Below are 72,089 nucleotides of genomic sequence, written 5' to 3' on the forward strand. Positions count from 1 at the left end.
TAGTTGTAGAAAAGAGACTGATCTGCATGAGGGAAGAATTTCTTCATTAAGGAGGTCCTATACCAATGAAATCACAAGGCTAGTCTCTTTTCTTATAGCTACATGTGTACATATCTTTACCAACAGAATATAAGCTTTTTGAGGGGAGAGACAGGTTTTTTGGTTTGGTTTGGTTTTTGGTGTGTGTGTGTGTGTGTGTGTGTGTGTGTGTGTGTGTGCATTCCCCAGTGGTAAACACAGTGCTTGTCACATAGTAGGTGCTTAATAAATGCTTGTTGATGATTGATTGATTTTTTTGGAGATAATTGAGGCTCAGAGAAATCAATGACTTTCCCATAGCCACATAGTTACTAAGTGTCAGATCTGTGGTGAACCCAGATCCTCTGACTCTAAGTTCATTTTTCTAGTCTATTATAGTGTGTTGCATTTATTCAATCCATCAATAAACATTGTTTAAGTACCTACTGTGTTCCAGGCATTGCTCAGTCATCAGCTACTATCTACTCTGCACAAAACACTGGGCTGGGACGGGCACAATTCCATTCAATGTGATGTATGAAGTCCTACTCTTGGAAGCTACTATTCCCAGCCTTCAAAGCCCCCACAGTCTATGTGGGGAGGCCAGACTTACTTGCATATGAAACCCACATCCAGCAATCCTAGTCAATTTGTGCTAAGGGCCAAATGAGGATTACAGATGTCCATACTGCAGGAGTCAGGGGAGGGAGAGCTCTCACAGGGAAGGCTCCATGGAGCTGAGCCTGGAGGGGTTGATAGTATTGGGATAATCAGTGAATGAATTTCCAGGTGGTAAAAACTACAAAAACAGAGGCAAAGAGACAGGGATGAACATGGTGTGTTCAGGGTCAGGGACGAGACTGGATGTGTACATGTTTGTTTGTTTGTTTGTTTTTCCCCTGGCTAGATTGTAAAGTCCTCAAAGGACAGAAAATGTTTTGCTTTTTCTTTTCTATCCCTAGCAGCTGTACAATGCCCTGATACATTAAGTAGGCACTTAATAGGCTTTCCCTGAATTATATGAATGTGGGCTGTTGGGATCAAAGAATTTCAAGGGAGAAGAACCACTAACAATCATCTACTTGAACCTCCTAATATTTTACTGATTGGAGAAACTGAGCCCTAGTGAAGTGACATCACACAAGTAACTAAGCTGGTATAGAGCCCAAGTCCTCTGATTCCAGACGCAAGGCACATCGTATTATACTACATTCCCTCCTTACTGTAGATTTGTCGAGAAGCTAAGTCTGCATTGCTACCAGGGTCGTTTCCAAGGTTAGTGACCAAGAGAGGAGCAGCAGAGCATCACGAAGCCTTTGGGAATTGAATGGATTAGCAAATTAATGCTAGTAGGGCATTTTCTGCCATGCTCTTGCCAGCATTGCAATGTTCATCCCAGGCCAGTTACAATAAGCTTTGGTGCTTGCTGGTTTCCAGAAGGGATGGCCCCAAACAGAGTAAGCATTCCTGAATGTCTCAAGGTCATTTTGATATTCATATATGGTTGAATAAAGAGCCAATCTTTTCACAGCCAGCATTTTACTAGATCCTGTTTATGAAGTAAGTCTTTGCAATCTTCTTCATAGAGATGAAATTATTTAAAATGAGGAAAGCCCCACCTTGCTGGGTTCTAATGGGCAGGTAGGGAAGGGAGAGATTGAACTCTATCATGTCCTATTCCCTAACTGTGGATGGACCACAAACATCTGTCCCGGGCCTTCCTCTCTTCATTCTGTTTTTTTGGGGGTTTTTTTGTTTGTTTTGTGGGGCAATGAGGGTTAAGTGACTTTCCCAGGGTCACACAGCTAGTGTCAAGTATCTGAGGCTGGATTTGAACTCAGGTCCTCCTGAATCCAAGGCCAGTGCTTTATCCATTGCACCACCTAGCTGCCCCCCTCTCTTCATTCTGATGAGTGACCTCCTCAGCTTTCATGGGTTTAATTGCCTGGAATTCACTTCCTTCTTGTCTCTGTCTCCCAGAACCCCTAGATCCTGCATCACCTATTCATGAGGCCATTCCTTATTCCTCCAGTCACTTGTCCCCCCCAAATTCCTTTGTATTTATTTTGTATGTATTTATTTATGTAAATATCCCCAATAGAAAAGTCGGTTCCTTGACCTTAAAGACCAATTAATTTTTGCCTTTCTTTATATCCCTACCAGCACCTAGCAAAATGTCCAGAACATAGGCATTTAATAAACATTTGATAATTAAGTATCACGTTTTTGTTTGCAGGGAAAAGGGGGAAACGTAGGATTAAAGAAGGGGAAGATATTTCCCTTCTGTTACAGTTGAGACTGTGATGATGAGACCTTTCTGAGACAGTCAGGGCTGCATCTCTGATACAGTCTGATACTCTGTCCTTATCCTCAAGGACTTTGGGAGAACCACCCCTATCGTTTTAAGGAGCCAGAGAAGCCCCTTGCCTTGGAAGAAGCCAACAAACCCTATTCTTTCCTCTTACCACACACCATTCTTGAACCCATACCAGGAAACAGCTTTCTGTTTCCCTTACCCTTTCTCCAAACACTCCCACTTACCTGGGAGGGAGAAGACATCATCCTTTGCTGACTACTTTTTTTTTGTTACATAATAGACTATCAAAACTAAAAGTGACCTTGGACATTATCTTGTTAAAACCTTTTACTTAGCCGATGGGAAGACTGAGGCCCACAGAGAGGAAAGGACGCAGCAACAACTAGCATTCTAAAGTTTTCAGAATTTGTTAAATATATTTTCTCTGTAACCGCCATTTGGGTGGCACCTGTCTCCCCACTGCTCAGTTTAGGCCTGTTTGCTCTGTGTCCTTCCCGAGGCACCACAGAGGTAGGTAGTACAGTTGAGTAGCTTTAGGGGGTTATGGTAAATGGAGCAAAAGAGGTCATGGTAAAGATTATGTGATAGTGAGCCTTTCAAGAGAGTAAAATATCACTATATATCTCTCCTTTTTGATGATACAGGGGCTCTGGTGTTTCTGGGGATTGAGACTGGCACCATGCCATGCTCAGTGGCTACATATTTGGTTTGACTGAGACGCCCCCACTCCCACCATCACCATGGAATACTGATGGTGACAACAGGAGAAGACAGCTAGCTCCCCATTGGGCTCATATGGGCATTGAGCAGCATCCTCTCCTAGCAAGTGGCTAAAAGTAGAGTATGATAGAAGTGGCAGGTGGGGGAGGGCAGCTAGGTGTTGCAGTGGATAAAGCACTGGCTCTGGATTCAGGAGGACCTGAGTTTAAATCCAACCTTAGACACTTGACACTTACTAGCTTTCTGACCCTGGGCAAGTCACTTAACCCTCATTGCCCCACTAAAAAAAAAAATTAAAAATGAAGAAGTGGCAGGTGGTAGGAGGTCAATTCAGCAAGTCCAAGTCCTCTCTGATCCTTTGACCTTTGGGTCCTAAAGAAATGTATGAGGATGACTCCCTAGTACTCTGATCTTTGAGTGTGATTGTCTCTGTCAGCAATGAGATACAGAGCAAGTAGAGCATGTATAAAGCTTGGTTGGGGCTAATCCCACCCCTTTGGATCATCTTTTTAAAAAGTGAATCTTTTTATTTTTTTATTTGTTTCAGTAAAGGTATATAACCTATTTGTCAATGAAATCATCTAACTAGGTCATGCTGAAGATGGAAAAGAGATTAGAATCCTGTGGGAGGGAAGCAAACATAAGCCAAGTTAGTTATGATTTATTATGGGAATTAATCACTCTTTAGACAGAAACCTTGGAAGGTGCTGAAAGAGGAAGCCTGGGATAGATGTGAAAATTTGATAGCTGCCATCTATACAGGGCAGAGGGAATAAAAAGGACTCGAGACTGGTAGATTCCACCCATGCATGCACAGTTACTTGATCTGTTCATTCAGGGCTTGGAATTCCATCTTGTGGTTTACCCTAGGTAGCTATGTCAGCTTCTCAGGGATGCCCCTTAGTTCAGCATAAAGTATACCCCTCTATGTGAGGGTAACTGCTTTATATCTCACTTGAGATCCACAATCATCCTATGAGATAGGCATTACTATCACCATTTACAGAAAAGAAACTGAGGTTCTGTGAGCTTCAAAGATTTGTTCATGATCAGCTAGTCAATAAACATTTATTGAGTGCTGTATATCAACCTCTAGGCAAACACAGACACACAATTTTAAAGATAGTTCCCACCCTCAAATAGCTTACAATCTAATGAAGACAATACACAAAAGGAAACAAAAGCAGGGAGGAGGATGGTGAGGTCCAGAAGAGTGTAGCTAGGTGGGAAATGAAGAAATGGCTGGATAAGGCATCCTCTGTGAATGGAGGCTCCAGGAGCTTCTGAGTTCCACCCTCTCCAGTCAGAGGGATGGGCCCTGGGGGTAGAAGGAACTGATGAGTTGTGAGCTCTAGTATTGAAGTTATCTTGCCAATTCCTGAAGAGTGCACATACACCATGGTAGAAAATGAAATGGTCACACAGATAGCAATGATCAAAGGCAGGATTTGAACCCAGCTGCCCTGACTCCATCAGACTACCTTTCTGAAAAGACTGAAAACACTACTCTAGAATCAATTAGATTATAAACTCTCTAAGGGCAGGGACTGTCTTTTGTTTCTTTTTTATATCCCCAGTGCTTAACACAGTGCCTGGCACAGAGTAGTTGCTTAATGAATTTTGATTGATTGATTGATTGGAAGCCTTTTCCCCACACCCAAGCCCTTGCCTTCAGCCTACCTCTTCAACCCCATTCCATCAAAGTGAAACCATTCCTTTGTATGTACTTACCAAGAGAGCAGGCTGTTGTCAACACTGCTGGCCAAATTTCATTCATCACCCCAAAGCTAAAAGAGCTCTTCAAAGCCGCAACAATGTCAGAGCAAAGTTCTTTTTATGAGTTTAGAGAAAATCTGACTGTTAATAACTTCCCAAAAGTTATATCCAAGGGCTGTTCTGAAGCCCCAGACCTAATCCCCCTCTCCTTTCCTGCACCTTGGAGCCAACCCAGTCATAAATCCTGCAGCACTATGGGTGCAGGGAGACCTCCCATACCCCAGGGGAGAAACTTAAAAGCAAAAAAAGAACCAACAAATGCAGGGCTGGTTGAACATTAGGAAAACTATTAACATAATCAACCACATCAATAAGAAAACCAACCAAAATCATATGATTATCTCAATAGATGGAGAGAAAGCTTTTGACAAAATACAACACCCATTCCTAATAAAAACACTAGAGAGTTTAGGAATAGGTGGAGCTTTCCTTAAAATAATAAACAGTATCTACCTAAAGCCATCAGCAAGTATTATATGAAATGGAGATAAGTTAGAGGCCTTCTCAGTAAGATCAGGGGTGAAACAGGGATGTCCATTATCACCCCCATTATTTAATATTGTACTAGAAATGTTAGCTTTAGCAATCAGAGAAGAAAAAGGAATTAAAGGAATTAGAATAGGCAAGGAGGAAACAAAACTATCACTCTTTGCAGATGATATGATGGTATACTTAAAGAATCCTAGAGAATCAACTCAAAAATTATTTGAAACAATTAACAACTTTAGCAAAGTAGCAGGACATAAAATAAATCCACATAAATCATCAGCATTTCTATACATGACCAACAAAGTCCAGTGGCAAGAGATAGAAAGAGAAATTCCATTTAAAGTAACAGTAGATAATATAAAATACTTGGGAGCCTACTTGCCAAGAAAAACCCAGGAATTCTATGAACACAACTACCAAACACTCCTCACACAAATCAAATCAGATCTAAATAATTGGAAAGATATCAATTGCTCATGGATAGGCAGAGCTAATATAGTAAAAATGACAATTCTACCTAAATTAATTTACTTATTCAGTGCCATACCAATCAGACTACCTAAAAATTATTTTATACAGCTAGAAAAAATAATAACAAAGTTCATCTGGAAAAACAAAAAATCAAGAATATCCAGGGAAATAATGAAAAAAAATTCACAGGAAGGTGGGTTAGCGGTACCAAACGTGGAGCTTTACTATAAAGCAGCAGTCATCAAAACTATCTGGTAGTGACTAAAAAATAGAGTGGTAGATCAATGGAATAGGCTAGGCACAGGAAATGTAGTAATAAATGACACTAGTAATGTAGTGTTTGATAAACCCAAAGACTCCAGCTTCTGGGATAGGAACTCAGTATTTGACAAAAACTTCTGGGAAAACTGGAAGATAGTATGGCAGAAATTAGGCATAGACCAACATCTTATACCTTATACTAAAATAAGGTCAAAATGGATACACGATTTAGACATAAGAGGTGATACCATAGGTAAATTAGGAGAGAAAGGAATAGTCTACCTATCAGATCTTTAGAAAGGAAAACAGTTTATGACGAAACAAGAGATACAGTGTATTATAAAATGCAAAATGGATGATTTTTATTACATTAAATTAAAAAATTTTTGTACAAACAGAAGCAATGCATCCAAAATTAGAAGGGAGGCAGAAAGCTGGGAAACAATTTTTGTGGCCAGTACTTCTGATAAAGGCCTTATCTCTAAAATATATAGGGAACTAAATCAAATTTATAAGAATCCAAGTCATTCCCCAATTGAGAAATGGTCAAAGGATATGAACAGGCGGTTTTCTGATGAAGAAACCAAAGCTATCTATTCCCATATGAAAAAATGCTCTAAATCTCTAATGATTAGAGAGATGCAAATTAAAACAACTCTGAGGTACCACCTGACACCTATCAGATTGGCTAAAATGACAAAAAAGGAAAATAATACATGTTGGAGAAGCTGTGGGAAAATTGGAACACTAATGCATTGTTGGTGGAGCTGTGAACTGATCCAACCATTCTGGAAAGCAATTTGGAATTATGCCCAAAGGGCTATAAAGCTGTGCATACCCTTTGACCCAGTAATACCACTTTTGGGTCTTTCTCCCAAAGAAATCATGGAAAGGGGAAAGAGACCCACACTTACAAAAATATTTATAGCTGCTCTTTATTTGGTGGCAAGGAATTGGAAGTTGAGGGGATGCCCATCAATTGGGGAATGGCTGGACAAGTTGTGGTATATGAATACAATGGAATACTATTGTGCTGCAAGAAATGATGAGCAGGAGGAGTTCAGAGAAACCTGGAGGGTCTTGCGTGGGCTGATGATGAGTGAGATGAGCAGAACCAGAAGAACATTGTACACAGTATCATCAACATTGAGTGTTGATCTACTGTGATGGACTATATTCTTCTAACCAATGCAATGGTACAGAAGAGTTCCAGGGAACTCATGATGGAAGAGGATCTCCAAATCCAAGAAAAAACAAAAAAGAACTTTGGAGTATAGATGCTGAATGAACCATACTATTTCTTTTGTTTTTGGTGCTGTTGTTTTTTCTATTTTGAGGTTTTTCATCATTGCTCTGATTTTTCTCTTATAACAATACTAATGCAGAAATAGGATTAATGTTACTATGTGTATACACACACACAAACACACACATACATATATATATGTATATATATGTATATATATATATATGTGTGTATGTATATATATATATATAACCTATATCAGATTACCTGCTGTCTAGGGGAGGGGGGAGGGAGGGAGCAAAATCTGAAATTGGAAAGCCTGTATAAACAAAAGTTGAGAACTATCTTTACATGTAACGGGAAAAAATAAAATATTTTATTAATAAAGAACAAAAAGAAAGAAAGTGCATTTAGCATAGAAAAACCAAAAAAAGAACCAACATCAACCTCCAGCCAGAAGGAAAAATAAATCTGTTGTTTCCAAAAAAATAGCAACTCTCCAGGCTCAAAGTCACCAAAAAAAATTAAAAAAAGGAAATAACAATGATAACAGTAATCATTCAAGTACTCATTGATGGGTCATTCTCTTGGTCAGTGACTTTGATAGTTCCTCATTGACAAACCCCAAATTCTCCAGTTGGAGTTTAAAGGCCCTCCCCCCAATCTGGTCTTAATTTACCTACCTTTCCAAGATTTTCTCACCCTAATCCCCATAACATATTTGTAACCCCAGTCTCAAAGCATCTGTTTATTTGCTAACAATTTTTGAAGGAAAGAAAACTGTCCTATACCAATGAGCTTTGGACCTGAGGTTACATTTTCCATAAGCCAGCCAAATTGATATACTTAAACCATTTGAGAACAAACCTCACACTTCCTATCTCCCTGCTGCTTCATCTGCCTGAAATTCCTACTACTTCCCCTATTTTAACCTCCAAAAACACCCTCTCTCTAGTCAAAGAAAGAGGAAAAGAAGCCATATGTACAAAAATATTTATAGCAACTCTTTTTGTGGTGGCAAAGAATTGGAAACTCAGGAGTTGCTCATTAATTGGGGAATGGCTGAACAACACATGTTATATACATATGTGCTGTAAGAAATGCTGAAAGGGATGGTTTCAGAGAAATCTGGGGAGATTTTTTATGAACTGATGCATAGTGAAGTGAGCAAAACCAGAAGAACAATTTCTACAATAACAACGACATAACAAACAACCTTCTAAAGCTTAAAATCCCCAACATTGCCATGATCAACCATGGTTCCATAGGACACATGATGAAAATCAGTGCCCACCTCTTGGCAGAGAGATAATAAGTTGAGTCAAGATACAGAATGAGACAAACATTTTTGTGCATTGCCAACATAGGGATTTGTCTTGCTTGACTATGCATATTTGTTACAAAGGTTTTGTTTTGCTTTTGAAAATATTAATAGCTTGCATTTATATGCCCCTAGGATGTGCTGGACACTTTACAAATATTAGCTCATTTGTTCCTCAGAACCATTATGAGAGGTAGGTGCTATTAGAGTTGAAGAGACTAAAGTTAAATGACTTGCAGAAGACTTTTCCAACTTAAGGTCACATTGCTAGTTAGTATCTGAGTGTCTGAAAGAAAATTTGAATTTGGGTCTCCCTGACTCAGGGTCAGGTACGTAATTTTAATAGTCATGGGCAGGTGTTAGAAAAGAGGAAGAAGGGAGAGAAAGTAAGTATTTGTTAAATGAAAATAATAAACTTTAATAATTTAATAATATTATTATATGTAATGATAATTTTTTAAACTTTCATTTCTCCACTTCTTTATACTTATCCTTTAAGGATTGGTTCAGAAGTCACCTGCTCCCCAAAGCCTTCCTTAAAACATTCCCATCCCCAGTTAGAAGAGATTCTTTTTTTCTCTGTAGTGACTGAGTGACTGTAGTGACATTATATTCCTCTCTGGGAGCCCTTGTCATGCTCAGACTGGTATTATAGTTACTTGTCTGTCTGTCTTCCTCTGAGAAAGGCTAGAAGTACAAGAGTCAAAATTTATTCATTACTATCTCTCTAATAATTTGCCCAGTCACAAGACCCTGTACATAGTAGGGTCTCAGTAACAATGAATGAATGGATGAAATTCAATAAGCGTTTATTAAGTACTGACTATTTGCACAGCATAGTATGAGGCTCTAGAAATACAAAGACAAATAAAAAGTGATCCCTGTTCTCAAAAGGCTTGCATTCAATGTACAAACAGATAGGTAAATATGGATAATTTGGTGGGGGGTGGGCATTAACAAATAAGGGATCAGAAAAGATTCCCCATAGGACATGGCACCCAAGTTGAATCCTGAAAGAAGCAGAAAATTCTCAGAAGTAGAGCTAACGATAATGATAGTTCACATTTATGTAACACTTTAGGGTGAGCAAAGGACCTCATTCACATTACCTAATCTGTTCAACACTACAACCTTGTGAAGGACAGCTAGATGGTACAGTAGATTGAGAGCCAGGCCTGGAATCAGGAAGACATTTTCCCGAGTTCAAATATGACCTCAGAAACTAACTAGTTGTATGACCCTGGGCAAGTCACTTAACCCTTTTTGCCTCAGTTACCTCATCTGTAAAATGAGCTGGAGAAGGAAATGGAAAATCATTCCAGTATCTTTGCCAAGAAAACTACAAATAGGGTCAAGAAGAGTCATATGCAACTGAACAACAACAACCACCTTGTGAGCTAGTTGCTATTATATTATCATGATTTTTTTTTTTGGTGAGGCAACTGGGGTTAAGTGACTTGCCCAGGGTCACACAGCTAGTAAGTGTCAAGTGTCTGAGGCTGGATTTGAACTCAGGTCCTCCTGACTCCAGGGCTGGTGCTCTATCCACTGCGCCACCTAGCTGCCCCTATCATGATTTTTAAAATGAACAAACTGGGGCTCAGAGAGGCTAATTGACTTACCCAGGGTCACAAAGCTAGTAAGTATCTGAGATGGAATTCCTGCTTCTAGGTCTACTATACGTACAATGAGTATATTCTAAATGTGAGGTATAGCCTAGGTAAAGAAATGGAAGTGGAAGGTAGAATACTGAGTCTGGGGAACAACAAATGTGTCAGTTTATCTGAAATCCAAGAGTGTGTAAAGTGGTATAATGTCCAATAAGTAAGGAAAGGTGGGTTAAAGCTAGCATGTGAAGGGTTTTCTAATGCCAAGCTTCAGAATTTATCCCACTAAAGCATACTGAACAAGGGAATGATGTGGTCAGATGTATTTTATAAAAGTTGTTTTGACAGCTAGGTAGAAGATAGAGTAGAGGGGAGAGTAACTGAAAGCCAGGAGTTCAAATCAGGAGTTTATTGCAATAGTCCAGGAGAGGTGATACAGGCTTGAAGTAGGGTCATAGTTGTGTGAGTGAAGACAGAGTAGACCAGATGTTGTAGCATCAAGTTAAGACCTGACAACTGACTGCATATAGGATGTGAAGGAGAAGAAAGAGTTGGAGTTACTCAGAAGTTCTAAGGTCATGAAGCTAGGTAACAAGAAATATGGCAGAGGGCAGCTAGGTGGCACAGTGGATAAAGCACCAGCCCTAGATTCAGGAGGACCTAAGTTCAAATCAGACCTCAGACACTTGACATTTACTAGCTATGGGACCCTAGGCAAGTCATTTAACTCTCATTGCCCTGCCCCCCAAAATGGCAGTGCCTTTGACAAAAGCAGAAAGTTTGGAAAAGGGTTAGATTTAGGGGGCTAAGATAATGAGTTGTGTTTTCTGACTATATCACAGCCCTTCTGAAGACATTTCAGTAAGTCTCCTTTGCTTCCAGGATAAAATACAAATTCCCAAGTTTGGTATTTAAAGCTTTTCTCAAGTCGTCTTTCCCAGACATTTCAGATTAATCCACTTCCTATACGGTGTGAAGAAAGGGGAGGTTTAAGAACCTAAGATCACAGGTTCTGTTCTAGACGCATGGAGTGTGAAATGGCTATGAAACATGTAAGTGGATATGTCCAAAAGGCAGCTGAGGATGTATGGATGGAACTCAAAAGAGAGATGAGATCTAGATATACAAGGGTGAGAGTTGCCTGTGTAGATGATAATCAATGCATTAATATGTGATGTTATACTTTATGATGTCAAAGCATTTTCCCATCCGTGATTTAAAGTGATCCATGTAGAACTCCCAAAAGGGCACCAGTCAGTCTCTCAATATGCCTTTATTAAGTGTTTCCTACATACCAGGAACTGTGCTAAGCAGTGGGAATACAAAGAAATGGAGTGGGGTCCACTTTCTGTCCTCAAGGATTGAGTGGGGGATATGACAGGTAAATAGCTAGATTATACAGGATAGATGAAGGTAATCTGAGAGAGGAGTAGCTGGGGGGATTGAAAAAGGTTTCCCGTAGAAGGTGGAATTTGAACTGATTCTCAAAGGAAGACAGGGAAAGTAAGGGTGGAGGACAGGGAAGGGGCAGAGCATTCCAGGTATGAGGGGAAAAGCTGGTAGAAGGAATGGCGGGGTGGGGTGGGGGGGAGAGTTGGGTGGTGCAGTGGATGGAGCACCCTCCCTGGAGTCAGGAGGACCTGAGTTCAAATCTGGCCTCAGACACTTAACACTTACTAGCTGTGTGACCCTAGGCAAGTCACTTAACCCCAATTACCTCACCAAAAGAAAGGAATGGCAAGGCAAGTATAATTATCCCCATTTTACAGAGAAGAAAACCGAGGGTCTCAGAAGAAAAATGCCCACACTAAGATCACACAGCTGCTAAATAATGGAACTAAGGGGGTGCAGCTAGGTGGCACAGAGGATAAAACACTGGCCCTGGATTCAGGAGGACCTGAGTTCCAATCCGGCCTCAGACACTTGACACTTACTAGCTGTGTGACCCTGGGCGAGTAACTTAACCTTCATTGCCCCACCAAAAACATAAATAATGGAACTGAGACTAGAACCCAGGTTGCTCACCTGTCAGCTCAAAAAGAGAGGATGTTATATTAGACTTGAGGAACATAAAACTAGTTGGGCAAAAGAGAATAGAGATGAAGAGAAGGGCAGCTAATAGAGACAGTGGAGAAAGGTGATTTGCTCTGCCTACTCCTGGGGTATTCCAGGCAAGTCTGGCTGTGGAAATGAGGCTGAATCAGCAAAGTCGCATGATCATGGCCCCACAGTAAGGGGCTTGGAACTCATCAAGCAAAGGAGAGGAGCATCACCGGGGCCTATGAAAATGGGCATCCCCCCTCTGAATCTTAAAGCCTGTCACTGATCAGCAGCGGCACCTGGGAAAGTCTACAAGACTTGCATGGGCTTTAGTCAATTTTTGTATTTATCTCCCATTGCAAGCACTCTCCTTTCATTCTGAGGAAGTGTAAGGCATTCAAATGTTATTTTCAAAAACATTTATGAGCAGACTGGGCTGCTCAGCATTTATGGCCCTCTCCATCATCCCTGTCTCTGCAAAATGTTAACCAGCTAATCCCTTGCCAACTCGCCATTCCTGTTGAACAACACCAGGCCCTTCTCCCTTGTGGGCCCACTAGCTAGTCCACTGGGTGGTCATTCATTTAATGGACTAGTCAGTGTATGGATGCTTGGTGTAGAACAACTGGATAGCAACCAGTCTATAATCAATATGTAAGGGGCAGCTAGGTGGCACCGGCCCTGGATTCAGGAGGACCTGAGTTCAAATCCAGCCTCAGACACTTGACACTTACTAGTTGTGTGACCTTGGGCAATTCACTTAACCCTCATTGCCCCATCAAAAAGAAATAAAATTAAATAATCAGTATGTACGTCCCTGGGCCATTAGGACAATGGGGGCAGTGATTAGACTTGAGGATTTTTATGATTTTTCCTGCTGTGGTATTCTATCATTCGGGGGCGAGGTCAGGAGATCTGGATTCAAATGCTACTTTATGTCTGACATTGAGCAGCCTCAGTTTTTTCCATCTGTAAAATGGAGGTGGGAAGATGAAAATCCCTGCCCTGCATCCTGAAAAGGGCAGTTGTAAGGCTTAGATGAGGTGGCGAATATGAATCCTTCAAAGTCTTGAACAAATATGAGGTGCTTTTTTATCATTTTAAAGGCTAGGGAGAGGCAGCATTTTATGTGTTAAAATTAGAGAATATTTATGCTTTCAATGGAGAAATGTGTCTTGGGGGAAGGGATGATTCATTCATTGCTCCAACAAACATTTATTTAGTAACTACAGTGCTCGGGATACTGTTGGATATTCATTGTGGAGGTAGATACAAAGTTTAGCCAAGACCTATTTCCTTCCCTTAGGAAGCTTCCGGTCACAGTAGGGCTCAGTCAAGTGTAGAGCACAGGCTCCAGACATTCCATTGGTCAGTCAGACATCAAGCTTTTGTGGAGCTTTCCATATGTGGCAGATGCTGTGGAACCTTGATTCCTGGCAAAGAGCACTCCCTGGGCATCACATACAAAGGAGAGGAAACATCAGCCCCAGAAGGAGGTGACTGCTCATTGGAACTGGTCAGCTGAGATTCTACTGAGCTAGAAAGTGGGCCATATTGATTGGATGAAGAGTGTTAGAGGCAGCAAGAGCTCAGCTTGCCTCTGGGGCTCATCCTGGTGTGGGGGATTCCTGGGTCCTAATCTGTAAAATGAGGGCGTTGGACTTGATGGTTTCTAATGTCTCTTCCAGTCATTAATTCTATGGGATTTTCATGTGACTCTCCTCTATGCTTTGCTTTTCATCCTTATGCATCTCAGAATTCCTTTCCCAAGCCATTCCACTAGAACTGCTCTGGAACACACTCATTTCTCCTGAGAAAACCTCTCTCTAAAGTCCACCTCCCATCTCACCAAAATCCCTCCTTTCTGCTAATGGTGCCTTTCTCTGTTTCTGATTCATTTTAATTCTTTCCTTAGGACTTTGATATTAGAGACCTTGTCTGAATCTCTGTTCTTTTGAGTCCTAAGCCAAGGGTTTTCCCACCTCCTCTGGTGGGGATCCCAAGTAAATGCTCAGCCTAAGCCCAGATCCAGTCTCAGAATGAGCCTTCACCTGGATCCAAATTAGTTCCTGAGCTCTGGTTCCAGATTGATCACTGAGGCATAGTTTTTTTCTTTTTCTTTTTTTTTTTTGTGGGAAAATTGGGGTTAAGTGACTTGCCCAGAGTCATATAGCTAGTAAGTGTCAAGTGTCTGATTTGAACTCAGGTCCTCCTGAATCCAGGACCAGTGCTCTATCCACTGTATGAGGCATAGTTTTTACTCCAACCTTAACCCATAGCTTGTAAGTAGAAAGAGTAGGATTTGAATTCAGGCCTTTGGGCTCTAAACTTGGTATGTTTTTTTCATTACATTGCAGTGACTAAGGGCTCAAGGTCACTGACATGAGAATATTGGGTATGGTCTTTCTTCCCTCCCTGACACTGAACCCAGGTCCCTAACATCACGGTGGGATTCTGCTCCCTGCTCCCTGTCCCCTGCTCCCACTGTGCCTTTTGATTTTCTGAGGCAAAGCTATAGCTGGTTGTCAGATCATTATCAGTAAAGCCATCATGGAGAAGAAAACAATAAAACAATGAACAGTGTGGGAGAAACCCAAACCAGCAGCCAACAGCACAGTATCTCTAGTATCCATCTTCACTTTTCCAAACCAAATGCCAATGCCCTAAATCAAGCCCACTTTGCCATCTTCTCCCTCCTTTGATTCTTGGCCTCTCTGATCCATCACCAGAATTATCTTCCTAATGTCTTAATCATATCACTCCCTTGCTCAGCAACCTTTGATGACTCCCAATTGCCTATGGAAAAAACATACTAACCTTGTTAGTCTGACATTCAATGCCCCTTACAAATAAGAACCAACTATGTTTTCAGCATTTTTTATAATAGTCTCTTTTGTGCATGTTCCATTTCTGTCTAAGCTGTATTCATAATTCCATGAATTCATCTTGTTCTTTACCTTTGGACCTTTGGACATACCTTTTACTATAACATGGAATCATTTCTCTTATACTTCTTTAAAGGAGGTACCACTTCTTACATGAAACTTCTTCTAAATTCTCTGGTTAGAAAAGTTCTCTCTGTCCTTATTTCTCTCAAGCCATTCTGGCCTCTCCTATGCATCCCATGATTTTGTGATTTGAATTTTAGTTTATATGATATTACATTTGTATTTTAGTTCACATGTTTACATGACTCAGTCTACCCAGTAGACTGAGGGCAGACCCTAATTGTGACTTTAGGCAAGTCACTTGACCTCTGTCTTTCTCTGTTCCCTCATCTGTACAATGGGGATAATAATACTACCTAACTCCTGGGGTTGTTGTAAAGATAAAATGAGATAAGATATTTAAAGTGCTTTGTATACCTTAAAGCCTTATAAAAATGTTAATTATGTTTTTTTATTATTATGTTACCATTTTCCTTTATCTCCTACATATCTCCTGCATTATCTTTGTATCCTACTACTCAGCACAGAGCCTTGACCATATGTCTAATAAACATTTGTTGAATTGAACTGAATTGCATTACTTTGCACTGAAATGAATTGAATAATTATTATTGTTGGACTGATATACAAAAAATGACGGTCACTGGAGATTTGTCACAGCCAGGCTCAGGAGAGACAAGAAGCTATAGGAGACAGCTTGCTCTGATTACACAAATAGTCCTTATTCAAATGTTAAAAATGCTTAAATATGATTAGAGGAGACCATGACATCTGACCCAGGCATGCCAAGAGAAGATCTATGGCAAAGCCTGCTTCTGATACTTACACAACTGCATGATGTTGAATAAGTCACCTACCCTCTGTTAGAATATTTTTAAATTGACTAGCCTAATTTGGAGGGCTAATCTGACTGGAGGACTAATCTGGGAACTTTTGACTATTTGGCTATCTGACTTCATTAATTTAATGTGGGCCGTTTATAAAGTTCCACCATACTGTTCCATTCCCAAGTTAATAAGCAAAATATTAAGAAGCCTCTTAACTAAATAATCAAAGCAGAGTTTATTTATGAGATACTATTTCAAATTAGGAATACAGGGAAATAAAGTACAACCTGACTGCTTTCCTGAGGTCTCTTTCCACTGCTTCTCTTTCCCACCTGCTGCGCTTTGAACTTCTTGAATACAATAAGGGCCTTAGCCTTGTCTATCTAGTCCGTCCTCAGTCCATCCTCAGCCCGTCCTCTAGTCCATCTCCCCTCCTTAATCTTGTCTCTCTATCTAGTCCGTCCTTGTTCCTTCTTTCTTTTTTTCTCCTGTCTAACTCCCAGGTCTATATATACGTTTTCTTCTCTCCACTCAAATCTCGGGGCTTCCCTTGTCCCCACAGACCAAGCTAATCCGCCAGCCAGAGCTGCGGGTGGGCTGGGGGGGGGGGTGCTCTCAAGCCTCATGCCTCAGCACAGGCTATCCGGGATCTTTCAGATAGCTCCGCTCAGGTTGGAGGGAGCTGGGGCTTTTTTTTCCCCCAAGCTGTCTGACCTGTCTTGTACAGCCCATGGGCTTTTTTGCTCAGCTGAAGCTGAGGAGGAGGGGGAGAGACCCTGAGGGCCTAAGGTTTTCTAATCTCAGCCTAAAGGTAGGGTCCCCAAATCGAAATAAATTTCCACACCTCTCTGCGTGTTGTTTTCCTCATCTATCAAATGAAAGGGTTGTACAAGATGATTCCTAAAGTCCCTTTCATCTTTGATCCTATGATTCTAGAAGGATAAACCAGGTTCATAGCCTCTAAGCATTTTTTACCAATAGATTTTTATTTATTTATTTTGTATCAGCTTATCACCTGATGTAATATCACTGCCTCAGGGGATATGGAGAAAATTCAAAGATCCCAGTGCCAATCCTTTAGACAGAACCAGCAAAACTATATATAGAGGGGGGCAGCTAGGTGGCGCAGTGGATAGAGCACTGGCCCTGGATTCAGGAGGACCTGAGTTCCAATCCGACCTCAGACACTTGACACTTACTAGCTGTGTGACCCTGGGCAAGTCACTTAACCCCAATTGCCTCACCAAAAAAAACCCCAAAAAACCAAAAAACCTATATATAGAGGAAAGTTCTTGTTCTTTAAATGCAATTATATTTCAGTTCAGGTAAGTAACCTGCTCCTACAACACATCATGAGATCTGGATTTGAGTAAACTGAATCATAATGTAAACAGATCAGGTAAAGAAAACTGGAGTGAATAGCATTGTAAACTGAGTGAGCAGAGCTGTAACTAGGAAGAACCAACCAATACTTTTGCTCTGGGACGCTAAACGTAGAGGAAAGAAACAGAGCTTAGCACCTTGTTAACAAGAATGATTAGTTATAATAGAAAACTGTCAGATGGCATATTGCAGCTACTCCTTTCCTTGCCTTGTTTCCTTCCCACTTCTGATTGGCTGTCTCCCCAGCAGTCAACTTGTGCCAGTGTCTATGGGCTGCCATCTTCCCATCATAGGTCAGTCCTCCCTTCCCTGCCTACACACACACACACATACACACACACACACACACATTATTCATGCTGCTTGCTTCAGGGGTCAATGTTGGTACTTGGCTTGGAAGAAAATTCCTATTTATGGTACTGTGAATGTTCATCTAATATATCTGTTTTGCAGATTCTAAATTTTGATTTGAAATCAAGTTCTCTAAACAAGGATTAAAATCTTAGTAAAGCTTTTGTCTCAGTCTCTGCCAGCAAAAGGCTGCTCATGGACTCCCTGATCTCCACTACCACTGACATTGCCTGAACCTCTGCTGATGGATATATATCCCATGCCCCTGGCAGTCCACACTGGCACTATGATGAAGCTCAGTAAGGCTGCTAAAAATCAAGGTGAGCCTAAGAAAATGATTCCTCCCCCAAAGGAGATAGAAGACAGTGAGGATGAGGGCATGTCAGAAGAAAGCAGTGGAGATCCCTCAGAACAAAGCCAAGAAGGCTAATGGCTACACCAGAAAAGAACGTGCCACCAACTTAACAAGCTGTTGTTGTCACCATAAGTGCCAAGAAAGCAGTCATGACTCTGGGTAAGAAGGCTGTAGCCCTGGCCAATGCTATCATCACAGCAGGCAAGAAGGGAGCCACTATAGGCAAAGCAGCACCCCACCCCCACCAAAAAGAGGGGTACAAAATAGGAACAATGCCAAGAAAGAGAACAATGAATCTGAAAAGAGGACAACAAAGATGAGGAGGACAAAGAATCTGAGCCACCCAAAGCCACAAAAATGGAAATGGCTCCAGCCTAATAAGACTCTGAGGATGAGGAGGAAGAATATAATGATGACTTTGAAGAAGCTATGAATGCAGCATCTGTCAAAGGGAAGGTTGCTTCTGGGAAAGCTGGGAAAGACAAGGAATCTCAGGAGGAGGAAGCAGATAAAGATGTGGATCAGGAAGAGGAGGAGGAGGAGGAGGAGGGGGAGGAGGAGGAAGTAGATAAGTGGGAGGACGTGCCCATCAAAGAAACACCAGGAAAGAGGAAAAAGGGAGTGGGCAAACAAAGCCCCCAAAGCCAAGAAACAAAAATTGGAAGCTAACGCATCAACAAATTTCAGTCTCTTGGCTGATAACCTGGACTTCAACAAAACCACTTCTGAGCTAAAAACTGTTATGGACCTCTTTGAAAAAAAGGACCTTAGGGGCCACTAGGTGGCACAGTGGGTAGAGCACCAGCCCTGGATTCAGGAGGACCTGAGTTCAAATCTGACCTCAGACACTTGACACTTACTAGTTGTGTGACCCTGGGCAAGTCACTTAACCCCATGCGGATATACTCATTAGCACCACCAGGAAGTTTGGCTACATGGAACTTGAATGTGCTGAAGACATGGAAAAGACTGGAATTCAGTGGTTCCAAAATGCTTGGCTGGGAAATGAAGCTGGAAAGAGCAAAAGAGTACAAGAAAGAATGAGAGGCAAGGAGACTCTTCATCAAGAATCTGCCATATAAAGTAACTCAGAAGGAACTCAAGGAAAGATGCTAATGAGGTCAGATTGGTCTGCACCAATGATGGGGCACCCAAAAGAACTGCCTATGTTTAATTTAACACAGAAGCAGACACAGACTAGGCCTTGGAAGAAAAATAGGGGACCAAGATTACTGGTAAGGTCCTCATTCTGGACTAGCCAGCAGAGAAAAGTCCAGGACAAGGGAACTCAAGAGTTTGGAAGGATAATTTCTGAAGCAGGAACAACAAGAAGCCAGAAGACTCAAAGACACTGATGTTGAATAACCTTGCCTACAGCACTACTAATTAAAGTGTGTAGGAAGTACTGGAGAAAATGATGTCCATCAGCTTACCCTAGAACAATCAAGGCTGACCTAAAAGACACATGGCCATTGAATCTGCCTCTGTGGAAGAAGCTTTAAATTCTTGTAAAAAAAATAGAAATTGTAACAAAAAAAAGAAATTTTATTTCTTAAGTTCAGAATAAAATTAGTAAAATGAAAAAACAAGAATGTGTACTCTGGCTGTATCAATGAACCATTTGGAGCCATCCTGGTGTTGCTGTGTGCCATTTACCTGAATTCCACTCCAAATGTACATCACACTGCATTTCCTTCCTTGGAAGGATTGCTAGAATAGTAAATTAGGGGAATGTTGTACATATACTTTACTTAGATCTTAGCAAAGTTTTGATAAAGCATTACACAATATCCTTGTTGAAAAAATGAAGAGATGTATACCAAACCAGAGGTGTCCAACTTACGGCTTCAAATAAAATCGGGAAATGTTTAATAAAATAAACAATGTAGAAAAAAATAGAAATCGAAGGCAGAGCCATCCAGTGAGAGATGAAGGGACAGAAGACAACTGATGCAGCCCCAAGGAGACAGTCTTACAAAACAAGGTTTGTCCAAAGACACATGAGGAGAAAGATTTATTTCATTTCATGTCTCTGTGGGTGCCAGGATAGTCACAGACAGGAAGGAAGATAGGGTTATCTGCAGTAAAGCTTCTTAAATTGTGGGTTGCAATTCCATATGGGGTCATGTAACTGAATGTGGGGGTTGCAAAAAAAATCAGGCAATAAACGTTTGATTTATAGATCTATTTTGTATACTTATATACCCGGGGTCATGTAAAAATTTCTTTGACAAAAAGGGATCACAAGTGGAAAAAGTTTAGAAAGCAGTAATCTAAAGGATTTGGTTTTGTGGATTTCAACTCAGAAGACGCTAAAACTGAGAGAGGCCATGGAAGATGTGAGGATTGATGGAAACAAAGTAATTCTGGACTCAGCCAAGACCAGTGGCTTCCATCGCCACGTAGGCAATAGAAGAGGTGAAGGGGGCTTTAGTGGCAGAGGCTGAGGAAACTTTGGAGGTTGGGGTGGTTTCCAAAGAAGCTGAGGAAGAGGAGGAGATAAAAAAGCCACAGGAAAAGATGACAAAATTTGAATAGCTTCTCCCCATTCTCTTTGTCCCTGCCATTTGAATTGGACTATAGGGGTTTTCTCCTATTGTCTAATCATTGAAAGAACTTTCTGAGGACATTCCAAGAAAACATGCAATCTGGAGGTTGTCTTGGAAAAACTTGGATTACATTTCATGGGAGAGAGTGTGCTGGTTTTGACTAGATAGATGTTCCATATAAACTTTTTGCAAAGATGGGTGATAGATGTGGGAGTTAACCTTGTTGTCTGTGAATTGTCTTGAGTTTATAATGTTATACTTCATGTACAAATCATTTTTTCCTACAAATATCTTTAGTGGTTTTTTTTTTTCATTTTTATCTCTTTTTTTTTGGCTGTAAAGAAAATAGGCACCATGTTTTCTTATGCTTCAGCAAATTGTCTTAGGACACATTAAAAGGGTCTACCTAACCTGGAAAAAAAACTTAGTCAATCAGATTCTACCAATTTGGAGATTTAGTGATTGAAACAAAGATATCTCCTGTTTTTGTGGTGTTTTTAATTTTACAAAGCATTTTCCTTACTACAGCCATGTGAGATTAAGATAGTTTGGTTATTATCATGATTATTTTATGGATGTCATACAATCCATAAGGAGCAGATAATTCAATTTGTTTTCCCAATTAAATATAAAATAATTTTTAACATTCATTTTTAAAAACTTTGAGTTCCAAATTATCTTCCTCCCTCCCTTCCCTCCCCCATCCCTGAGATGGTAAACAATTTGATATAGGTTATACATGTGCAATCGTGCAAAACATTTCTATATTATTTATGTTGTAAAACCAAAGAGACCTTGTGGAACTGTGAATTGATCCAACTATTCTGGAGAAAAATTTGGAACCATGCCCAAAAGGCTTTAAAACTGTGCATACCATTTGACCCAGAAATACCACTACTAGGCCTATATCCCAAAGAGATCATAAAAAAGGAAAAAGGACCCACTTGTACAGAAATATTTATAGCAGCTTTTTTTGTGGTGACAAAGAATTGGAAATTGAGGGGATGCCAATCAATTGGGAAATTACTAAACAAGTTGTGGTATATGAATGTAAAGGAATACGATTGTGCTGTAAGAAATGATAAGCAGATGGATTTCAGAAAAACCTGGAAAGATTTATATGAATTGATGCTCAGTGAAATGAGCAGAACCAAGAGAACATTGTACACAGTATTAAAAACATTGTGATGATCAATGGTGATAGACTTAACTCTTCTCAGCAATACAATGATCTAAGACAATGCCAAAAGACTTACAGTGGAAAATGCTCTCCAAATTCAGAAAAAGAAGTATGGAGTCTGAATGCAAATTGAAGCATACTCTTTTCACTTTTGTTGTTGTTTTGTTGTTGTTGTTTATTCTTTCTTGCATTTTTCCCTTTTGTTCTGATCTTCTCTTACAACATGACTAATGTGGAAATATGTTTAACATGAGTGTAATGTATAACCTAAAATGAACCCAAACAGACCAAAAAATGAAGAAAATAAAATGAAAAATACTACGCTTTGATCAGCATTTAGACTCCATCAGTTTTTTCTCTGGAGATGAATAGCATTTTTCATAATGAGTCCTTTGGAATTGTCTTGTACTGCTGAGAATAGCTAAGTCATTGATAGTTTATCATCATAATTTATTGCTGTTACTGTGTTCTCCTGATTTTGCTCACTTCAGTTTATATGAGGTCATTAAGTCTTTCTAGGTTTTTCTGAAATCTGACTGCCTGTTTCTTTTATCACAAGAGTAATCCATTACAGTCATATATCACAACTTGTTCAAATATTCCCCACTTGAAGGGTATTTCCTCAATTTCCAATTCGTTGCCACCACAAAAAGAGCTGCTATAAACATTTTTGTGCAAATAGGTTCTTTTCCCTTTATTAAATCTCTTTGGAACACAGACCTAGCAGTGGTATGGCTGGATCAAAGGATACCACAAACTGATAGCCCTTCGGTCAAAGTTCCAAATTACTCTTCAGAATGATTGGGTCAGTTCACAACTCCACCAACAGTGCATGAGTGTCCCAATTTTCCCACATCCCCTCAAAGATTTATCATTTTCCTTTCCTTTCATATTAGCCAATCTGGTAGATATGAGGTGGTACCTCAGAGTTGTTTTAATTTACATTTTTTCTAATAGTAAGGATTTTTTTTTTGCTCTAATAGGAATTCAAAGTATTTGTTCAAATTACTATAGATATAGCTTTTATTTCTTCATCTGGAAACTACCTGTTAATATCCTTTGACCATTCATCAATAGGGAAATGACTTGTATTCTTATACATTTGACTCAGTTCTCTATATATTTGAGGAATGAGGTTTTTATCAGAGACATTTGCTATTAATTTTCCTAGCTTTCTACTTGCCTTCTAATTTTAGCTTCATTGCTTTCATTTTTGCAAAAACTTTTAAATTTAATATAATCAAAATTATGCATTTTACATCTCATAATGCTTACTATCTCTTGTTTGGTCATAAATTCTTCCCTTATCCATAGATGTGACAAGTAACCTATTCCTTGCTCCCCTAATTTGTTTATGATATTACCATTAGATAACTCTTTGTTTGTGTCTGCATTCCCTCATGTTTTGTGTGTGTGTGTGTGTGTGTGTGTGTGTGTGTATGTGTGTGCGTGTGAGAGAGAGAAAGAGAGAGAGAGACAGAGAGAGAGAGAGAGGTGGCTGTGTAGATGCATGCAAGAGTGTGTGTATGTGGCTTTTGGAAAGTGTTGAGCACCTGCCTAAAGTTGTATATGAAACTGTTGTTGTTCTTGTTGCTGTTATTTGTCCTTTATTCTTTTTTAAAAAATAAAAGTATTTTATTATTTTCCAGTTACATGTAGAGATAGTTTTCAACATTTGTTTTTATAAGATTTCCAATTTCAAATTTTTCTCCCTGCCCCCCTCCCATAGATATAGGTGTTTTATATATATAATAACATTAAACATATTTCTGCATTAGTCATGTTATAAGAGAAGAATCAGAGCAAACACATTTCTATTGTTAACTGTTTCCCTTCGATCCTATTCCCTTCCCCATGATATTTATTCTATTATCCATCTTCTTTCATCCTACCCCTCTTCAAAACTGATTTGCTTCTGTCTGTCCCCTCCCCCACTCTGCCCTTCCTTCTTTTGCCCCTCTCTCTTTATCCCCTTCCCCTCCTATTTTCCTGCAGGGTTAGAGAGATTACTCCACCCAATTGAGTATGTACATTATTCCCTCCTTGAGCCAATTCTCATGAGATGGAGGTCTTTGAGCCAATTCTGATGAGGGTTAGGATCATTTACTGCCCAGATTAAATAGATTACTCCACCCAGTTGTGTGTGTGTGTGTGTGTGTGTGTGTGTGTGTGTGTGTGTGTGTGTGTGTATGTTAGTCCCTCCTTGAGGAAACTCTGATGAGTTTAAGGTCTTGGAGCCTTTTCTGATGAGTGTAAAATTCATTTCCTGCCCTGTTCCTGTCTCATCTCTTCCCCCACTCCATAAGCCTTTTCCTGTTTCTTTCATGTAGGATTTCACCTCTGCCCTTCCCCCTCCCTCAGTGAATTCCCTTCACCCCTCAATTTAACCCTAAAGGTGTCATCACCTAGGTGATCTAGCTAGGTGACACAGTGGACAAAGCATCACCCCTGGACCCAGGGGGATCCCAGTCAAAACCTGGCCTCAGACACAAGACAGTCGCTCACTGTATGACGCCAGGTATGTCCCCCAGCTCCAATTTTTTTTATGGTTCTCTAGGGTCTTGTATTTGAAAGTCAAATTTGCCATTCAGTTCAGGTCTTTTCATCACAAATATCTGAAAGTCTTCTTTTTCATTAAAGTCCCATTTTTTCCACTGAAAGATTATTCTGAGTTTTGCTGCGTAGGTGATTCTTGGTTGTAATCCCATTTCCTTTGCCCTCTGGAATATCATATTCCATGCCTTCCAGTCCTTTAATGTAGAAGCTGCTAGATCTTGTGCTATCCTGACTGGGGCTCCACAGTACTTGAGTTCTTTCTTTTTGCAGCTTGCAATATTTTCTCCTTGACCTGAGAGCTCTGAAATTTGGCTATAATATTCCTAGGAATTTTCCTTTTGGGATCTCTTTCTGGAACTGATTGATGGATTCTTTCAATTTCTATTTCAGCTTCTGATTCAAGAATTTCAGGGCAATTTTCCCTGAGAATATCTTGGAAGATGATGTCTAAGCTCTTTCCTTGATCATGGTTTTCAGGTAGACCAATAATTTTCAAATTATCTCTCCTGGACCTATTTTCCAGGTCAGCAGTTTTTCCCAGAAGATATTTCACATTGCCCTCTATTTTTTAATTAATTTGTATTTGCTTTATTGTGTCTTGGTTTTTTCATAAAGTCACTGGCTTCCATTTGTTCAATCCTCATTCTTAGGCAATTATTTTCATCAGAGAGCTTTTTACCTCCTTTTCCATTTGGCCAATTTGACTTTTTTCTCATGTCTTTCCTGCATCACCCTCATTTCTCTTTCCCTTTTTTCCTCTACCTCTCTAACTTTATCTTCAAAGTCCTTTTTGAACACCTCTATGGCCTGAGACTAATTCATATTTTTCTTGGAAGCTTTAGATATAGGGGCCCTGATGTTGCCATCTTCCTCTGAGGGTGCACCTCGGTCTTCCTTGTTACTAAAGAAACTTTCTATGGTCCTCACCTTTCTCTGTCTGCTCATCTTGCCTTTCTTTTACTTGACTTTTAGCTCCTTAAAGTGGGGCACTGTTTCCAGGCTGAAGTATCCCAGGCTTCAGAAATGCCAGGTGGTATGATTTAAGGAGGATCAGGTTCTTCACTCACCTGGCTTGTTCCCTGGTCCTTAGATGACCTCAGACCAACTTGCTAATCAACCAGCTTTGTGTGTTGTGGGTGTTAGCTCTGAGGAGCCTGTGCCCCTCCCCCACCTGGGCTACTGCTACTCAAGGCTACCTCCTGGTTCTGAGCAGGGGTGAAAAATCCAAGTTCTGCCTCAGCACCAGCATAGACCCCTGTAGTCTCCCCCCTGCCCAGGGCTCAGCCCTCTCACCAGACTGTGAGATTAGTTCCAGATGGCACTGGAGCTTCAGCTGATTCAGAGGCTCTGGGGGTCTCCTTCTCTGGGGAGGCCTTCCTGGGACTGGATCTGTGTCAGGGTGACTGTGGGGTTGGGCTTGACTCCTGTATCAGCACAGCAGCTCCCTCCTTCTGACCTCCCAAGTTGTTCTTGGTTAGAAGATGATTTCAACACATTCTTCTGTGAGTTTTGCTGCTCCAGGCATTTTCCTATGGTGGTATTTGGATGATATTTGGAGTGATCATGTCATGAGTTCAAGAGCTCACTGCCTTTCCTCCGCCATCTTGGCTCTGCCCCCAGCTGACAGCAGGTCCAGACCAAGAGTTGTATTCCAATCTGTCCTTCATTCTTGAAGAGGACCATGATATGGGAAGGTGATGTCTTGACTTACACTCAACTGGATTTAAGTGTGGGAGGGCTGTGCAAAGTCATCAACCTCACTCTCTCCTCCAGAGCCATCTGGGTTCAATGGTAAGATGTATATCAGGACAACTGGAGATGGCTTCATAGATGAAACAGAAAGAAAGAGAACAAATAGGTGTGAAATTAAAGAGATCTACTAGTATTCTGATGGTGCTCTATTTTCACCATCAATGACTAGAGAGCCACCACATTTAAATTCTACCCCCTTGTCACCCAATAAATTATATGATGAAATAAAAAATAAGAATATGTAAGGACCTTGAGCAAAAAAGAATAACCATATTTGGCCAAATATACATACATGCATGCATGCATAAATACATACACACATATGTGTGTATATTAAATTAGGTGACATCATTTAAACTACTTCTAGATTTTCTAGATTTATCAGTGGTAAAAGTTTCAAAAGGAATGGAAAAGATCACAGATGTTATTACCCAAAATAGGTGACTGAGAAGGCATCAGCAACTATTGATCCAAAGGATTATTTATTCCATCTCTATAAAATCCTTATGAAAATATCATACACATCTATTAGTGGTTCTGATAAAAACATGAGAAAGCATAAGGAAGTCTCAGAGAATTGTATAGAACAGACTACTTATTCACTGTCACATAATTGAACAAAGCATGCAGAGACTATCATACTCTGCTGTATTTGTTGATCATCGTGAGGCAGCTTGTTTTAGATTTGTATGTGTCTTATGAGGTAGGTAGGTGATATTCTGGATAGAATACAGGAAGACCTGAGTTTGAATCCCATCTCAGACTCTTACCAGCTTTGTGATACTGGGCAAATCATGCAACTTCTTTTAACATGAGTTTCATTTGTAAAACAGGGATAATAATAGCATCTACCTCATAGAGTTGTTATAAGAATAAAATTATATATGTGTGTGTGTGTGTGTGTATTTATGTGTATTACTTTTCAAAGCTGAAAGTACTATATAAATGTCAGCTATTAGCAATCCCTTAGGGAATTAAGACTTTCCCCTTCTGTCCAAAGAAGGAAGAGCTTTGTTTTAATGACATCATTAAAAAAATTTCCATCATACTATGAATCAGATAACAAATATTTATTAAGCACTTACTCTGTGCCTTACATACAGTAAGTGCTTAATAAGTGCATGTTGCTAGAGAGAGAAAGACAAAAAATAGTCTCTACCCTCAAGAAACATGAATACTCTCAAAGAAATAAAAGGTACACAACTAAATAAATACAAGGTAATGGGGGGGGACACTAGACAGAATACATTAATCTGACTCATAGTTCAGTCCCCCCACCAAAATTTTTCCAACAACCTCCCCTCTCCCCCAATAAATAACAATCCTTTGAGTCCATGGGCCTGGGTTCAAATCACTTCCAGTATTTCCTCAGGTGTCCCTCTACCAAAGTAATGTTGTCTCTTGGAGACTCAATTGTCTCATCTATAAAGTGGGGGCTTTTTTTGTAGGAAAAAAAAACCCACTATTGTTTGAAAAAAGAACCTGTTTTTTAGTTAGGAGTATCTAAAGCATGGCCTTGGTAAGGTCATTCCACTCCCTGCCCCTCCATGAAAAAAACCAAGTCTGGCATTAAAAGCCAGATTCTTTCCCATACTGTGCTCCCAAATTAGGTGTTTTAGACCAGGGCTTCTTAATTTTTCTTTCCACTCACAATCCCTTTTTGCCCAGGAAAGTTTTACACAACCCTGGGTGTATAGGTATATAAAATAGGTATAAAAATCAAACATTTACTGCCAAATTTTTCACACCCCCATATTCATTCAGTTACTTGACCCCATGTAGGGTCATGACCCACAGTTTAAGAAGCTTTGTATTAGTCAAAATTAAATTATTCCCAAATAATGGAGGGAAGTAGAAATGACTGTGTTGCATTCAACATTTCACAAAAGCATTGGCATTAGCCACAGCTGAAGGCGATTCTGACTCTTCCTTGCCGAGTCACTAGGGACAACTCCTGATCCTAAAGGGGACAATAAATGGCCAGTTGGACCCACATCCCTTGTTCCTAGTTTTTCTTCCAAGATCTACACCAGAACTTTAGAGTTGGAAGGGACCTTAGAGTTGGATCTAGTCTAACACCCTCATTTTTCAGAGAAAACTGATATTCAGAGTACATTAGTGATTTGCCCTGGATTACTTTTGTGACCACGTAGAAACTCCAATCTAATTCATGAATCTTTCCACACCACCCTATTCCCATTCTAGAGGCCCTATCAATCTAGCTAACTGGTATGAGGATATTTTTCCTTTGCCTCTTATATTGTCTGGTCCAGAATCCTCTTCTCCACCTTTGCTTTCCTAAAACTCCAACAAGGATCTGTTATTTTTTTTTTTTCAAACAACAACTTCGGTCCACATTCCATCTCTTTTCATAGGCTATTACTTCCCATACTTTGGGATGAGCATTAATGAAAGATTTCATCATATATATATACAAAAAGAATTCCAAATTGTACTAGATCGGTCTGGTCTTCTCTAAATTGGACCAGCCTGGGCTCCATATTCTTCCCTAGACTCAGCTGCAGTAATGATCTAGGCTGTATTGGCCTGAGTCAACCTGGACTTTGGGGTTTTCTCTCAATTAGACTAAGCCAGATTCTAGTCTAGTCTGGGCTGGGCTCTCAAGTAGACACTAGACTTCAGGCTGGGTGAGGCCTATTACTCAGCTCTACTGGTCTAGTCTGTGGATTTTTCTTTAGACAGGGCCAGGTCTCTGATTAGATTCTGGGATATTCTCTAGGCCGGACTTGGTCGAGTTAGGCTAGTTTGAGGTCAGCTCTAGCAATCCTCAAGGCCAGAGTTGGCTCTGAGCTGTCCTCTAGATTGGTCTGGACATTGACTTTAGCTCTGGAATGGGTCTCAGGCTATTCTCTAGCCTGTGATTGACCCTGAGGTAGAATCTATGATATTCTATAGAATGGAATGGGTAAAGCTAGATTAAACCAGGTTCTAGGCTAGACTTTGTCTTATTCTCTAGCCTGAGCTTGACTAAATTTGCCTCTGGTCTGGACTGTGGGATATTCTCTAGGCCAAGATAGACACTGGCTTTAGTTCTGGGCTGGGCCACAAATTAATCTCTAGATTAGGATAGGTCCTGGGTTGTACACTAGCATATTCTCCAGATTGGATTGGACAGATGCAGAGTAGGCTGGACTTTGAGTTATGCTCTAGACTGGGCTTGGTTAAACTGGGTTCTGGGCTGGTCTCTGAGCTGATGTCTAGTATGGGCTTTGCTGGTCTTTTTGAATGGGTTCCAGGCTGTATTAAACTCCCAGCATTTCTAAGCGTCCTCTTTAATTCCAAGGGAAGTTTCCTAAGTATGATTGAACAGGCTATTAGATCAAATAGCTTATTAGGATACAGAGTGATGGAGGGGCCTCTGAGGATTGAACACCGAAAGAAGTTAATAGATGGACAGAGGCAGTGGCAGGTTAGGAGAAGAGCATAAAAAATACAAAAAGGTCCAGGAAAACCAGTAGATCGTCGTGAGAAAGTTACATTTAAATGCTCAAATGGGCAGCCAAGAGGCCTACATATTTCTGGGTGTGGCTGCATGCCTGTAACTGCCTATGTACTTGGACCTTGGGTATTGTGAATGTGTGCTTATATGTAGGGTTGTACCACATATGTTCGCACCAAAGCCTCATGGCAGTTGGTAGGATTCCTGCAAAGAGCCCCGCTTCATCATCAAGACACATGTTCAATCAGGGCACCATGCCCTTTGTTACTGCCACCTTTAAATCATCCTAGGCAACTTCCCACTTCCTTGGCTTCCTTGGGTTCTATATGGTAGGGCCAGGAGATCTTCTGTCATGTTCGGCGAGTATCCTGGTGTGGCACAACATCCTGGGATTCTTGTTTCCTCTCTGCCAGTTCCTTCTCCTTGGGTGGATAATCAAGCTGGGTGTGATCCACGTGATAAGATGTACTGCCTAAGTGTTTTTATACCCAACAGGAACAAAAACTCCCATTCATATAGTGTGCTACTAAACCTATTTATAGATTGCTCTCATTTGATCTCTATAACAATGTTGCCAAGTAGGTGGTATAGCATATCACCCCTACTTTATAGATGAGGAATAAGAGATCAGATAAGCAAACTGACTTACCCAAAGTCCCTCTACCAATAATTGTCAGAGCCTGGATTAAAGAAAAAGGTTTCCAATTCTAAATGGAGGGAACTTTCCCCCACTATTGCACTGGTCTCTAAACTGGGCTGGGTTTCTAATCTGCCTCTTCTTCTTCTTCTTCTTTTTTTTTTTTTTTTTGCAGGGCAATGAGGGTTAAGTGACTTTCCCAGGGTCATACAGCTAGTCAGTATTAAGTGGATTTGAAGTCAGGTCCTCCTGAATCCAGGGCTGGTGCTTTATCCACTGCACCATGTAGCTACCCCCTCTAATCTGCCTTTTAAGTGCAAGCAAAGTTTCTTGAGTCAGATCAAATAGGTCATTTAATTGGGTTGCTATTATACACAGGCATAGTCATCCTTATTCATTCATTTCAACAACCATTTATTTTTTTTTTAATTTTGTGGACTCCACTTTATTTTTTTTATTATATGTGACTTTATTTTTAAATTATATAATAAATTTAACACAGTTGTTCCCAAACTATCCTGCTTGTTCTTATCTCTTTCAAGTTCATTATATCTTTTCCTTGAAAGTCTTTGCTCTTTCTGATTTGACTCTTTTTTTTATTTTCCAGTTACATGTAAAGCTAGTTTTCAGCATTTGTTTATATAAGATTTCAAATTTCAAATTTTTCCCTCTCCCTCCCCCCCCCCCCGCGCCGATAGTAGGCAATCTGATATGGGTTTTATATACACACACACACAAACACATATACACACATATATATATATACACACACATATATATACACATATACACATATGCATATATACACCTACATACACATAACAACATTAAACATATTTCTGCATCAGTCATGCTATAAGAGAAGAATCAGAGCAATAAGGAAAAACCTCAAAATAGAAAAACAATAGCACCAAAAACCAAAGAAATAGTATGGTTCAATAAGCATCCATATTCCACAGTTCTTTTTTTTTTCTTTTCTGGATTTGGAGAACCTTTTCCATCATGAGTCTCCCGGAACTTTCTTGTACCCTTGGATTGGTGAGAAGAATCCAGTCTATCACAGTTGATCAACACATAATGTTGATGATACTGTGTATAATGTTCTTCTGGTTCTGCTCATCTCACTCATCATCAGTTCATGCAATTCCTTCCAGGTTTCTCTGAACTCCTCCTGCTCATTGTTTCTTACAGCACAATAGAATTCCATTACATTCATATACCACAACTTGTTCAGCCATTCCCCAACTGATGGGCAATCCCTCAATTTCCAATTCCTTGCCACCACAAAAAAAGTAGCTATAAATATTTTTGAACATGTGGGTTCTTTTCCCTTTTCTATGATCTCCTTGGGGAAAAGATCCCAAAGTGGTATTGCTGGGTCAAAGGGTATTTATAGCTTTATAGCCCTTTGGGCATAATTCCAAATTGTCAACAACCATTTATTAAGCATCTGCTGTGTGTGATGCCCTGTCCTGAGAACTATGAAAGATATAGAGATGAGTTGGACACAATCCCTATGCTCAGGGAGCTCATGCCTAATCAAAGAGCCAAGATATGGTGGCTACAAAAACTGATACCAGGCAGAATTTGGTAAATAAAATTGAGGGGCAGTGGATACAGACATGAGTTTGGGGATTGGAAGGCTCAGAGGAAAGAAAGGTCACTGCATACAAATGCATACCATGTACATATAGTATATGTAAGAGTGTGTGTTTGGGAAACAGAGGGTGTCGATGGGATTGGGGAAGATGCTATCTCCAAACCTCTAGGAGAGGTCACAAGGAAGTCTCTCATTAAAACTATTGGGTGGCTCTCCTAATATCCTGGAGCTTCCCTCACCCAAACATCAGCTTACTTATCACCTATCCCCATTAAAGCTGTCCAAAAGTGAAATGGACTGCATCATGAGGTGCTGAGTTCCCCATTCACTTTAAAAGTGAAAACTGAATGGCCTCGTTGGAGACATTGTAGAGGGGATTCCTGCTTCAGCTACAGGTTGGGTTAGATAACCTCTGATCCCCTATTTAATTCAGAGAGTCTGTGATCTCCAGCTCAATCATGAAAATCAGCCCTTTCCAAGAAAGAAGGCAGGGAGGATAAAGGTTCATTCAGAGCCCTTTAGTCTAACCAGTTTGGGCCCCTCTAAATACACCCTGAGGGCCCCCATGATGATCTTCCTAAAAACCACTTTCATCACATCACTCTCCTGCTCAGGAAATGTTAAAGGCTCTACAATGCCTAAGGACATAAGCCAAAATCCTTACCCTCCTAATGAAAAATCCTACATAATGTGGCTTAACCCTAGCTTTCTAGCCTTTTTGCTCTTACAGAGGGATCCCTAAACCTGGTTAGGTTGAACTAACAACCCTGCTAAGTTACCAAGTTTATTTCTACCTCTATGACTCTCTCCTCTAGAAAGCCTCCCTGACCTTTCCAATGATCTTTCTCTTTTGGGGAGAGGAAGAGAAGGGAATATGCATTTCTATTATATCTGCTAAACACTTTTTAACAATATTATTTCATCTGATGCAATTGTTATCTCCATTTGACAATTAAGGAAACCGAGGCCAAAAGAGGTCAACTGACTTGACCAGAGTCAAATATCTAGTAAATGTGTGAGGTTAGATTTGAACTTAGGTCTTTCTGGCTCCAGGCTCAGTTTTTATCCACTGCATCACCAACTGCCTCTTGGACATTCTACAGCTACTATAAAACCTATCACTTAATTATACAGCTTTGTGTTGTTTTTGAAGGTGTTGTGGAAAGATTCCTGAAGTCACAGAGATCTTGGTCCCAGCTTTGCCACTAACTGCAGAGAGAGACAATTAGTCTTAGATGACTCAAATTGTAACATTAGTCAAGTCACTTTGTTTCTCTGGGCCTCAGTTTACTCATTTGTAAAATTAGAATGACAAGAAAATCCACTTCCAGTCTGTGAAGAAGAGGGAGAAGAAGGTTTTTCAATGAAGAAGGGTAAGAAGTAGAAACAATAATGAAGATTTTGGAAGGTTTTACAATTGTGAAGAAAGCCAGAGACTGATGTTTATGGAGTGGAAACTGGAGAAAATTCAAACTCTAAGAAGGTGAAAGAAGTTGGCAAAACAAAGGAAAGATAGTTGGGTGTGATTTCTGAGGGGAGAAGAAGAAGAAGAAGAAGAAGAAGAAGAAGAAGAAGAAGAAGAAGAAGAAGAAGAAGAAGAAAAGAAGAAGAAGAAGAAGAAGAAGAAGAAGAAGAAGAAGAAGAAGAAGAAGAAGAAGAGGAGGAGGAGGAGGAGGAGGAGGAGGAGGAGGGGGAGGAGGAGGAGGAAGGTGAGGAGAATGACATCTCTGGAGTTGAGGAGAGGTTCTGCATGGAAGATGACCTTTGAGTGACCTTTGAAAAAGCAAGGGGCTGCGGAACTGGTTACAGAGCCATAACTATGATAGAGTGCCCAGGACTATGTGCCAGGGCACCAAAATTTAGACAGCACCAACAACACTTGGACTTCTTCATATGCAAAGAAACAAATTAGTTTAGCACCTAGTTGGCATGAAAAATTAACTTAGGAAACTACCAGACAGTCCCCAGAGACTGTGTACAAGCTCAGTTCCCTCATATTTTTATCCAAGCCTGCTCCCCATCCCCAGATGAACTGAATTTGTTTGAAAAAGTTTATTTGAAGACAAGTATTGTGCTGCTTGTCATTGGTGTCTTTTCTGTCCCTTGCCACAGTTACCAAAATTGCTAGTAATAACTCTGAAATATCCTAATGTTCACTAAAGGAAGAGAATAGAATCTGTGAACCACAAACTAGGGAGCTTCCCATTGGTACCTGGTGAATCTCTAGGATCCATTATTAAAGGGACAGAGAGTAAACATCTAGAAGCCAAGAAAAGGTTATGCTAAGGATCTGATATTTAAGATATCTATAACATAAATTCTTAAGGATTTAAAAATTCGTAAGTCTTTCAAATATTTTTGTTGTTCCTTTTTATAGTATTGTATATATTTTTTGTTCTATAACACTATTCATCAGAGAAATGCAAATTAGAACAACTCTGAGGTATCACCTCACACCTGTCAGATATACATATAAATATAAATATAATAAAGAAAAATAAAATGTTGGGTGTTGGAGGGGATGTGGGAAAATTGAGACACTAATACCCTGTTTGGTGGAGTTGTGAACAGATCCAACCATTCTGTAGAGCAATTTGGAACTATGCCCTTTGATCCAGCAATGCCACTGCTAGATCTAAATCCCAAAGACACTCCCCAAAAGATGAAAGGACCTATTTGTACAAAAAAAATATTCATAGCAGCTCTTTTCATGTGGCTAAGAATTGGAAAGCAAAGAAATGCTCATGAATTGGAGAATGACTAAACAAGGTGTGGTATATGATTGTAATGGAATGTTATTGTGCTATAAGAAATGACAAACAGGATGATTTCAGAAAGGCCTGGAAAGCCTTGTATGAACTGATATATAGTGAAGTGAGCAGAACCAGGAGAATATTGTGTACAATGACAGCAATACTGTTCAATGAAGAACTGTGGATGACTTAACTATTCTAAGCAACACAATGATCCAAGACAATCCCAAAGGACTAATGATGACTCATACTATCCACCTCCAAAGAAAGAACTTATCTTGATGGAACACAGACTGAAGCATAATAATTTTCACTTTCTTTCTTTTTTTCTTTTATTCAAATTTTCTTATAAAAATGACTAATACGGTAATGTTTTACATGATTACACATGTATAACCCATATCTGATGGCTTACTGCCTCAGGGAGGGAAGAGGGTAGGGAGGGAGGGAGGGAAGGAGGAATAGAATTTAGAATTCAAAACTTTAAATGAAAATATTTTTATTGTTTTAAAAATTGTATATTTTAATAATATATGATTTTATATGTAACATATTATAACATATTGTATAATATATTCTATAATATAATATAATTTTATAATATCTCCTGGTCCTGGTTGCTTCACTTGGCATTGTTTCATACAAGTTTTCCGAGGTTTCACTGAAACTGTCTCTTTCATCAACTTGTATGATGCATTTAATAATATTCCATTCCAACCATCTACCATAATTTATTTAGCCATTCCCCAGTCGATGGTACTTTCTTATTTTCCAGTTCTTTGTCACTCATATGTCCATAACCTTTGATCTAGCAATCCCACTGCTACACACATCCTCCAAGGAGATAAGTGATACAAAAAGAAGTCCAGTATACACATAACATTATATAGTAGTACTTTTTGTAATAGAAAATAACTGAAAACAAAATAGGTGCCCATTAAATGGGGAATAACTAAACAAGTTATGTACATAAATGTACTATACAGTGAATATGATGAATACAGAGAAACCTGGGAATATTGACATGAGTCGATACAGACTGACATAAATAGAACCAGGATAATAATACACACAATGACAATAATAATGTCACTGGAAAGGATGACAATAAAAAAATGGAAACTGAATGCTGAAAAATTAAGGTGACCAAGCATAGCTCCAAAGAAAAGAAATGGAAATGTTCCTCCCTCCCTTTTTTGTAGAGCTGGGGGAATGTGGGCTTGAAACACTGTATAGGAAGTTGAGCTTGGGTTTTTGTTCTTTTTTCTCTTTTGTTATTCTTTGTTCTGATGTAGGGGTCATCAAACTACTGCCTGAGGGTCAAATCTAGTCTACTGCCTGTTTTTGTATTTCTGGAGCTAAGAATGGGGTTTTTTTACATTTTAAAATACAATCAAACTTTACTTGAAAATATAAAAAAAAATTCTTAGTTTTCTGGATTTGGCCCAAGGGCCATAGTTTGCCATCTCTCTTTTAAGAGATGGCCCTTTGAGAGGAGAAGGTGAAGAGATTTATTGGGAAACAGGCAATGTAGAAACAAAAAAAGAAAAAAGAATCACATGAAAGATGATTTTAAATCACTAATAGTGAAAGAAATATAAATGGAAATAATTCTGAGGTTTTATCTCATGCACAGAAAATTAGCAAAGATAATAAAAGATGCAACTGGTCATTGTTTGAGAAGCTGAGGAAAGACAGGCACATTAAATACTTTGTTAGTAGAATTGTAAATTGGTCCAATCACTCTGCAAAGAAATCTGGAGTTATGTTAAGTGACACAGAGGTCCATATCCTTTAACCCAGTTTCCACTGATAGATAGAGTATGTATCCCAAAGATATAAAAAAAGGGAAGGAAGGCAAGGAGGGAGGGACAGGAAAAGGGAGGGAGGGAAGGAGGGAAAAAGGAAGGAAGGAAGGAAGGAAAGTTCAATACACATCATAATATTTATAGACTGTATATTTTTTTGTAGTAGCAAAGAACCAGAAGCAAAGCAGATGCCCATCAATTGAGGAATGACTAAATGAAATGTGGTATTAAGTTAATGTAATGAAATGTTACTATGCTATGAGAAATGTTGAATATGATGAACACAGAAAAACAAGGGAAAATATATGAATTGATGTAAACTGAAGTTTGGTTAGGAAAACAATGTATGCAACAACTCCAGGGATGTATGTATAAAGAACAACAAAACAATTAAAGCTGAATGCTGTAAAATTATAATAAGCAAGCCTGGCCTCAAAGAAGTAACAAGAAAATGCAACTCTTTTGTCTCTCTGCAGAAATGGGGGAAGGGAGAGTCCAATGAGTGTAGAACACTGAAAATAAATTCAAACTTTCGTGATGTCAGCTTTAGCAAATTGATTTTTTTCTTTGCTATTATCTATAGTTCTTTGGGAGGAAGAAGGGATATCCTTGGAAAGATAAGTGATATAAAAACAAAAGATATACTTTTATATTTTAACTTATATTTAGATATTTTTTATATTTTAATTTAAAAATAAAATTATGCCAGACTAATCTCAATTTTTTAAATTATAAAAGTATTTTAAGTATTTTATTATTTTCCAGTTACATGTAGAGATAGTTTTCAACATTTGTTTTTATAAGATTTCTAGTTTCAGATTTTCTCCCTCCATCTCCTCCCTTCCCCCGCCCCAAGACAGCAAGTAATCTGATATAGTTTATATATATGTAATAACATTAAACATATTTCTGCATTAGTCATATTATAAGAGAAGAATCAGAGCAAAAAGGAAAAACCTCAAAAAAGAAAAACAACAGCACCAAAAGCAAAAGAAATAGTATGGTTCAATCTGCATTCTTATTCCACAGTTCTTTTTTTTTTTTTCTCTATTTGGAAAGCCTTTTCCATCATGAGTCTTTTGGAACTATCTTAAACCATTGTATTGCTGAGAAAAATCAAGTCTATTACAGTTGATCAACACATAATGTTGATGATAATGTGTTCAATGTTCTCCTGGTTCTGCTTATCTCACTCATCATCAGTTCATGCAAGTCCTTCCAGGTTTCTCTGAAATCTGCCTGCTCATCTTTTCTTATAGCACAATAGAATTCCATTATATTCATATACCACAACTTGTTCAGCCATTCCCCAATTGATGGGCAGTCCCTCAATTTCCAATTCCTTGCCAGCACAAAAAGAGCAGCTATAAATATTTTTGTACATGTGGGTCCTTTTCCATTTTTTATGATCTCTTTGGGAAAAAGACCCAATAGTGGTATTGCTGGGTTCAATTCTATTTTTAAAGGACTATAAGACTGATAGGGGCAGCTAGGTGCCACAGTGGATAGATCACCAGGGCCTGGAGTCAGGAAGACTCATCTTAGTGATAGCAAATCTGGCCTCAGACACCGTCTAGCTGTGTGACCCTGGGCAAGTCACTGAACCCTGTTTGCCTCAGTTTTCTCATCCGTAAAATGAGCTGGAGAAGGAAATGGAAAACCACTTGTTATCTTTGCCAAGAAAACCCCAATTGAGTCATGAAGAGTCAGCCATGACTGAAATGACTAAACAACAATAATAATAATAAGACTTTAAGTTCAAGGAGATATCATATGTATAGTTTACTTAAATTTCAAGAAAACGTTTGGCTAAGTCTACCATGCTATATTCAGAATGGAAAGATATGAGCTATACAGCAGTACAGGTATGATAATTCAGGACTGGTTGAATGGCTAGAGCCACAGAGTAATCATTAGTGACTTGATAGCAACATGAAAAGAAGTCTCTAATGAGATTTGTGCTTGGCTGTATACTATTGAAAATTTTTGTCAATGATTTAGCCCAAGGGGTAATGGGGGGGGGAACATAAATAGCATACTTATCAAATTTACAGATGATGCAAAGCTAGGGGGATAACTAACATATTGAATGACATTATATCCAAAAAAGATCCCCACAGGTTAAAATGTTGGGCTAATTCTATTCTCTAAGAAATTAATGAGAATAAATATAGTTTGCAATAGGATCAGTGGGTTCAAAAATTAACTTTCCAAGCACAAGATAGGGGAAGAATGTCTATGTGGCAGATCATCTGAAAAAGATCTGTGTGTGTGTGTGTGTGTGTGTAGGGGAAGGTAATGGTTAATGAACTACAAGTTCAATAAGTCAGCAGCATGATGCATCAGCCAAAAAAAGACAATGGGATCTTGGGCTGCATTAGGACAAGGGAAATGATAATCTTGTTGCTCTCTACCCTGTTCACTACATGTGTAGAATACAGTGTTCTGTCTGAGGCATCACCTTTTAGGAAGGACATTGATAGTTTAGAGAGCATCCAAACTAGAGAGCCCAGGCTAGCTCAATTCAAAATCCTAAAGAGAAGACTTGGACAGGAGAGGATGGCTCTCTTCAAGTATTTAAAAGTCTTTCCAGTGGAAGAGGGATTAAACTTGTTTTGCTTGGCCCCAGAGGCATAATGGGTAAGAATGCCCTCAAAGAAACAGATTTAGGAACTATGTTAGGACATTTCCCCTAACAATTGAGGCTATCCCAAAGTGGATGAACTGTTGTTACTGGAGGTCTATGGACAGAAATGGAATGACCATTTATCAGGTAAGGTGCAGAGGGAATTCTTATTCCAGCCGGGGTTGAACTGAATTCCCCTTTCTAACTTTGAGATTTTGTAATTCCATGATTCTCTCCTCATCTTGCCGTTATCATAGGGATGTCATAAGGATCAAATTGTGTAACATGTAAAAGTAGTTCATGAATCATAAAGGATTAGTAACTATAAGGACAATAAGGATGATGACATAATGGTAGGTACTAAATAAATAGCTGGCTCCTGGATTTGTTTACAGAAACAGAAGAGCTTATGATAGCAATAAAGAACCTGGTCACCACCGCCAGAAATCACAGAACAGTTATCCTTAAGGAACTCTACATATTGAAGGATGCCGATTATAAAGGAAATGGAAGAAAATGTCCAACATGTCACTGTAGGTGGTAAAATATAGCCTAGGAAGACACAATAGGATGGTAAGAATTAGGCACCTGAGGCTTGCTGTTGTCCCTTCACCATCAGCAACAAATTCCTACATGACAAATAAAGGTATGAAATATCCTTGAAAATTCAACAAATAAACTGCAGTGGAACCAAAACATTATCCTAGAACATAGTATAATGTCACTGAGAACAAAGGGCCATAGAAATTTAAAAATAATTTTTAATAGATGTCACCCTACAGAACACTTCTAATCTCTAAACCACTTAATGGAAGATACATACATGTGTGTGTGTGTGTGTGTGTGTGTGTGTGTATGGAAACAAGATGTCCTCCAATTATCCCTGTTATTTTATCTGCTTTGAAGTTGTACAAAAGATGATTTCAGTGAGTCTACAGAAAATGAGCTTACATCCCTAAGACCTTTATTCAGTTAGTAAAAAGCCCAATAGTCTTCTCATTCTGGCAGAGTCTTTGATCCCTGCTGTTCCTCCCTCAGATTATTGGGTTCCTCCTGGAACCTCCATCTTAAAAAAAGATCCCCAGGCTAGCCATGTTCATTCTGTCATCCCTCTATAGGCCTGGTTCCTGCTTCTCCATATTTCTTTCTCCATAATGCCTCCAAAAGTATCTCTTCTCTGCTTTTTAGCTTCCTTTTATGTGTTGTCTTTCTTCATTAGAATGTAAACTCCTAGAGAGCAAGAACTGTCTTTTTTTTTTTTGCTTCTATTTGTATCCTTGGTACTTAGCACAGTAGCTAGAGTATAATGAGTGTTTTAATAAATGCTCATTAACTAGTCTGCAGAGAATTAAATATTAAAGAATATAGCAGGATAGAGAGTTTTCCTAGGGCCATTTCTATTTGAATTCCACCCAACAAAATGAGAACACAATAAAGAATAATGAATTGATTATATGTTCCCCTAGGTGAGAGTCCAAGTTTTCTTTCTCTTGTCTCTCCAATAGTCTAACCCAAAACAGACCTAGATATCCAGGGAAACTCAATACATGTTGATCTATGGATTTTAACAATAACAGCAAAGATCATTGCACTCCTGACTCGAATTTCTCTCCAGACCTGAACTTCACACTTTGGATGTAACCTTTCACCCCTATGACCCCTTCTTCTGATTGGTTCCACTCCAAACCTCCATTTTAAGGAGAATACCCAGACTTTCCACATCATAATTCCTCTCCAGGCAGCCCTGCTATTTCTCCTCCTCCTTCCCCATACCTTTTTAAAAGCTCCCTTTTATCTTTCTATTTTCCCTTTAGAATGTAAGATCTTCAAGGGCAGGGCGTTTATGCTTCTATTTGTATTCTGAGCAATAAGCCCAGTGCTTGGTACATAGTAAGGATGTACCAGGAAAAAAGGAGACAAAGTGTCTATTAGCGGTACTTAGTAATCATTTGAAAAATCCTTGTTGACTTGTCTTGTGTCTAGTAGTTAATAGCTACAAATTATTTTCACATCCATCATTTATTTGACCCTCACAACTCCATGAGAAGTTATTATTTCATTGTATAGATGAGGAAATATTCAGAGGAAGGGGAAAGACTCTCTCAAAGTCATTCAACAAATCAGTGGCCAAGACAGGTTGAAAACCTAAGTTTCCTGATGCCTTCCTTTAATTAGTGTCTCCTCTGCTGAATAACACCACCTCTCATAAATCCTAAGATCATCAGAAGTCTTCAGAAGAAGATGCTGCCTCATTTTTAAATCACTGTTTATTTTAGTCTATTGTCATTACCCACAATGCCTCTGTTGTGGTTTTCTGGGGCCTTCCTTCATGTTCCCTGAGCCTACGAGGTTCTGTTTGGGAAAGTCATAATTGAAATCAGAGAATAAATTATTCATTTCCATTTGTAGTTGAGTTCTGTCCGTGGATATCTAAGCTCTGTTCAGGTCACATGTTCAGTGCTTGGATATGAAGATGCTCTTTCCCCAAGTTCTCTCTAAGTGTCTTGAGCAAAAAGAAATATATGGTTGTGGTGAGCATGCAATTTGCCCACTCTGGCTACATGTTAGCACTCAGAAATGATTACATCAGGGTGTCAAGATGACACATGTGAACTGCTTAATTCTGGGGTGGGTGGTAATGATAGGATTAAGTTACCAGGTTGTTTTAGAGGGAGAAAGAAGTTGCCCCTAGAAGAAAGGAAACAGGATTTTTTGTTTGCTTTTAGGCAGCTAGGTAGCACAGTGGATGAGATGCCTGGAGTCAGAAAGACCTGAGTTCAAAACCAGCCTCAGATACTAACTAGCTATGTGACCCTGGGCAAGTCACTTGACCCTGTTTCCCTTAGTTTACTCATCAATAAACTGAGCTAGAGAAGGAAATGGAAAACCGCTCCAGTATCTCTGCCAAGAAAACCCAAATGGGTTCACAAAGAGGTGGACACAACTGAAAATGACTAAATAGCAACATTTTGTTCTTCCTTCCTCTAATAAATAACTCTACATAGAGGTAAGGGAGTGTGTAGGAGTGACCATTATGAGTTCCATCCTCAAAGGATGTGCAGTGCTCTGCCTTGCTGCCAATCCACATGAAGTATTTGGTAGAAGCTGCTTTACCCCTTTCTCTCTCATATGACAGAGAAAAACAAGACTTGGATTTGAGGTAAAGGAAATGAGTAGAAAACTGTGGGGCTGAGTGGTAAAAAGAAGGATGAGAAGAAAGAGATAGAGAAGCTGAGTAAGGCAGCTAAAAAGGGCTAAGGTGTCTTGCTCTCAATTCACCTACAAGCAAGATCTGAGATGCCCCCAGAAAGTTCACTGGTGGGTGTCTGTCCACTGGTTTGGCTACTGAATAGGGGCCTACTACTGAGGACCCTACTAAATCTCAAATCCTATAAATCTGTGATTATCCTTAAAAAATAATTACCCATGGGGTAGCTAGGTGGCGCAGTGGATAAAGCACGGGCCCTGGATTCAGGAGGACCTGATTTCAAATCTGACCTCAGACACTTGACACTTACTAGCTGTGTGACCCTGGGCAAGTCACTTAACCCCAATTGCCTCACCTAAATAAATAAATAAAGGAATGAACAAACAAATGAATGAATGAATAAATACATAAATACATAAATAAATAAAAAATTACCCATGATCCCTGGTCTGTACAGCATATTCTCCAGATAAAAGGCTCCTACATCCATGATCTCAGAAACTTGATCTTATTGTTCTGTTCAGAGATAATTACCAAAAGCAGGTATTATATACAATGAGGATACACTAGAAGCCTTCCCAATAAATATAGAAGTAAAGCAAATATATTCTTTTTCCCTACTATTATTTGCAAAAATCATCTTCATCATCATAATCCAGAAGGTAATAACACAAAAACAAAGTCTTATTCAAAATAACTACAAAATTCACAAAATGATTGGAAATCAATTTACCAGAACACACTCAGTACTTGCATAGGTTCAATTACAAGATTTTCCTTAAAGAAATGAACAACAACATAAAATTGGAAGGATATTCAGTGCTCATGTCTGGGTCATGTCAATATAATAAAAATCACAGTGCTGGCCAAATTTAATTTACATACTTAATGATATGCTAATCATATTACCAAAGGGATATTCTGTAGAAATAGATTAAATAATAACAAAATTCATTTGGAAGAACAAAAAAATCTAGAATATCAAAGGAAATCATGAGGAGAGGAGAAATAGCATTTCCAGACCATGAAGTATATATATTATAAAGAAACCATCATTAAAACCATTCAGTAATGGTTAAAAAATAGAAAAGCAGATCAATAGAACAGACTAAACAAAGGAGAATCAGAAATAATAAAACTCAATAACCTCATGTTCTATAAACCTGAAAACATAAATTACTTAGAATAAATTACCATTTGATAAGTAACTACTGGGAAACCTGAAAAGCAGTGTGGGAGGAATTAGGCTTAGACCAACACCACATACCACATTTCACAATTATTTTAAAATGAATATGTGACTTGAATATAAAGATCATATCATGAAAAAATGAGAAAAGTTGATCATATAGTTTATATTATAGGTTGGAGGTGAATTCATTTCTAACCAAACAAGTGATAGAGACAATTATAAAAGAAAGTAATTTTGCTTACATGAAAATCTACAGAAACAAAATTAATTCATCTAACATGTGAAGGGAACCTATCAACCTGAGGAAAATCTTTATATCCAATATTTCTGATAAAGACTTAACAGTCAGATATATAGACAACCAGCAGAAATACAAAAGACCAAAAATCTGGGCAAAGTAGCTTATACACAGAAGCCCTGCTTTGGGGGAAGCTAAAGATGGTAGATTGATTGAGTTTAGGAATTCTGAGGTAAAGTGAGCTAAGCTGATCAAGAGTCTAGGCTCAGCCTGGCAAAAATATAGTGAGACCCTGGGAGCATGGGGCCATCAAGTTGCCTAAGAAGGAATAAACAAGCAAAGCTTCTGGGCTGATCAAGAGTGGGAAGGAAAAAGGAAATAAATATTTACAGAGTGTCTATTTTATGCCAGGAATTGTACAAAGTGCTTTTTACAAGTGTTATCTCACAACAACCCTGCAAAGTGGTGCTATTATTATCCCTACTTTATAGTTAAGGAAACTGAGGCAAAAAGAGGTTAAGTGACTTGCCTAGGGTCACACAGATAGTAAGTATATGAGGCTGGATTTGAATTCAGGTCTTCCTGACTCCAGGTGTAGGGCTTTATTCACTGTGCCACCTACTAGCTACCTCTAATGGTTTCTGGTTTATAAGTGTTTGATACACTTTTTTTTTTTTAGTGAGGCAATTGGGGTTAAGTGACTTGCCCAGGGTCACACAGCTAGTAAGTGTTAAGTGTCTGAGGCCGGATTTGAACTCAGGTACTCCTGACTCCAGGGCCAGTGCTTTTATCCACTGCACCACCTAGCTGCCCCTTTTTATTTTATTTTATTTATTTTTTAATTTTTTTTTCTGATACACTTTTAATCTGGTTAAAACAGGGAGATCCAGTCTCAACAAACAAAATAAAACAAACAAAAACACCCCACTCATTCTCCAATAAATAAGTGGTCAGAGGATATGCACAAACAGTTCTCAAAAGAATTACAAACTATTAGCGACCATATGAAAGAATGCTTTGAATCATTGTTAATAAAAGGAATGCCAAAAACAAAGCAAAACAAAAAACAATCCTAAGGTTTTACCTCACATCCTGCATTTTGGTAAAGATGAAAAAGATGGGAATAATCAGATTTGGAGGAAATTTTGTAGAAGGACAGGCACACTAATATATTGTGAGTAGAGCTATGAATTGAGGTGTGACCTTTCTGGAAAGCAACTTGCAGTTGTACAAATAAAATAAATATATAGGTCATCTGATCCAGAGGTTCCACCGGTAGGCATATCCCCCAAGAAGTTTAATGACAAAAGACTCCATGTATGCTGAAATATTAATAGCAACACTTTTCATGATAGTAAAGAATTGGAAATAAAGTAGATGCTCATCGATTAGGAATAGCTAAACAAATTGTGATTCATGAATGTATTGGAAGGTTGCCTTGTTGTAAGAAATGACAAATATGATTAATACAGAGAAGAATGGAATGACTTACATGAATAGATACAGAATGAAGTAAGCAGATGCAATAAAATAATATATAAAATGATTACAATATGGTACAATTCCAACTCCCACCCAGGTAAGGTAGGAAAGAGATAGTACTGCAGTGTGTGCTATATATGGGGAGGGAAGGATGACTCCTGATTGGCTGAGAGAATACTGAGCTGCATTATACACCTGTGTAAGGGACTTGTCCTAGTTGACAGAAGAGACACTTGACTAGAGGATCTTGGAGCCAGGGTGGGGGTGGGGGGTAGGTTATCCAAAGAGAGATTAGATACAAATTTTTAAGTGTCATACTGGAACTCATGTATTTTGATCTTTAAGGCTTGCAACTTTAGACTATTGTGAATAGGCCTTCCCTGAATGAGATCATTCCCTCTGCCTTGATAGTGGAGGCCTTATTTTACTTCAAGCTGATGAACTCATGTTTTCTTGTATATTCTTTAGTATATTTTAATCCAATTTCTATTGGCTATTTTGTTTGGGGGGAGGGAGGAACAGAGAATGTGTTTCCTTGCTGTTTGTTATTGATAATAACTCTTTCTCTAACCAACATTTTTATTTATTTTATTATTATTATTTTTTGGGGGGTGAGGCAATTGGGGTTAAGTGACTTGCCCAGGATCACACAGCTGGTAAGTGTCAAGTGTCTGAGGTCGGATTTGAACTCAGGTCCTCATGACTCCAAGGTCACTGCTCTATCCACTGCACCACCTAGCTGCCCCTCTAACCAACATTTAATGGGCAGGGGCTAAACTGTTGAGTATTAGCTAAGGGTTACCCTCTCTCTTAAGAACAAGTGACTTTCACCTGGAAAGACATAAGTGGCCTGATGCTGAGTGAAGTGAGCAGAAAATCAGAACATTGTATATAGTAACAGCAACATTGTTCAATGTTCAACTGTGATAGACTTGACTCTTCTCAGCAGTGCAATGATCCAGGACAATTCCAAAGGTCTCATGATGGGAAATGTTCTCCACCTCCAGAAAAAAAGAACTGTGGAATCCAGATGCAAATTCAACCATACTGTTTCTACTTTGTGTGTGGGTTTTTTTTTTCTTTTTTGAGGTTTTTTTCCCTTTTGTTCTGATTCTTCTTTCACAACATGACTAATGCAGAAATATGTTTAATGTGATTGTACAAATATAACCTATTTCAGATTGTTTTCTGTCCTGGGGAGGCGGGGAAGGAAGGGAGGGAGAGAGAAAAAAATGGAACTTGAAATCTTATAAAAACAAATATTGAAAACTATCTTTACATGTAACTGAAATATAATAAAATACTTTTATGATTTAAAAAAATTGGAAAAAAAGAACAAGTGACTTTCCTTATGAACCCAGATTCCTATTACTAAACAAGAGATATTCTAGGAATGGCAGATAGATATCATTCTTGTCTAATATTCCTTTTGGAGACTGAAGGAGATATTAGGGGTCCTGGACCCTGCCTGCACTTCTCCTAAGACAAGAAACAGACATTGCTAGAATGATACATCCGTTACTCCTCACAAAGGAGGAAAAGTAGGCCCCTTGAACTGTTTGAAGTGTCAAACAGGTAGCAGGTCTTTGTGGTATGGAGGAACCAGATTAAAATATAATTGGAAGGGGCAGCTAGGTGGCGTAGTGGATAAAGCACTGGCCCTGAATTCAGGAGTACCTAAATTCAAATCTGGCCTCAGACATTTGACACTTCCTAGCTGTGTGACCCTGGGCAAGTCACTTAACCCCCATTGCCTCACCAAAAAAATATAATTGGAAAATCTTTAACAAAATTAATAAAAAACAATAGAACATAGATAATGTTAATATGTTGTTTTCTAAGTCACTGTGCTATCTTATGTAGAATTGAGTGGACCTTGTTTCTATTTGAGTTTGTCACCAGTGCCTTTGGAGATGGGGTAGTTTAGCCTCTAGATAATATTTCAGATCATATCTATCCATGTCACTTGTGAGCCATAACTATATATTTAAATAATCCCCATGTATGCATTTATATTTCAAATATAAATGCTAAGAACAGCAAACACAAGACAATTGAAATTAAATCTTGCAAAACTACAATGACAAAAGAAGAGATATGAGAGAAAATATTTCCCCACTCCTTTGCAGAAATAAGGGTTTGTAGGTATGGAACATTGCACAGCACATTTTTTGAAGTGTTAATTTTGTTGAATTTTTTGCTCTTATTCTTTTTCTCTTTAAAAAAGTTATTTGGTATAAGGGATGGCTTTCTAGAAGGGAGAAAGAGGATACAGAAGAATGTAAATGGAATGAGATATGTGGACCAGATAACCACTAAGGTCCCTTCATACCCCAAATCTGTGATACTGTAATCCCACACTCTCCTTGAGATTTCTTCCCTTTGACCTTGCCCTGATCCCTTCCTCTTGGTGAACTTCCCAGCAGCAACAGCTGACAGTCTAGACTATCCTAGAGTCATTGGTTCCCTCCTCACACCCTACCCATCTATGAGATATATAGGGATCTATATCCCTATGAGATTTCCATGAGGCCTTGTGTGCCAAGGTTCAAAATGTCTCCCTACCCTCAAAATTGTCCTAAATGGATTTACCCTGGGACTCAAAACATTGTCTCTTAAAAGTCACTGAGGGGCAGCTAGGTGGTGCAGTGGATAAAGCACCAGCCCTGGATTCAGGAGTATCTAAGTTCAAATCTGGCCTCAGACACTTGACACTTACTAGCTGTGTGACCCTGGGCAAGTCACTTAACCTCCATTGACCCGCCCCCCCAAAAAAAAGTCACTGATGGCTTAACAAGAGCTCTCACCACATCTCCCATTTTCATGACTTGCTAAATGCCTTCAAAAAAGAAGTTGCAAAAGAGATAGAATAAGTCAAGGCTATATTTCTCCAGAAGAACTAAAGGGGTACGCAGTATTTAGGCACTAGAAAGCTGAGAGCTCTAGGTCCTGTTCTCTTAAAAACACCAATCAGCTCTTTTTGTAAATCAAAGGGATGCCTATCAATTGGGAAATGGCTAGTATGGTAAATGGTTGTGGCATAATATTATTGTGCTATAAGAAATGATAAGCAATTGAAAACTATCTCTACATGTAACTGGGAAATAATAAAATACTTCTATAATTATAAAAAGAAATGATAAGCAAGATGATTTCAGAAAAACCTATAAAGATTTACATGAACTGATACAAAATAAAGTGAACCGAATCAGGAGAACATTGTACAAAATAACAGCAATATTGTACAGTGAAGAATTATGAATGACTTCGTTACTCTGTTCTCAACAATACAATGATCTAAGACAATCACAAAGGACTAATGATGAAGCACGTTATCTTCTTCCAGAGAAATAACTTGTGTTGTTTGAATACAGACTAAAGCATGCTACTTTTCACTTTCTTTCTTTCATTCTTTCTCTTTTATTCAAGTCTTCTAGTACAAAATGACTAATATGAAAATGTTTTACATGATTGCACATGTATAGCATATATTTGATTACTTTCCTCAGGGAGTGGGGAGAGAAGAGGGAATAGAATTTGAAATTCAGAGCTTTAAAGAAATTGTTTTAAAATGTAATTGGAGAAATATCCCCTCCCCTCTCCCTCACTCACTCTATCTATCGATCGATCTATCTACCTAAATCTAGATCCAGATCTGTCTATCCGTATGTGTTTGTGTGTATCTGTGTGTATGTATACACACAAATACCACATATCATCTTCTCTAGGAAGCGATGTAGTATTATGGAAAAAGAACTGTAGTAGAAGTCAAAGACCATGGTCCTGGTCTTGTCTGGACCATTTATCCCTGCTCCTCAGTTTTCTCATCTGTAAAATAAAAGAAGGGGAACTTCTGGCCAAAATGCCTGCTTGAATGATAATTCTAGTAAATACTTCAAAAGCACATCAGACTGTATAATAATCAAGAGATCTAGTAAGAACTGGACAAAAAGTCAGCCAGAAGCCCACAGGCCATTTATGGTCACACAAGTCATAAATGACAGAAGGTCCCTTCAATTTAAGGGGACCAAGCAGGGATTCATGGAATAGGAGGAAGCCAAGTTGGGCCTTGAAAGAAAGATTTCATCAGACAGAGTTGGGGGAGGCAAATATCATTTCAGAGACCAGGAAGAGTGTGAGCAAAGCTTGAGACTTAATCAAGGAACAACCTAGTGTGACTAGACTCCCTGATTTCTACGGTCCCTTCCATCTCTGTGACTCTAAGCTCTTCCACCCACAGCCCAGGTCTTGAAAGGACACTGTCTGGCCTCCACTGTCTAATACCACTCTTTTTCCCTCCTTTCTAGAAGCTCTGTTGTCTAGGGAAGAGCTCATCCAACATCTTTGAAATTCAATCACTATAACCTATATCAGACTGCTTTCCATCTTGGAGAGGAGGGAGGGAAGGGAGGGTGGGAGAAAAAAAATTTGGAACTAAAAATGCTGTGAAAACAAATGTTGAAAACTATCCCTATATGTAACTGGAAAATAATAAAATACTTAAAAAAAGAAATTCAATAACGGCATCCAAAGATTAAAATGGCACTCAAAGAGGCCAGAGGAGCCAGGAAGTGCTTAATTCCTTCTAATCCAGTGTCTTGCTCATGTAAATGTTCAGGCTAGGCCCCAGTACAGTGAGTGGCTCGCTCCTCCAAAGATGCTGCCTACCCAAAAGATAACTAACCCTACATCACAAATGATTCTTGCTATCAGGAACATCTTAGCCATGCAGGGACAGAGGAGTCTCCAAACAACACATTCCCAATGTGTTCACTCCCTTTTGACCTATATTCCTAAGTTGTGGTTTTCTGAAGGGATAAAACTCTGAACAATTACTAGTCTTTAAGAGATGGAATTAGCTCAGGTTGCAATATTTAAAAAAAAAAAAAACCACAACTCCCCCCCCCCACCCCTCCAGGAAATAAGTACTGATGTAGGCAGGGCTGGAACCCTGGAGATGACTGGGCTTTGTGCTAGTGTCCTTTTTCAGGAAGAAAAGGGAGAAAAAAGGAGATTGATCATCTGATTTCTTCGGCAAGGGAACAATTTTGCTCAGTGAGAATCATCCCTGCTGCTGCTGCTGCTTCCCTTTCCCCTCCCTTCTTACATCCAAGCTGTCATTGAGTTCTGTCACCCACTTCTGTCACAACTCTCAGATGTATTCCCTCCTTGGCATTCCTGCTGCCACCACCCTAGGACATAGGCTCCTTATCAACTATCCAGACTATTATAAACAATTTTATGGATTTTTTTCCCCCAAATCACTTCTGTCACCAAATGTATCCTCCATTCTTTCTCCTCTTACAGAGGCACCCCTTATAATGAAGAATAAAAAAAGATGGGGGAAAACCAGTTCACCAAAACTAACCAATGAATCAATCTAATTCATCACTGGATATAATGTTCCATACCTATAGTCTCCCACCTCTGCAAAGAAGGGAAGAAGGTGACTTCTCATATGTCTTCTTAGGGGCCAAGTTTGGTTCTTTCCAACAAAGACTAAAAATGAGCCCTTGACAGGTGGGTTGTAGGAAGGGTTCTTTTTCAAGTTTGTGTCAGGTTATTAGTCAAGATGGCCTGTAAGGTCCCTTCCAACCGAAATATCCTGGGAGCCAAATAACCAAGCAAGGATGAAAGAGTAAACAAAGTGGAGCATGATATGTTAATGAAAATTGTATTTTCACAATGTCCAGTTTCAGTTTTTTGTTGGCATATTTTCCATTTACATTGTTGTTGTTACTATATTATTGCTTTCCTGGAAAATAATGTCACAACCTTTTAATCAGTCCTGATGCCCCTTCGTTGTCCCTATTTTTTTTGGGGGGGAGGGGGCAATGAGGGTTGAGTGACTTGCCCAGGGACAAACAGCTAGTAAGTATCAAGTGTCTGAGGCCAGATTTAAACTCAGGACCTCCTGAATACAGAGCAGGTGCTTTATCCACTGCCCCACCTAGCTGCCTGACCCTCCTCGTTGTCCCTTTTCTAATCAATCCTCTGTACCAATACTAGAATGATCTTTTCGTGAACCTTTTTGATCATGTCACTCCTCTACTCAAAAATCTTCAGTGGCTCCCTGTTGCCTACTAAGCAAAGTTTAAACTTCATCTCTGGCATTCAGAGCCCTCCCCAATGTGGCACCACCTTTATTTCATATAACCCTCTTTCACATATGCTGTGCTGAAGCAAACTGTATTACTATGCCTTCATTTCCAAATACTTCCTTTAGCAAGTTTTTTCTTTTACTTGTTTCCTATAAACAGAATGCCCTCCTTTTTACCTCTTAAATTCCTTTTTCTTATTAAAAAAAATCAACTCAAAATACTCCTCTACCATAAAACCTCCCAGGATCCCTACCCCGACTCCAACTTCAGACTTTACAAGGCATTTTTCTTATGCCTTTTGAATGCACTTGTCATGTAATACTATCTAGTATAGTCCTGTGCTTTTGTCTTCTCTCCCTATCAGACTGTTCATTCCAATGGCGTCAGAGACTATGTCTTATCTAAACCTCTTTATCTCTCTTACCACCTAGCACCTAGTGAGCGCTTTATTTTCTAAAGGAATTTTCATTGAATTGTCAGACTGATTTGAATTCCCATTCCTCATGTCACATAAATACAGGGATGCTTTGGTTCTTATGAAGATATCATGCTCCATTTTGTTTATTCTTGCTAGGATATTTGGCTCCCAGGACATTTCAGCTGGAAGGGACCTTAGAGGACATCTTAGGCTAATAGTCTGACCCAAACTTGATAAATAGCCCTTCCTACAATTCCCCTGTCAAGGCCTCATTCAGTCTTTGTTAGAAGAAACTGTGGACAAAAGACTGACTCTCTGTCTCTGTGTGTGTGTGTGTGTCTCTCTGTGTGTCTCTGTCTCTGTCTCTGTCTCTCTCATACACACACACACACACACATACCCCAATTATAAAGCCAGAGAGAGCAAGTAGGAGACTCAAAACAGTATAGAACAGTACTGTGTAAAGAAAACAGAAGAAAAAACACATACATACAGCAAAAGCTCAGAGGAAGGGGGGTTCCCAGTAGGCTTCATGGAGGAGGCAGAAGTGGAGCTGACCTAGACTCTATGTGTGAGTTGACTAAAGGTATTGTGGAATGTCATGGTTACAAATCCCTCTGGTAATCTTCCTCTGCTCCACAATCGGGCTCCCTTTTTCTCCCCTCAAATATAAACAGGAGCAGAGGAAACTAATAATTATCACCTGAATTAACTTGGAAGGCCCTGGAAGCTGAAGATTAGCCCCCTAGGCATAGGATCCAAAGAGTGTGTTTGTGTGTGTGTGTGCACACGTGCACATGCATGTGCTTACATGCACACATGTATGCAGGGAGGGGCAAAGCTCCCTTCAGCTCCTCCCTAAGGTTTTTCTCTTTTGAATTTCTTGTTGAAACAATCATGAGAGACTTTTTTTAAATTTTTTTTACAGCAGGCTCACAGACAGGGACCTTAAAAGGAGAGAGATGTACACAGACAAGATGCAGCTGGGCCAGCCTAGGCCAGATAGAATTTCAGAGCGAGCTTGAAAAATGGCAGACAAGGACCTCTCTCATTCCCTTCCTTTCCCTCCTTTTGGAACCACCTTTTCCTGGACAAGATGAGTGTCATGTCATGCCTCTGATCCATCCCTAGCCCTTCCATGAAACTGCAAATGAGTTTCTTCCTGATCTGTGTGATGTTACTACCAGTGGTAATCACAGGACTTCAAGCTAGAAATGACCTCAGAGATCATCTCAGGGAGATTTTATCTTACAGATGAGGAAATTAGGGCCCCAGGGAATGCTGGGGGGATTGTCAAAGGCCACACAAGTGAACAACAGCAGAATCAGGATTTGAACCTAGGTCTTTTGATTCTAAATCACTATTGTTTGTTGTTCAGTCCTTTCAGTCATGCCCAACTCTTCATGATCCCATTTGGGGATTTTTCTTGGCAAAGATACTGTAGTACTTTGCCATTTCCTTCTCCAGATCATTTGGCAGATGAGGAAACTGAGGCAAACAAAGTTAAGTGACTTGCCCAAGCTCACACATTTAGTAAATGTTTGAGGCTGGATTTAAACCGAGTTCTTCCTGATAGCAGGCCTGGCACTCTATCCACTTCACCACCTAGCTTCCCATCTGTAAAATGGATAGGGCTTTGTAAAGAAATATCCAAATGCTCTATCTAACAGTGAGCTGTAACTACTAGGCTACTTGTGGGTGAAAATGAGAGGGAAGAGCTATTCACTCATTTCCCTCAGGCTCTTCCTCCAAACATTCCCACATCTAAAGGACAATTACTTCCTGCCTCTCTAAATCCTAACTAGAGGGGGAGCAGAGGCAACTGTCGACAAATGTCTTGTATTTCTCGTGTTTGTTCTCCTGCAAGTATGAGTACCAAGTTGCTTCCAAACCTAAATTCAACGATCCTTTGAGCATGTACAAAGGCAGCGCAGTGTAGGGGAAAGAATTCTGGCCTTGGAGTCACTGGGCAGACAGGATGGTCAGCAAATAGTCTGGGCTGAGTTTAGCTCAGTTCATTTTAGGTTGCTGATGATAAGGTCGAGATCAAAAGTTTGTACCCCATTTGACTCCATTTCCTGCCCCTCCAATCTATCTTATCACATTAACTTCATTAACTTTCTAAAACTCTGCCATGTTCTGCTTCCTCCTTCACCTTCATTCAAGGACCATGAATGACCCATCCTGCTCCACAGGATGAAATCCAAACACCTTAGTCTGGCATTCAAGGCTGTCCACAATTCATCCCCAACCTATATCTTAATCTCCCATCCACTTACCATACAACTTGGCCAAATTGGACCACCTGCCTCAAATTCACCTTGCAAGACTTTTGCATCTTTCTTCATGCAGGATTCTGTGGCTAAAATGTCACACCCTACCTTTTCTTCTTGAAATAGTACTCGTCTTTGAACACTTACCACAAATGTCATCTTTGCCCCTGCTCTGCTTTTCCTACTTGGGAATTGCTTTCTCCCTTATGGGTACTCATATACTTCATAATTTGAATGAATTCATGACTTGGCTTAAGTGGATGCTCACTCCAACAGTGCATGTTAGAGCCCATTCGCACTTCATCTTATGGGATTTTTGTCCTTGTCTTCCCATACAGAGCATTTTGTGGGGAACAGTGTAGAAGGAATTCTGTCTGCCTGCTATGACTTACCCTTGCTCCATTACTTGCTACCCTTCTTCCTTGTTTTCCAATCTTACATCCCCTGGGTGGTGGATCTTATTCCCCTCCCCCTTCCCCGCATGCTCATTGGCTTCCACTGTCACTTATCAACATCTGATCCCATTTCATCTCTTCCCTCTTGCAATGCTTACCATATTTTGCCTTGTATTATCTATCCTCAGCTGTGTCCCTGTCTTATCTCCCATATTACAGTGAGAACTGTGTGAGGGCAGGGATCGTGTCTTATTCTAGTCTATTTTCTGCTCAGCAGACCCTAACCAGTAGCCTGCTACTCATAGGTTTAAGATATATCTGCTGAAGAAATGAATATAGACCAGTTACTTTTACTGTCCTCATCCCTTGCTTTGCACAGAGGACATGATTGTCTACTTCAATTATCCATAAGGTAGCTTCAGGGATGACAGGGACAACATTTTAGCTGATATCAGTGATTTTCAATTGATTTCAGTAGAGTGGAAAGAACATTGGCTGTCAGGACCAACCTGGGTGATTCCCTGTGTGACCTTAAACAAATTACCCCCCTTCTTGAGCCTCAGTTTTTTCCTCTGTATAATTGAAATGTAGGATTAGATCATCTCTAAGGTCCCTTCCAGCTCCAATATTCTGTGTCTGGCTTTCTTTCTCTCTCTTGTTTCTTCTTCACCGCCCCCCTCACAAAGCCCTCTTCCAGTTTGTGCTGAAAGAGGGTCCCAGAAGCCATGGGTGGAGCAGAGGGGGAGGGACATCCCCATCCTTCCCCAAAACATTCAAATGGGGGAAAATGTCCTGGGAATCGAGTTCTCTCCAATGTATGAATGCCAGACTGGTCTAAGAGCCTGTATTTTTTCCCCCTGATTCAAACTGATTTTGCAAAGTATCACATTATACAACGGGCAAGGATCAGCTCACAAATTCCTTTCCCAGGAAAATTCCTGCTTCAGAGCAAGTTTACATTAAGGCAGAATCAGGATCATGGTATTTATTTCTCTGGGCAAATTGTAGCTCAGACACATGGTGTACTTTTTACAGCAAACCACCTTGTTTTTGTTCTTTTCAGCTTCCAGCAAAGGGGATTGAGGGCAGCTCTCCCAAGAGCAAAATGGGGAAAATTGTAGACATGAGTCCCAGTCTAGGTCCTCCAGGGGTCATCACTAGCACATTCCTCTGCTTTGAGGACTATGTGGTAGCTCTGTCACCAAATGATCCAGAACCACAAATACCCAATGCTGCGTTCAGCTCCCCAGATGGGTTAGCTTCTGACTTGATAGATACATCAGGGACTGGAAATTCCATCCTTAATTTCATACAATTCAACTTCACCACCAGTTTACAGTGTGCTGGGCTCTGAGCGTATTGGACTGTACTGTGCAGGACATGGAGATGATGGAGACCCTGCCTGTCTTCAGGGTTCTTACTGTCTAGTAAGAAAATAAAACATAAATAAGACATTACAAGGCAGCACGTTAGCAAGTTAGGGAAGAACCACTACTATGGGGAGGCCCAAGGAGGAAGAGACTGCTATCAGTCTGGGGGAAAGGACATAGATAAGTGAGGGCTCAAAGGATGACCCAGAGGCAAGCTTGAGAGACAGTGAGAAAAGGAGTCTAGATTTTTATGGATTTATAGATTGCAATTGCCCAGAATCACTGAATTTCAGAGGTGCCTTGGGTCTATCTAGTTTAACCCATACCTGGAAAAGAAATACCTTTACCAAATACCCAGCAAGGTGTCTTTGAGCCTTTGCTCTCAGAGAGAGGGAGAATTCTCCCAGGCCCCCCACTGCTTTGTCAGCCCCTTCCATCTGGGATTGGCTTTCATTGTTAGGAAGTTATTGTTTTGTGTTTGTCTTTTTTTTACACCAAGGCTAAACTTGCTTCCTTTGAACTGTCACCCTTTGCTCATGGTTCTGCCTTCTGGGGCCAAACAGAACGGGTCTAATCTCTTGTCTACATGGCAGCCTTTCAATTACTTAAACACAGTTATTATGTCACCCCTGGGTCTTCTTTTCTCCAGGCTCAACACCCCTAGTTCTATGCTCACTGCCCTGGTTGCTGGAGATGAAAAGTCCCTTTGAGACCGACTAGCTCAACCCATTTATTTAACAGATGAGTAACCTGAGGCCCAGAAAGGAAAAGTGACTTGCCCAGTATGACAACTCTTCTAAAATGACTTTTCTAATATCTAGAGAATATCTCCCCCTAGTTCTATCCCCCCTCCTACCTGCAATCCCCACCCCCCCTCCACACACACACACACTCTTTGCTTGCAAAAAGTGTTATCCCTGACCTCCAGGCCAGAAAGGATTTAACTTACATTAACTGATTGTGACTCACTTCAACTCTTAGGTAAAATAAGTATTATGATTCCCATTTAATGGATGAGGAAACAGGCTCAGAGAGGTCAAATGGCATGAACATAGTTATCCAATTAACTTCAGAAGTAGATTTTGAACTCCATGTTCAACACTCTTTTGTTTTCATTTTCGTTTTTGTTTTTGTTTTTGTTTTTCAGGGCAATGAAGGTTAAGTGACTTGCCCAGGGTCACACAGCTAGTAACTGTCAAGTGTCTGAGATGGATTTGAACTCAGGTCCTCCTGAATCCAGGGCCAGTGTCTTGTCCACTCTGCCACCTAGCTGCCCCTCATGTTCAACACTATTGACCCAATGCTATCTAAGACACATAATGATAAGAGAGTGACTTGGTGCTGTCTTTATTCCCCTTTAATATAACCTTCCCCTTAGCATATATGGTCACACATACACGTATAAATGTATTGTCTATACACATTCATGTCTATATACATGTGTGTACACATACATGTATTGTGTATATGCATAGACATTTGAATGGTAATGGTGGAGTTGAATCTTGGGATTTGGGTGCCCTATCCTAACCCTTCAGGAGCATATACCCTCTACTTTTCCACCTCCCCCACATTTCTTCTTCTTCTTCATCCTCCTCCTCCTCATCATGCACATTGATACGCTACTTCGAAAGTCCTTTATAAACATTATCTCATTTGATCTTCACAATCCACTTCTCTCTCAAAGTGAAGAGCACACCTAGTATTATCTCCATTTAACAGATGGGAAAACCAAGGCTCAGGAAGATGGAGTGATTTTTCCAGGGTCACACAGCAAATAAATGTCAGAGCCAAGGCTCAAACCCAAGGCCTCTGACTCTAACCCGGGGCTCTTGCCACATCAAAGGGGGCTGGGATTAGATGAACTATCAGGTTCTTTCCAGCTCCAAACTTCTGACTTTCAGTCAAAGACCAAGAAAAATCATCTGTGAGAACACAGGGTCCTAAGAGCCAAAGTCAAGACAGGGAATTTATTTGGGCTGGTTGTATTTTCTGTTTGATTTTGGCTCTTTCAACAGAAAGTCGTAAAAGGATTGTCTGAGTCAATTCCAGTGTTTTGGCTCAAAATTCAAGACATTTTTCAGGATACCTCTCCTTCCTGTCTTCTATGCCATAGTCTTTCACATATCCACAGCTCTCTTCACTCAACCCTCACCTCCTCCATCCCCATCTCTATCTCCTCCATCTTCCTGCCCCTACCTACTACAAATGCAGATCTGCTCCCAATTCTCCAAACTTGTCTGCCTCTGACTCTATGGACCCCTTGTCTCATTGGTGAGTTCCCCACCAAAACGTTCATTTGAGGAAGTGACCAGTATAACCATGAATATATCAATTGAAGTTCTGCTTTTGACTCTGGATTTTTGCACCTTCCTCCCTGTATGGGTAAAACTCCATCCCTAATTTTTTTTATCCCATTTATGTGTTGTCATCCATCCCTTTAGAATGTAACTTCCTTGAGAGCAAAGAACTGGTTTTTGTTGTTGTTGTTGTTGTTTATATATTTATTCCCAGGGCAGCTAGGTGGCACAGTGGATAGAGAAAAAGCCCTGGAGTCAGGAGGACCCAAGTTCAAATCAGGCCTCAGACACTTGACACTACTGGTTGTGTAGCCTTGGGTAAATCATTTAACCGGATTGTCTCAACCATCCAGGGCTATGTCCAGTTGTCCTAATGTACATCTTGCCACTGGACCCAAATGGTTCTGGAGGAAAGAGTGAGGCTGGTGACATTGCACAGCCCTCCCTCACTTAAATCCAATTCAGTGCAAGTCATGACATCACCCCAATGTCATGGTCCTCTTCCTATTCCCAGGCACTTAGCACAGTGCCTGGATCATAATAATGTTGAATAAATCCTCTCTGTCTCTGTCTCTCTGTCTGTCTCTGTCTCTCTCTGTTTCTCTGTGTGTGTGTGTCTCTGTGCCTCTGTCTCTGTCTCTCTTTGTCTCTCTGTCTCTCTCTGTCTCTGTCTCTTTCCTTCTCTGTCTCTGTCTCTGTCTCTCTGTCTGTCTCTCTATCTCTCTCTCTGTCTCTGTCTGTCTGTCTGTCTCTCTCTCTCTCTTTCTCTCTTTCTCTCCACCTCACCACTTCCTCCCTGTTCCTTGTCTTATTCTTTCCTCCTTTGTGGAGAAGACAGGAGAAGACCACATGGTTCCTGCCCTGAGTAGATCAAATGAAGAGATGAGATTCTCACAGATTCAATAGCTGAAAATCAAAAGCAATCATAACATCTCCATCTTTTAAGATGACAGTTTAAATGCCAGCTTCTGAAAGAGGCCTGCCCTGCCCTGCCCTGCCACCCCCCCCCCCCAGCTGCTAGCCCCTCCCTCCTCAGACTGCCTTACATCAACTCGGAATATAACTTGCACATACCTACTTACTTACTTACTTGTTGTCTCTCCCATTACAGTGTAAAGTCCTTGAGGAGAGTGGCTGTTTCATTTTGGTTTTTGCCTGTCTGCACATTCCCAAGTCTTTGAGGTGCTAGGCACAAAGTAAGACCTTAATAGATACTTGTCGATTAATAAACAAAATTCACCCTTGAGAGCTCCCGGGGAACCCTGAATCAGCTCTCTATCTAGATTTCACCCTGCTCCACCCCTGCCTGTGGCCTCTGTCCTTGTGCCAGGGCTTTCTCCAGTGCTTTAGGCTATCCTGTAATTCAAAGGACACAAAGTTATCAACTGCCATCATGGTGGAACTGGAAACAAGGCCTTGAACAGGGTCTTGCCACCTGACTCCCTCAATCAGCCTCTCTCCAGCCACTGATACTCTGCCTGGGCTCATTTCTCACTGGTTATATAATAAGGGCCCATGCAGAGAGGCCCTTCAAAATTTCTTCCATTCATGGAGAGGATAGCGAGCCTGTTTCTGGGAAAGTTGTGATGAAATGGAATGGGAGTACCTTGGAGAAACATGGAATGAGTATCGACCTTCTGTGACTGATTCCATTCTTCTAAATACATGGTCAATAGAAGGTTCTTTGGCTGCAGAGGCATTTAAAAAAATGGGTGATCTGAATCTCATCCATTTTTCTTTCTCACTATGTTTAGTTGATCTCTTGGATGTCTTTGGTAATTGCATCCTTGGTCTTGGGCCTGTTCTCCTCTAAGGCATTTCTTCATTTCCATTCTGGGTAAAGGAAATAATGACTGTAAATTTTTGAATTTTAAACGATCAGGAGAGGGAAAATCTGAGTTTCCAGACATTACAACATGTGGGTTTTTGCAGTCACTTCAGTTATATAAAAGCATAAAAAGCTACCTTAGGGACCCAGCCCAGAGTACCTGAGACACTGACATTTTTGGCAGAGACAATGCTATATAGACACTGAGCCAAGTTTGAGCCCACTCTCCCTGAGACTGAGGTCATACCGGGGAAAGTGTAACTCTGAGGCTAATGGGGCAGGGAGGGGTAGACACGTGAGAATCTTAGTCTTTTTGCTATTGCTATGTCCTCAAAGTAAATATTCTTTTGTAAAAGGTACTTAAGTTTAGGTGGATACATGGAATTGAGGCACTATTCACTGTCACTTAACAGTACAGGTTTGATTTGATAACAGTAGGGTATAGAAACCCCAACCCCTTCATGGGTAACCTAAAACCCTTAGGGGAAGATGGGGCTTGCCTGGCTCTGGGAGAGTAAGGTCAGAGTACACTCAGAATATGTAGCATACTGCTATCCTGTCATACTCCTCCCGTCCCAGTAATTCTTTTTTGTTGTTTGTTTTTGTTTTTGTTTCATGAGACAATGAGGGTTAAGTGACTTGCCCAAGGTCACACAGCTAGTAAGTGTCAAGTGTCTGATGCTGGATTTGAACTCAGGTCCTCCTGAATCCAGGGCTGGTGCTGTATCCACTGTGCCACCTAGCTGCCCGCCCCCCCCATCAATGTAATTCTGAATCTTCAGCTGTTATTGTACAAACCACAATTCCCTTTCATCATTACTCCCCTACTCCTTTCTACCACAATCCTATCCTGACCCCAGTCCCACTCCAGATCTACCTAGTCCTTCCACTGTGCTCTCTGCCTCCCCCACAATTATCAGTCTTTCATCTTGAAAGCAACATGAAACTTGACTTAATTTTAAATCTTTTTGTTCATGCTCTTTTCTGATGACATGCATCCTTGGCCATCCTTCCTAATGCTGGTTGCACATTCACTAATACCATTCAATTTACTGATGATGGTGGGAGAGCTAAAATACTCCTTACTCACTTTGCCCCTTCCAGACTAAACTCTACCAGTATCACTCAATAAGCCATCCTCTTCTGAGGTTAATTCAACCCAAATTTATCACCCAATCAAGATTTTGGTATCTCTTCTCCACTGATACTCAGGATACTCTCTTTTTATCTTCAATGAGTTCAATGCCTGGCACACAGTATTTTTCTCCACTCCAACTCTTGCTATCATATCAGGGAACTTCCACATATTTCAAACATTCTAACTTTCCAGTTCATCAATTTACTCAGTGCTTATAACCTACTCCTTCACTCTACTTCAGCTACACAGAGATGGTCTTTTCCTTGACATGTCATCATTTACTTGACATGTTATTCTACTTACATGTTCATGAATTCCTTTAGCTGATACTGATTTTTAAGATTCCATCTTTCTATCTTTCTTGTGATCCCTTTCCCTGCCCTCAAACCTTACTGTGACCTTCAATCCCTCCACCCCTTAATTCTTTTCCAGGACATCATGCCTACACCCAACTACATACATCCCTTGGTGAACCAGTTCTTCTCTACATTATTTTCTACACTCAAGTCTCTTGTCCTTTTAGCCTATCATGGATCATCCCTTACCAAGCCCCAACACTTAATTACTCCTGCTATCTTCTGCCTTTGTTCCTATTTACATGCTCACAAATAGCTCTGGCAAATATCACAAAGCCATGGGTTTTGTTTATTTGTCTGTTTGTCTACTACAAACTTAGGTTACCAAATCTGAACTGGGCTTGCACTATAGCAAGGCAGTCCTTTTATCCCTACCTAATCTATTCCCTATGTTACTCACCACAACTATTTCAAACATTTTGATTTCCCCTCAAGCCGTCCCTGCCACCTTCTCTCTTCACCCATTCAGTGGAAGACCTTGCTTCTTATGACACAGAAAAAAAATTGAAGCCATTTGCCAAGAGCTCTGGTGGCTCTCTTCCTAATCATGTACAGATGACTGCCCCATACACATAACTCTCTCCTCCTTGACCTCTGTCTGCCATGAAGAAATAGACCCGCTCTTTGCTAAGAAAAGTTTCTTTCCATGCACCCATGATCACATTCCATCTCATTCATAGTCTCTCCCTATTTATTGGCTGCTTCCCTTCTGCATACAAACTCATGCCACTCTCATCTCTAAAAATCTCTTATATTATATGACCATCCATACTATATCTCTTCTTGCTTTCATGGCTAAATTACTGAAAGAAACCATCTACATTCAGTGCCTACACTTCCTCTCATCTTCCTCTTTAATAAACTCTCTGTAGTCCAGATGCTTCTAACCTCATAATTCCCCCCAAACTCCCTTATCTGAAGTTACAATGATATTTTTAATTGCTTCCTTCAAGACTCAGCTCAAATCCTACCTTCTTCAAAAGGTCTGTCTGGAAGTCCTGGGAGGAAGGAGTTGAACCTCTCGTCTCTGTTTGTTATCAAAAAAATTTGAGAGAATAGTAGTGAGAATTTACATTTCTATAACACTGTAATGTTTCCCAAACACTTTGCTCTTAATAATTCATTCTACCAGTGCAGTTCAACACCTTTCCTGCAATTTATCATCTTAGAAAGTTTGCTAGAGCCCTCAATGGCCAAATAGTTCACCCAGGGTCACAGAGTCAATATGTATCAGAGGAAGGGATTTGAACCCAGGTCTTCCTGGCTTTGAACTCAGCTCTCTCTTTCCACTAGATGAAATTGTCTAACCTTGAAAAAAAGAAATCACATAAATATAAAATATGGCAATAAAAACTTTTAAAAGGGATACTTTAAAATTTATTTATCAATTGTATATTAGTTGTATTCCTGCACCCTCCCCACCCACCACAGAATATAAGCTCCTTGAGGTCAGGAATTACTTCACTTTTATCTTTCTTTACCCTAGCAAAGTCTCTTGCTCAGGATATTTTATAAATATTCATTAAATTGAATTTTATAAAGGAATTGTAGTTCAGGAAAAGTAAAAACCATGAGCTCCTTGAGGGTAGGGACTATCTTTTGCCTCTTTTTGCATTCCCTGAGCTTAGCACAGTGTCTGACACATAGTAGGTAATAAATGTTTATTAAAATCAATAAATCAAAACTCTAAGATTCTCTCTGTTTGACTCTGCTCCCAGTCAGGAGAAACCACTTTTAAGGGATAAGGACTTGAACACTAATCTTTTCTGTACCTCAGTAAATCAATACCCAAGCACTGTTCCCCTCTGTTGCAGTCCCACTGTTAGCACACAATGAAACATAGAGATAATAGAAGTGAGAGTGATCCAATTTATCTAGGCAGCAAAAAGAATACTTAAACAGAAATTAGGAAAGTAACTTTACAGAATGGAATAAGCTTTGGAATCGCATTAGGTCCTGTCCTGATGGAGAGGCAAAGGGGAAGGCATATTTGAAGGTCTGATATTTAATTCTCCCAAATAAAAGTCAGCTGCCAATGGTGGATCAGATACCCATTTCTTGGTTTCTCCACTCATTCAGTTCAGGCCCTGGAAATCAGAGAGAGCCAGATCTCAGATCTTAGTCAGTGGCCCCATTGGAAGCTGTGCCTCAATGCAATGCTCGGCTCTCTGGGCTCCTCCCCAGTTGCAAATATATGTTCTCATTTACTCAAATTATGGGCCACTATCACTATTCCTGCACCTGCTACAGTTGTGTGTTTAAAACAACAACAACAACAACAACTACCAAGTTTAAAAACAAAACAAAACAAAACAAAACAAAACAAAACAAAACAAAACTCTGACCCACCATGTGGCCCTTAGTACTCACAAGAATCTCAATCCTTCCTAGGATAGAAAAATAAAAGGTATCTATCCAAGACTACATCTCCCAGAAACCCTTGCAGCCAGGCCTTAAAAATTTCCTCTGCCTGTAAAGATGTCCTCCAAAAACCCATTAGAATAGCATCTAGTTTTATGTTATTAAGCAATATTTCCCTAATTCTGTGTACTTCATTCACATCATTCCTATGTTTCACTGAATTCTCCATATTCATTACCTATGGTGCACATTAATATTAGTGTACAGCACCATGATTTGATTAGATATTCCTCAATCCACGGGTACTATTTTGTTTCTACAGATAGTTTGTCTCCACAAATGTCATTGCAATGAATATATAAGTATGAGATCTTTCTGTCTGCCTTTGACCTGTTTTGGATCAAAACCCACTATACATCAGTGGGATTTCTGACTCAAAGGATATGGATCTTTTAGTATTTTTTTTTTATTAATTGTAATTCCAGATTGCTTTTCTGGACAACTCTTTTAAAAGATCAGGCCATTCCAATGATCCCCTCCAAGTCCTTTTATTGCCATGAAGGCAGCAGTTACTCCTAATTAAATATTTACTTACTATTTAACATAGCAGCTTATTAGGTTTGAATACAATTCTATGGACTTGTACATGTTGTGTGTTCCCCTTGGCACATGATGGGGCACCTCATATAATCATCACGAACAGGACATTTATCCCATTTTAATAGGACTGGGAACATTATTGTACCCTTTTAAATGAATTCCAAGGTTTATAGTTATTGCATGGTCTTCAATAATATATTGTTGATTAAGGGGGTAACCATCTATTTGAAGTTGAGTTCTGAATCAGGAAGGCAACTCCCATTTATAACAACACGAATGTGGGAAGATACAATTTACTTTATAATACTCTCCAGGACTCCTAGGTTCCAGAAATGTATTTGGGTAAAAACCAAGGCCTCAATTGTGTTTTGCAAAATATAAAGTATTATAGGACTATGAGCTGGAGGACTTTGTGTCATCCAAAGGGGCCGGGTTTTGAGAAAGCAGCGTGATACAATAGGAAAAACAAAACCTCGCTAGATTTGGAGTTAGAAAATGAAATGACAAATCTTTGGACCTTGCACTCCTCATGTGCAAAATGTGTTAGAATTATAAAGACCAAGTTTGTCGATCCCAAAATAGATATGAAGCTACACATCTCTCTCCCTTTTTTATAAAGGTGAGGAACTATGGGTGGGGAACATTGTGTATTGCTATCAGACTGGGCCACTGTATGGGTTAGTTTTGCTAAACTACTCTTTTCCTTCTTTAGTTTTCAGTCTGTTACAAGAGATTGCTCTCTGAGTAAGGGAGAGGAGAGGACTACAATGACAAATGAAGGTGATGTAAAAAAACCAAAGATGTCAATAGAAACTTAAAATAATGAAATTCAATGCAAAAAAAAGAAAGAAAAGCAAAGATTCAGTCTGTTGTCACTGAAAGATTTCTTGGAATATATGGCAAGATTTGCATTAAAGAGACAAGCCTTTAAAAGGGAGAGCTATCCCCCTCTGTAAGGGCAAGTGCCTAGTGCCTACCATGGATCATGTGCTAGGACAGTCTACACAGGTGACATAGAGATTGTCGCATGGTTACCTTCTTTTACTTTCTCTGTAGCTGCTGGGGTGTGTATCCAATATTCAGAGCATATCAGTCACTGTGTACCTCTGCTTACAGAAGATATCAATATACCTTGTTTCAATATTTAATCCAGTTAAATATTAAACCTCTTCCAAGGCATGGTTGATTGACATTCAAATCAATTTACCAGCATCAATTTGCTCATCCAGTCTGGCTCCTTCAGCCATCAGAGAGCCTCCAATGGTCCTACTGACCTAGGCCAGACACTGTACAGGAATTTGGAACTAACATAGGCCTCCAAAGTAATGGGAAATATTGTTGTTGTTGTCGTTCCCTTCCCTTCAGGGAAGAAGAAAAGAAGGAGCTACATTGCACAACTGGAGCAGGCCAGTTGGACTGCTGTTACTCACAAAATGTTGATTGTTTTTCCTTCATTCTTGAAGAAGCTCATACTGGGAATCTTATATTATGACTTGCAGTGAATTGGATTTCAGTGAGTTAGGGCTGTGCAAAGTCACCAATCTCACTCTCTCCTTTGGAGCCATCTGAGTCCAATGGCAAGATACAGATCAGAATGACTGGAGATGTCCCTAGATGTTAAAAATGTAAGGAAAGGAGACCACACTCCTTCTCTCTTTTCATCAATATCACTGACCATCTAAGCCATCAATCAGGACTAGCTCCCCTGTAGTTTTTACCATTACTATCCTGATCCATAAGGAGATTACTTAAGAGTATCAGGCTTAATGGGAACTGTGACTTTGTGATTCTCATGGTTCTTGCTGAAACCTTATGGATTTAGGAGAATGGAGGATGGTCAACAACTTCCTAGGCAGATATAAGTATCTTGTGACAAAGCCAATATCATTAATTAGGGTACAAGTTGTAAAACTAAAAAGAAAGAGATAGAAAATTGTATCTGGAGCAGAAGGGTGAAAGCATGAAACAGTGGAGCCTAAAAAGGTTAGAAAGAAATGAGATCTGGGGTCAGGCTCTAGGGGTCTGATACTGAGATAGATGACAAAGGATTGTTATAGGAAAAGAGTTCCCTCAATTTGCTGCATCCAGTACTTTGCAGACACATGTGGGTTTCTATATTTGGCCCAGTGTGATGCCCTCTAGCTTGCTTCAAATTTGACAGAGAGGAGACAGAACTATTCCACTCATACTTTGCATCTATTTTCTCTACCAAGGAGAATGATATTGAAACAGGAAGAAAAGAACAAAAATGGCAAATAGGGAATTGCAACTGAACATAAGTGAGGACATGGTAGAAGAGTATCCAGCTACCCTCAACAAGTTCAAGACACCAGGCCCAGAAGAATTAGTCTAGGATAATGAAAAAGGAACAAGCATGTTTGTAGCTCCTCTACCCCCTATACTAAAAAAATTGAGAAAAAAGGAAAAAGTGCTACAGGCTGGGAGAAAGGCAAATTTTGTCCCAGTTTTTTTCCCCCAGTTTTCATATATATATATATATATACACACATACATACACACACATATATATATATCTATATACACATATGTACATATATAGACACATATATATACATACACACACACACATATATATATATACATATTGCCCAGATCAACAGAAGATGAAATAGAATACATAAACAACCTTTTCTTAGAAAAAGAAATTAAACAAGCCATCAATAAGCTCTGTAAGAAAACAATCCCAGGGACCAGATGGATTCACAAATTAATTCTACCAAACATTTAAGAAACAATTAATTTCAATACTATATAAACTATTTGGAAAAATAGGCAAAGAAGGTGTCCTACCAAATTCCTTTTATGACACAAATATGGTTTTGATACCTAAACCAGGGAAAGTAAAAACAAAGAAAGAAAACTGTAGACCAATTGCTCTAATTAATATTGATGTAAAAATGTAAATAAAATACTAGCAAGGAGATTACAACAATATATCACAAAGACCATACATTATTACCAGATGGGAGTTATACCAGTACTATAGGGCTGGTTCAATATTAGGAAAACTATCAAAATAATTGACCCTATCAATTCTAAAAAAAAATCATATGATTATCTCAATTGATGCAGAAAAAGCTTTTGACAAGATACAACACTCATTCCTATTAAAAATACTAGAAAGCATAGGAAAAATTGAAGCTTTTCTTAAAATGATAAATTATATGTATATATTCATGTGTGTTTTATATATATATATAGCATATATATATATATATATATATATATATAACCATCAGTAATTATTATTTGTTTTGGTGATAAGCTAGAAGCCTTCCCCATAAGATCAGGGGTGAAGCAAGGATACCCAGTATCACCATTATTATTCAGTATTGTACTAAACATGCTAGCAATATCTATAAGAAAAGAAAAAAAAATTGAACTAATTAGAATAGGTAATGAGGAAACAAAACTATCAGTCTTTGTGGATGATATTATACTATATTTAGAGAACCCTAGAGAATCATTTAAAAAATTAGTCAAAACTTTTAACAACTTAAGCAGTTATAGATTATAAAATAAACCTACATAAATCATCAGAATTTCTGTATATTATCAAACATAGTCCAGCAGCAAGAGATAGAGAAATTTCATTTAAAATAACTTAAGACAATATAAAATATTTGTGAATCTACCTGTCAAGACAAACCCAGGAAGTACATGAACACAATTAAGATACTTTTCACAGAAATAAAGTCAGATCTTGGGGAAAAAAATTAACTGCTCACGAGTAGACCAAGTCAATATACTTAAAATCATAATTCTACATAAATTAATTTACTTACTCAGTGCCAAACCAATCAAACTACCAAAAATTATCTTCAAGAGCTAGAAAAAGTCATAACAAAAATTTATCTGGAAGACCAAAGGCTCAAGAATATCAAGGGAATTAATGAAAAAAAAAAAGTGAAGGTACCAGATACTAAGTTGTATTACAAAGCAATAATCACCAAAACAATCTGATACTGAATAAGAAATAAAGAGGTGGATCAGTGGAATATATTAGCTACACAATACACAGTGGGTAATAACTGTAATAATCTAGTGTTTTATAAATGCAAAAATCCAGGCTTTTGGGACAAGAACTCACTATCTGATAAAAACTGTTAGAAAAAGTAGAAAGCAGTTTGGCAGAAACTAGATATGGACCAACATTTCTCACCACATACCAAGATGAAATAGGTACATGATTTAGACAAAATAATTGATGCCATAAGCAAATTAGGGGAGCATGGAATAGTTAACCTGTCAGATCTATGAAGAATTTATTTATCAAGCGAACGGTAGAGAGCATTATGGGATATAAAATAGGCAATTTTCATTACATTGAATTAAAAAGATTTTGCACAAACAAAACTAATGCAACTAAGATTAGAAGGAAAGAAGAAAATTGTTTTTTTTTAAATTATAGCATTTAAAGCATAATCAAACAAATAAATAATTAAATAATCGACTGATTGATAATTAAAACATAATTTAATTTATAGCATATAAAGGCCTCATTTCTCAAATATTTAAAGAACTGAGTTAATTTTATAAGAATACAAGTAATTCCTAAATTAATAAGTGGTCAAAGGATATGAACACACAATTTTCAAAAGGAGAATTCAAAGCTACCTGTAGTCACATGAACAAATGCTCTAAATCACTATTATTTAGAAAAATTCAAATAAAGATATTTCTGAGGTACTCTCTCACACTACTCAGAATGTCTAATTTGACAGAAAAGAAAAATGACAAATGTTGGAGGGGATGTGGGAAAATTGTGATACTGATGAACTGTTGGTTGAGTTGTGAAATGGTCCAACCATTCTGGAAAGCAATTTGGAGCTATGCCCAAAGGACTATAAAACTATGCATATCCTTTGACCCAGCAATACAAAGTCTGTATCCCAAATAGGTCAAAAGAAAAGGAAAAGGATGTATTTGTACAAAAATATTTATAGCAGCTCTTTTTTGTGGTAGCAAAGAACTGAAAACTAAGGGGATGTCCATCAATTGTGAAATGGATAAACAAGTTGTGGTATATGACTGTGATGGAATACTATTGTGTTATAAGAAGTTACAAGCAGTATTCTCAACAATACAATGATCTAAGACAATCCCAAAGGACTATTGATGAAACATACTATCCACCTCCAAAGAAAGAACTGACATTGACGTAACAGACTGCAGCATGCTATTTTTCACTTTTTAAACATTTTTTCTTTTATCCAAGTGTTCTTGTACAAAATTAAAAATATGGTAATGTTTTACATAATCACATATGTATAACCCATATCTGATTGCTTGTCACCTCAAGGAGGGGGGAGGGGAGGAAAGGAAAGAGGGATAAAAATTGGCACCCAAAACTATAAATAAAAATGTTTATTACAAAAAAAATTACAAGCAGGATACTTTCAGGAAGACCTGGAAAGACTTACATGAACTGACACAAAGTGAAGTGAGCAGAATCAGGAAGACATTGTCTATAGTTACAGCAATGTTATATTATGGTACACTGAATGACTTAGCTATTCTGATCAATACAAAGATATAAAACAATTCCAAAAGATGTATGATGAAAAACACTATCCACCCCCCAGAGAAAAAACTGAGGAAGTTCTTTCTGAATGCAGATTGAAGCCTACTATTTTTTACTTTCTTTATTGTTTTAACTTTTTAAAATCTGTATTTTCTTTCACAATATGACTAATAGGCAAATATGTTTTGCATGACTACACATGTATAACCTATATCAAATTGTCTGTTGGGGAGAGGGAGGGAAGGAGAAAACTTGGAACTTCTTAAAAATGTTTTAAAAATTGTTTTTACATGGATTTGGGAAAAAAATAAAATATTACCCTTCCCCCTCAAAAGAATATCAGGGGAATTAATGTGGGGGAGGGGCATGAAGAATGGTGGCCTAGCAGTACCAAATCTCAAACTGTTTTACAAAATGGTAATAGAACAACATGATATTGGGTAAGAAATAGAGTGGTAGATCAGTGAAATTGATTAGGTACACAATACACAGTTGTTAATGACCATAGTAATCTAATGTTTGGTAAACCCAAAGATTCAAGCTTTAGGGACAAGAAGTTACTATTTGACCAAAAAAAAAAAAATTTGCTGGGAGCATTGGGAAGCATTTTGCCAGAAACTAGGTATAGTCTATCTCACACTATATACCAAGATAAAGTCAAAGTGGGTCCATGATTTTGATATAAATAGTGATATCATAAGCAGATTAGTAAAGCATGGAACATTTTGCCTGTCAGTTCTGTGGACAAGGGAAGAATTTGTGATCAAATGAGAGACAGAGAGTATCATAGGTCATAAAATGGATAATTTTGATTACATTAAATTTAAAATGTTTTGCATAAACAAAACCAATGCAACCAAGATTGGAAGGAAAGTGGGAACTTGAGGGGTGAATTATATCAATTTTCTCTGAAATAGCCCTGATGTCTCAAATATATAGAGAACTGAGTAAAATTTATAAGAATACAAGTCATTTCCCCAATTGATAAGTGGTCAAAGGACATAAACAGAATTCTGAAGAAATCAAAGCTATCTATAGTTATATGAACAAATGCTCTAAATCACTATTGTTTAGAGTAATGCAAATTAAGACAATTCTGCAGTACTACATCACACTTCTCAGAATGACTATGGAAAAATTAGGAGACTAATGCACTGTTGGAGTTGTGAACTGGTCCAATCATTCCAGATAGCAATTTGGAACTGTTCCCACAGGGCTAAAAGAAAAAAAAACTGTACATACCCTTTGATCCACCAATACCATAATTATGTCTGTGTCCCAAAAAGGTTAAATTAAAAGGAAATGTACCTATTTGTACAAAAATCTTTATAGTGGTTCTTTTTGAGGTGACAAAGAATTGGAAACTGAGGGATGCTCATCAATTGGGAAGTCAATTGGGAACAAGTTGTGGTATATGATTGTCATGGAATACTATTGTGCTATAAGAAATAACAAGCAGAATGGTTTCAGAAAAACCTGGGAAGACTTATATGAACTGACACAAAGTGAAGTGAGCAGAACCAGAAGAGCATTGTCTAAGGTAGCAGTAATATTGTACAATGATCAACTGTAGATGACTTAGCTATTCTGATCAATAGGATGATCTAAGACAATTCCAAAGGACTTATAATTAAAAAATGCTATCTACCTCCTGAGGAGTGTGAATGCAAATTAAAACATACATTTTCCCTTTATTTTTCTAGGGGTTTGGAGAGAAGGGTGTGGAGAATCTGTTTCTTTTTGCAACATGACTAGTGTTGAAGTATGGTTTGCATGAGTTCACATGTATAAGCTGTATCAAATTGCATGCCTTCTTGGGGAGGGGTAATTTAGGAAGGGAAGGAGAAAATTTGGAACTTAAAATTTTGGAAAATGAATGTTGAAATTTTTCCCATTTAATTGAGAAATATTTAATGAAATAAAAAATATTGGGGGAAAAAGGGATAAAAACATCTTGTTAATTGTTTGTGCTTTGAACATTAGCTGTTCTTTGGTCTTTAAAACACCACACAGACTGCCAAGTGTAAAAGGATGGAGAAAAACAAAAACCTTTCTGACTGAAATTAGGCTCCACAGGCCTATCTTCACTTCCAATGTCTCCTCTGGGACCATTGAGTGATAGATGTATTACCCAAATCATTGCTGTGGGCCCTTGAAAGACTTTCAATTGTGTATAAATGATGTGGAGGTTTTTGTGATCTTCTGAAGTCTATCCAGTTCCCCAAATACCAAA

At 39.2% G+C, this 72,089-nt stretch overlaps 1 pseudogene; it reads left to right on the forward strand.

Annotated features, from left to right (window-relative positions):
* Nucleotides 1-18,061: 18,061 nt before the first annotated feature.
* Nucleotides 18,062-55,712, forward strand: LOC122752975 (annotated as a pseudogene).
* The last annotated feature ends 16,377 nt before the right edge of the window (nt 55,713-72,089 follow it).

Source organism: Dromiciops gliroides, chromosome 1, assembly GCF_019393635.1.
Source record: "Dromiciops gliroides isolate mDroGli1 chromosome 1, mDroGli1.pri, whole genome shotgun sequence".
NCBI classification, from domain to species: Eukaryota; Metazoa; Chordata; class Mammalia; order Microbiotheria; family Microbiotheriidae; genus Dromiciops; species Dromiciops gliroides.